This window comes from Sylvia atricapilla, chromosome 13, assembly GCF_009819655.1.
Source record: "Sylvia atricapilla isolate bSylAtr1 chromosome 13, bSylAtr1.pri, whole genome shotgun sequence".
NCBI classification, from domain to species: domain Eukaryota; kingdom Metazoa; phylum Chordata; class Aves; order Passeriformes; family Sylviidae; genus Sylvia; species Sylvia atricapilla.
In genome coordinates, this window is record NC_089152.1 from 15,565,216 (window position 1) to 15,637,304 (window position 72,089).

The 72,089-nt window shown below is 39.7% G+C and overlaps 3 protein-coding genes across 11 annotated transcripts; 1 reads left to right on the top strand and 2 right to left on the bottom strand.

The window, feature by feature from the left end:
• Window positions 1-8,425: 8,425 nt before the first annotated feature.
• Window positions 8,426-9,757, top strand: GCNT3 (glucosaminyl (N-acetyl) transferase 3, mucin type). The gene has a single exon (XM_066328042.1). The coding sequence runs from the start codon at window positions 8,426-8,428 to the stop codon at window positions 9,692-9,694; it is 1,269 nt and encodes a 422-aa protein (XP_066184139.1). The 3' UTR covers window positions 9,695-9,757.
• Window positions 9,758-15,637: 5,880 nt separating this feature from the next.
• GTF2A2 (general transcription factor IIA subunit 2) lies at window positions 15,638-20,143 on the bottom strand. 2 transcript variants are annotated; one of them, XM_066328579.1, is made up of 5 exons: window positions 20,064-20,143; window positions 19,617-19,751; window positions 19,016-19,120; window positions 17,600-17,726; window positions 15,638-15,943 (listed from the first exon to the last, which is right to left on the bottom strand). In XM_066328579.1, exons 2-5 carry the CDS (start codon window positions 19,686-19,688, stop codon window positions 15,918-15,920), a joined length of 330 nt encoding a protein of 109 aa, XP_066184676.1. In that variant the 5' UTR covers window positions 19,689-19,751; window positions 20,064-20,143; the 3' UTR covers window positions 15,638-15,917. The 2 variants fall into 2 exon arrangements, with proteins under 2 accessions (XP_066184676.1, XP_066184678.1); XM_066328581.1 differs by lacking the exon at window positions 20,064-20,143 and adding an exon at window positions 19,991-20,009 and having other exon boundaries at window positions 19,617-19,749.
• Window positions 20,144-20,361: 218 nt separating this feature from the next.
• BNIP2 (BCL2 interacting protein 2) lies at window positions 20,362-36,120 on the bottom strand. 8 transcript variants are annotated; one of them, XR_010744641.1, is made up of 13 exons: window positions 36,035-36,120; window positions 34,676-34,813; window positions 34,071-34,201; window positions 33,298-33,365; window positions 32,348-32,521; window positions 30,392-30,568; window positions 29,629-29,731; window positions 29,380-29,511; window positions 28,662-28,748; window positions 28,432-28,530; window positions 26,973-27,008; window positions 24,915-25,043; window positions 20,362-20,380 (listed from the first exon to the last, which is right to left on the bottom strand). XR_010744641.1 is itself a non-coding variant. In XM_066328573.1 (12 exons), the coding sequence occupies exons 3-12, from the start codon at window positions 34,118-34,120 to the stop codon at window positions 24,995-24,997; spliced, it is 975 nt and encodes a 324-aa protein (XP_066184670.1). In that variant the 5' UTR covers window positions 34,121-34,201; window positions 34,676-34,813; window positions 36,035-36,120; the 3' UTR covers window positions 22,214-24,994. The 8 variants fall into 8 exon arrangements, 6 of the variants coding, with proteins under 6 accessions (XP_066184670.1, XP_066184672.1, XP_066184671.1 ...); XR_010744642.1 differs by lacking the exons at window positions 20,362-20,380; window positions 26,973-27,008 and adding an exon at window positions 26,554-26,624 and having other exon boundaries at window positions 22,214-25,043; XM_066328573.1 differs by lacking the exon at window positions 20,362-20,380 and having other exon boundaries at window positions 22,214-25,043.
• Between the last annotated feature and the right edge of the window lie 35,969 nt (window positions 36,121-72,089).

A 72,089-nucleotide genomic window follows, 5' to 3' on the forward strand; every position in this document is an offset into this window, starting at 1 on the left:
TTTATTGTCCAAGAACTGTTCCACAATTAGTCAAATACACATTTTTCAAACATTCTAATTTTTTATGTGGCAAAATCTTTCTGGCCCCACCTTTTTTACATATATACCTCAGGAGTCTGGTATGGTTTTAGTGACAATTCCTGTGTTTTTTCTCGGAAACAACATGCAAAATTTCATCTTGGTTCTGACTAAGGAAAATGGCCTGAATAATTTTTAACTGAAGATATATTTTATAGTACCATATTACTCTTCTGCAAGTTGCCTAACAACCAGAGAGGGAAATATTCAAATAGTTATTTTTATTTCATAACCATAAAGATACTGGCTCTATGACTTTCAATGGCCAACAGAGTCCAAAGATTAAGTGATTAACAGCTACATGCGACATCAGCAAAATTTCTTTAAAAAGGTGGGTGAAATTTCCTGGAAACAGCTATTCATTGCTGCATTAGACAATGTTGAAGTGATCTAATGACCAGCAAATCACTGAAACTCTCTCATTCCAGTATATGGACTATTTAAACAAGAGAAGTTAAGACACTGCACATTTTCAGCTATTGTGAGAGCAATCTTGAGCTCAGAAGTTCAGGTAAAAACTATTATATCATCCATGTTTGAAGTAAAACACAAACTCACTTCTCTTTTTCCTCTTAATCTGATTTCAGTGAGAAAGAGTGCTTCGGTGCACACACCTCCACTCAGATTTATTGCCACTATAAACTGTGGTATAAACTGGACTCCTAACATCCTCACTGCTGAACACAGAAGTAGAAAAAAAGACTTAATCCAAATCTAGAATTGAAAATAACATTAAGAGAGGGACATGCCAGTCTCATGTCTTTTTAAGAATAAACTACTATTCTGCTTCCCACTGTTGAATTTGTAATTAAGGTGTTTTACCATAGGCCTACATTTTGGTACTCCTGCAAAGTGCACTATTTGCCTAAACCAAAACCACAGAGAATGGCATTATTTTATAGGCAGAAAATGCATGTCAGAAGGTTAGAAGCTAGTGGAGGGTTTTGTTTACTTTGGGAGTTTCTGTATTGTATTTTTTAGTAAGAATATTTAGCGGAAATACACATGCCAGTATTTGATTTACTGATATCTGGCACTACCATAACCATCTTTGTTCACAAAGATAAGCTCAGGCTCATTTGCACACACTAAGGAGCACGACCTTCAGTTGGCTAAATCAATATTTCAGTAAACACTCCTCAAAAACCAACTCCTTCTTCGGCCCCCCTGCATGGGCAGGACACACCAGCCCATAATATGTGCCAGAAGAAAAGTGTAATTGCTGTCTGCTGCATCAGCACTACTTGCACAGAACTGCTCCAGAATACAGGTCCACATACTTATTCCTTTTAGGTGGAATACTCAAATACCTCAGTGGATCTGACCTCAGTTGTTCACCTGCTGTAAAGAAAGCTTCTCTTTTGCTATTGCTAACTTTTTCCCTGGAGGTAGTTTACAGCAGAGAAGACAGAGAAGCTGTGGAGACATGTTATAAGCATGGAAAGAATGAAACAATAAGCAGTAAAAACCTTAAGGATTTGTTTTGGCATAAGTGCAGCTAATGTTTCTTCTAGCTTTGTATAAGGAAGCAGAAGTGGCAAGTGTATAGGAGAATTTTAAAGGGTGAAAAATATGAAGCAAATAGAGCACCTGAAAAAAGGAAAAAATGGTACTACACTCCCCACAACTGCATTTTCCCCTACAAAATAATTTCATATTGACTTTTACTATGAACATGTGGCAGAAAAAGCAGGGCACTCAAACTATTATGAAATACTTGGGGTTTTTTGCAGAACTGCAAACAGAACGAGGGCAGCACACTCAGACAGAACTCCATAGCCCACAACAACAGGTCTAGAGTGACAATCATCTTCCCCCCACTGATTCCTTGTGTGACTTCCCTTATAATGCACTCTACAAGTGTGAAGGTAAGGAGTGCTCAGTGTGCATCCTCCAAGTATTGAAGGAAAATTTACTGAACTCAGCAAACACCTATTCAGCAACTGGATCAAGTCCCAGCCCAAAGTATTCTTAGCCAGCTGTGGGATGTTCAAGGTCAACCAGACCAGCTGCAGGTCTAAACATATTCAGATGTTTCTGGGCAGCCACAGAGAAATGAAAGCAGCAATCTCCATTTCACAGAGGCTTTGGACATGATCTGTGTGTCAGCTCTCACTCACTCTGTGCACGTATCTGTGTATCGTGGCAGATGCTCTACTTGTGACCAAATAGAACTCCACAGAGCACTGATAAATTGATAAAAGTTCTACCACAGAACAGAAACACCTACAGTTCAGAATACTATTGAGACAGCTGAAAACAAGGCAAGAAATAAAAATAACATGTTTTAAAGATAAAAAGCTTCTTCAGTAATATTTATGTTTCTTTCAGCAAGTCCCTTATCTCTTAAGAAACAATTTCTTCAATAGGATAGTTAAAATGGGGGGTTTTCATTGTGGGAAAGACACAAAATCAAATCCATTCTTTTTAGTTCTTTATGCCTGTGGCCCTGAACTCTTCTATCAGCTGTCTAAAAGAGTTTTGTTTTCTGGTTTGTTTATATTTCCCATGATGTATGAAGCAATCCTTTTCTAGAAACAATGAAGCATGAGCTAATGTATTTATGATCCCCATTATCACTGTTTTCTTTGTGCCACATCCTTCAAGGGAAAAACAGGTTTTCTTCCCCCAGGACACTGTCCAGTTCACAGTGCTGGCACCACAGTCAGAAACAGTGCCAGTTTTCAGAGTACTTTAAAGGAAATTCTTTTAAACATCCTTGCCAGCATCATCCTATTTATTTGCCTGTCTCTTTAGCAACCTGTATAAGGTGAGTAATGTCTTATCCCCCTATTTTGCTTTATTATACAAAATAAAATTGAGGAAACTCGTTATACCTTATGAGCAGTGTTCAGTTGTTGTGTAAAATGTCAAGTAACCAATACTATCCCATAGATTATATGTCAGTTAAGGTTATCTGCTTCACCTTTCTTCTAAGGCACACTCACTTCTGCTCTTCAGTCCAGCAATTTTGCCCTGGATAAAATCCTCTGACTTCAGTAAAAGTCCACCAGAGTTCCAGAAAGAGCAGAGCAGTGAGTCTGCAGGTGTAAGGTGAATAGCATCAGGCAGCGCACAGTGAAATAACAGGAACTGGTATGCATGCTACAAAAATTACTGTGGTTTGATATTTTACTTACTGCTTTTTACTGCTGCCTTTTCATGTCCTTTTTGAGTCAGGTTCAGAGGTACTGCATGTACTTCTTTCAAACCATTTGTCACAAACCAGCAATGAAGAAGAACTCTGAACTTGGCCTCTAACTTGTCATCAGACTGATCCAAGACTCTGCTAGTGGGGATGCAGTCTCAGCAGCTTGTAAAGATACAGACTGAACTGTTAGACAGCGCAGGACCGTGACACATAATGCAGCTGAAATTAAATGGAAGCAAAGAGAAGCTTAAGTCTATAATCAGGAAGTGTTCAATTTCAAACAGCAGAACATGCACAAGACCATGTTCATCATGTTAAAGTTTTACAAATAAAGTGTGCATATAAAAATAATTGTATTTGCATAGGGTTTACTTATTTTGAAACCTTAATACTTCCTTCTTCAGTTCCCACCTTTGCTTTGTTCACTTTCCCACTCTGGAGTATGTCCCAAATACTCCATCTAAAAAGAACACTGAACTTATGGTCTCTGAAGATACATAATGAGAAAGCTATCATGAATTTTCCAAATATTTGTCAGTAATTTTAAAACTATAAATCTCAAAACTATAAGCTGAATAAAATCCCATGATTTTTAGATAAGTATTACAATACCAGCGGAGACAGTAAAAAAAAAAAATTCTAACAGCCAAGAAGATGGAAATGTAATGTCTTCTAAATTTCTGTCTTAGTTCATAGGAAATATTTATTTAAAGAACAGTTCTTTTGAAAAGAATCATTACTACTTGACATAAATAAGAACATTCCTTATGTGAACACAAATGGAAAAAGTGCAATACAGTGGATCACGACAGGATACTGTATCTTTCCGCAAGATGTGTCCTTGACAGCAAATTACATACAAAGTATACCTAGGAAAAATTTTGTTTAATAGGTGTAAGATTATCACTAATTTTGCTTAATGTTTGCTTTTGCTTACTACATAACAAAAAAACCCAAAAAACCCCAAAAACAACCCACCCAAACAAACAAATTAAAGGAAGATCAGAGCCAGCCCTAAGTATTTTGAGGTGTGGGCCTACAAAATAATTTTACAGGCCTCAAGCAGGGTTGGTATTTCTTATGTGACTAATCCAAACATCTCTGGAGAGAAGCAGCAAGCTGATTCCTCATGGGTTCAGGCTACCTGTTACCTATTAACCTGGATATTCATCTACATGTCTCTGACAAGTTCCCTATACCACAGAAATGTCAGTGACAAGGGAGTACTCAAGTGGCAATCCAGATTCCCCACTTTCAGCAGTAATCATTCAATCAGGATGAAGCAAAACTCCACATTTTTCACTCAGAGGGTGTTTTGGCACTGGAACAGGGAGCCCAGTGCAGTGATTACAGCCTGACAGAGTTCAAGAAATGTTTGGACAATGCTCTCATGGTGGGACTCTTGGGGTGTCCTGTGCAGAGCCAGGAGTCGGACTCAATGGTCCTGATGGGTCCCTTCCAACCCAGTGTATTCTGATCCTACACACTTTCCTTGGCAAAATAAGTCAGTTCTGTATTCAAGTTTCAAATCCTGTCTGTAAATCATTCCATGTAGTGTCTATAAACATTACACAACTTGCAGTACCACTGCACGCCTTCAAATACGGGAGGAATCACTGGAGGCTTTCAAGGTGCAATTGGACAAGGTGTTCATAATTTTATTTGTGCTTCCTCTGCCATGAGCCTTTGGGCCAGATGATTGTGTGAGATCCCCTCTAACCTGGGCTGTTCTATGATGCCATGATCTTACAGATGTAAAACACACTAGTGGACAGCAGGAAGACTAGAGCCATTAGCCTTTCTATGCAAATATGTAGCCAAATGAGGGTGGGAGAGTGTGACTAAGGGGAAGAAAAAAGCAAGAAAGAAACCCTATTCAACCATTTGCTTACTGATGTCACATCCTTATAACTCACCTCAGTCTCCCTCTGCCATTAGTCCACGAGGTTCTTATACTGGGCTAATATGGCAATAATTTTGTAAGGAGACAGAGGGTTAACTCTGTGTTAAAAGACCAGAAGCTGCCCGCTGTCAGACATAAAAATGCTGAGCCAACCTTGCAGACACCAAGGTCAGTGCAGGAGGGTGGGGTAGCTGCTGTGCCTAAAGGGAATCTGCCAAGAGGAGCCACTGTGGAACAGATATCCTGCAGGCTATCCTGTATATCCTGTAGCCTAGGACAGGACTCACACTGGAAACAGTTCACCAGGGAAAACGCACTGCTTTCTGATTAGAATTATGCCTCATGCACATACTTCTGTCAAGTTAAGGCTTCACTATCTAAATGACACATGAAAACCAAACAGCTATGTGACACAATGGTCAAATAACAGTCATTGTGCTGTTAAGACAAAATTCCTCCCATAGACACAAATGTTCTGGACAACACAGAACTCAGCTGTGAGCTAGTAACGCCTGCAAAGCAGTTAAGCCAACACATCACATGAATGAACAGGAAATAAGGCTCTCTTCTGAAAACTGAGAAATACAGAAAAGCAGAGAATGATTCAGGCAACAGTGGCCTGATCGGTTAAAATTGTATTATAGCTTCCAGGTGGAATCTTTCAAAATCCCTGCAAGATGGTCTGTAATAGGGAGGGAGGGAACACAGAAACTCCCCAAACAAACCAAAAAAAACCCAACCAAAACACTTAACATATTTTTGACCAAGAAGCTAAAACTGAAATCTTAGCCCCTCAGTCAATGGAATATAACATACTGGTTTTTTGGGGGGTTTTTTTTGTAGCATATACAAGCCTGGTGTCAGATATCTCTTTGACTAAGTTCACAAAACTTATTGCTTCCAAATATTTCTTAAAAGTCACACTAAAAAAGCTGGCAGTGTATCTATATACACAAAAATCCATTCTTTACAGATTTAAGCAATCAATACAGGCTGATCCCTCCACATGAGTTCTCTTTGTTTCTCCTTATTAAAGTGTCTTTCACTGGGAAACCCCTATTCCTTTCACAAGCTAACTGTGTATAGGTGAACCCAGTGAATTTATTACCTTTGCCATCAGTGTAAATTTCTGCCAGGTACTTCACCAGGTCTGACAACATCAGCAAACAATCACAAATTGTTTGGTTATTTCCCTTGGAGAAGCAAACAGAATATATGTTTCTTCTCCACTCTCCAAAGCACTTATCTGAACCAACATCTAGAAACTGTGCAATTGGGCAAGTCGATAGCAGGTTAGCTTGTGAGGATTCTTTTTATGCCTTAACAGGAAAGCTAAAACAGCAGGAACTTCTGACTTGATAAGGTTTCCTGAAATGGAAGCAGATACAAAAAGGCATAGAGACATGGCACCTAGACTTACCAAAACTATTTTCTTACTTCAGGTAAGAGCCTAAAAATGAAGAGCTGTGTACTGCAAAGCAAATGACAAAGCTACTAACTTCCAAACCTTCAAAAACGTCAAGTTTCTTGCGCTGAACCTGTTCAAGATGTTAATGCTAAGCATCAAGCTTCTTCCAAAGAAGTTCCGTATTAGTGAATCTTGATGTTGATGAATTTATCCAAAATAATATAAGTACTTTTAATTATATTCCTCAAGCCTTTTCTCCCCATGTATCTCCCAAGCATATCCACTTTGGCATTCAGCACAGGCAAACTGACATTGTGCATATAGGAAATACTATGTGTACCACATAATTTCATTTCATAATGCCCATTAAAATTTCTGGGCCACTGATGTCTAAGACAATTATTTTCTGAGTTGGTTAAAGTTACTAATTCAACAAATAATCTCAGTTTTGAAACTGGAGGCATAATTGCTGCTTTTTTCTGGAACCTGTGCAGAACTGCACTTAAAACTGTCCTCAGTCCAGCTGCAGGGTCTGTGAGCTTGGTTTCTTTACACATCTGGAGAAAGAAAATAAATAAATAAATAAATAAATATGTCTTACATCTCAAAAAAAAATAATCTCAGAAATTTTGACTCATCATTAAACAGTTCAAATTGCTTCTTTTTTATAAACATGATACCACATACTATGTTTGGTTCAAACCACGAAGTATGATTCAAACCAGAAAGGAAGACCTCAAAGATTAGAGAGCATTATTTTGTTCATCACAGCACGAGTGTTTTATTGCTTGCAGTTACACCTCTCCTTCTTTTATGTCATACTGCCTTGCCTAGCGTGCTGGTGCAAATATTCTCTCACTTCCTCCTCTAGGCAGGCACTTTGTGGCAATTTATAAGCCATAGCCTCTACCTTGACCCTCTGCTTCCCCTGTAGAAGCAGAGATTCGACTTTGCCCAGTTTTCTTTTGCAAGAATCCTTCACTAAAGCTCAAAGTACTCAGGGACAGCAAGGAGCTTGTAGAAATGAACCTTCAAGGTTACAGCCCTATTGCTACCACTTACTTGCCCTATAAGTTGGAATGATCACATGCAAAAAAATCACTACGTATAGCCAGTGTCCACAAAGGAGACAGAGGAGTCCTACACCTTTATTCGAATAAAGGGAGAGAGCCCACCGGAGCGCACACCCGCGGGGTTTTCTCTCCCGAGGTTTTAGAGGAGGCAGTCTCCTTTTATCCTAACTCCCGGCTACATGTTGCCCTTTTCCTCTCCCCGTTGGCTGAGGCACCAGGAAGGCAGAGCCTTCCCGAACCACGCACCACATATCCTCCCCCTGAACCTGGCATTTTATCCCGAAGTTCAGGCTTGTGTAGACCCTTTGTCTGTTTTAGGAGTCAAACTGTCTGGGCTCTGTAACAAACCTACTGCTTGAAGTTAGTAAAGACACTAAGGTTAACACTCACACCTTTATCCACCGAATTTTTCGTAAAGACATTAGCACACATCTTCCCTACCATTCAGAGCACTGGAAAAGCAGGTTAGACGCCAAAGGAATCTAGTAAAGTCTTTCCAAAAAAGTGCATTACACAGGGTTGAATTCCGGAGGACTTTTCTTCGCATGACATGCTGGACAGGAGCAACATGAAATATCACCTTTTAAACAGACACAGAAGATATAGAACCACCCCCAGTGCTGATAAAACCAAACAGAGCCACGCCACGGGGAGGGAGGGGACTGTTCACCTGCGGTCACACCGGGATCGCCCGGGCACTCCCCACCTCCCCGAGACAGCCAGGTGTCCCGCTGCCGGGCTGCTCCGTGCGGCAGCGGCTCGGGCTCCCTCGGGGCAGCGCAGCCAGGAGGCGAGGGCAGACCCACGGCGGGATGCAGTGGTGGGAGCGGGCCCCGGCGGCGCGGCGGCGCTGGGCGCTGCTGCTCGGGCCGCTGGCGCTGCTCGCCGCCGCCCTGGCGCTGCGCGGCACCGCCCGCCCCGACCGCTCCCGCCTCTACCGGGCGCTGGAGCTGTCCCCCAGCCTCAGCATCAACTGCTCGGGGGTGGTCCGCGGGGACCGCACGGCCATCGAGAAGGCGCAGCTCAGCATCCTGGAAGTGGCGAACAGAAAGGCTTCACCGACGCCCGGCGAGTACCTGAACTTTACGAGGGACTGCAGAGCCTTCAAAGAGTCGCGGCGCTACATCGAGTTCCCGCTCAGCCGGGAGGAGGAGGAGTTCCCCATCGCCTACTCCATGGTCATCCACCACAAAATCGACATGTTTGAGCGACTCCTGCGGTCCGTCTACGCCCCCCAGAATGTCTACTGTGTCCATATGGACAGCAAGTCCCCGGCCACCTTCCAGAAAGCCGTGCGGGCCATCGCCGCCTGCTTCCCCAACGTCTTCGTGGCCAGCCGCCTGGAAAGCGTGATCTATGCCACCTGGTCCCGGGTGCAGGCCGACCTCAACTGCATGCACGACCTGCTGCTGAGCCCCGTGCCGTGGCGCTACCTCATCAACACCTGCGGCACCGACTTCCCCATCAAGACCAACGCCGAGATAGTCCGGGCGCTGCAGGTGCTGCAGGGCCAGAACAGCGTGGAGTCCGAGAGGCCCTCAGGCTACAAGCAGCAGCGCTGGCAGTACCACTACCAGGTGGGGCAGACCATCTCTCGCACTACCCAGAAGAAACTACCGCCGCCCCACAGCTCCCCCATGTTCACGGGCAGCGCCTACAACGCGGTCACACGGGACTTCGTGCAGTACGTCTTCGAGAACCCCACGGCACAAAAGTTCCTCGAGTGGTCCAAGGACAGCTACAGCCCTGACGAGCACGTCTGGGCCACCCTGAACCGCATGCCGGGGGTGCCGGGGGGCACGCCGCCCAACGACAAGTTCCAGCTGTCGGACATGAACGCCCTTCCCCGCCTGGTCAAGTGGGCGTACCTGGAGGGGGACATGAGCAAGGGCGCGCCCTACCCGCCCTGCACCGGCCGCCACCAGCGCTCCATCTGCGTCTACGGGGTGGGCGACGTGCCCTGGATGCTGCAGAAGCACCATCTCTTGGCCAACAAGTTCGACCCCGAGGTGGACGATGCGGCCGTCCAGTGTCTGGAGGAGTACCTGCGCCACAAGGCCCTGTACGGCCGGGGGCCCTGAGGGGGAGCCGCGGAGACTCTGCCGCCTTCCCTGGGCGGCTCCGGCCGCCGGCGCCTCGGAGACAGCGGGGGAGGATCCCCTGAGGGGCGCACGCCTCGGGGCGGCCCCGAGGAGAAGCGCCCAGGGCGGGCGCGGGCCCGCCGAGGGTCGGCCGGGCCGGAGCGGAGGGCGGGAGGCCGGCCCCGCACCGGGAGCGCCGCTCGGCCCCGCACCGGGAGCGCCGCTCGGCCCCGCACCGGGAGCGCCGCTCGGCCCCGCACCGGGAGCGCCGCTCGGCCCCGCACCGGGAGCGCCGCTCGGCCCCGCACCGGGAGCGCCGCTCGGCCCCGCACCGGGAGCGCCGCTCGGCCCCGCACCGGGAGCGCCGCTCGGCCCCGGCCGGCCGGAGGGAGCCGGCGGGGCGCGTCCCCGGCCCGCCCTGAGCCACCGCCGAGGGTGACCCCGGGGCCGCGGGCCGCAGACGGGCAGGGCAGGGTCACCGTGCCTTCAGGTCCGGCCGGGGCAGAGCTGAAACCGTGAGTAATTTGTTTTTCCGCAGAGCACCTGGCAGCCGCCCGCCCGTTCCTGGCACCCGGCGCGCTGCTCAGCTGAACATCTGGCTGCTGCTTTTGCCTCACTTTAAACTTTGACTCGATCAAAAGCCGTTAGTCGTTAAAAGCCAATCTTCAATAAAATCCAAGATACTAAAATACACAGCGCTTCGGTGTTTTATGTCCTCTGAGAAGAATGGTTTGTGCTCCTGGGCAAAGCACTGAACCAGTTTATCCTTGGTGCATCCACTTCTCTGTCTGAAACACAGGCAGAGGGATGCACACAATGGTGTGCAAACCTACATTTTCTAAGATCTACATCTCTCCCCCACCCCCCCACCAAAAAAAAGGTATTTTGGTGATATTTTATACTGTAATTACCATATCCAGTAATGGACAATGAACAAAACAATCGCCCAACACAATGGTTGTTTAAACTTTCTAGAAGCTGGAAGGAAGATTCGTGAACTTCTGTATTTCACCCACGTGTTTTTCTCACCTTCTCATATTAAAGCTGGCCACTTTCCATGGATCCAACAGCTTTTCACCACCTGTAATACCAAGGGATTATTACCACTGTATTTAAAAAAAAATCTACTAAAGTAACCTTCTTGTAAGTAAACACCTTAGTTTAAGGTCTACAGTGGAGAATCAGCATTATACAAAGAACATCTAAAGCAATTCCATAACACCTGGCTACGTTTAGATGAAGTTATGATTGCAGTTACATGGATCTTTAAAACATTGATTTAAATAGGATGGGAAAATGAAGCAACTGACTTGAAAAGGTGTGTCATTGCAATTTTGTTAGACATTTTAAAGTGAACTTGGTTGTAAAATAGGGATTTTTAAAATGCCGTGGTGATTTCACAGACAACAACTCCAAGTACTGGCAAGAAAAGCTCTCAAACATAAATACCCAATATATTATTGGGCATTTGTTTATGCAAAATGAGCAAATAAATAGGATTACTGATCCTGGGGGAGCTGTTTCCAACTTGGGTAAGCAAACATTTGCTAAAGAGATTAAAGCTTTATGCTAACCTGATGGTAACATACAACTTTTTAAAATGGTTTCAGCAGCAAATTCAATGTTGAATAGAAATTATCTCCATGTCTAGTACATTCTTTTAGAACAAATAACACTTCTCTGATGACTTAGGGTAAGAACTCAAGTCTCCCACCATAGAAAACTGCATCAAACCACTGCTGCCTAACCTGATTTTGCTTGTTAGAACTCTTTCACTTATTTTAAATTAATACATATTAGTTCAAAATGGCAAACTAGTGCAAAGGGGTTCACTGGGGGCTGGGATACATTCAAGTTTTTGGACTGACACAGGCAGAGAAGGGTCATCGTGTTTCTAACTAAGGCAAAGCATGTCCTTTTCCCTTGGAAAATGGAGGAAAAATGAGCACATTCATGGAGAAAAAAAAATTCCCCATATTAACAAGAAATTACATAAAAACCAAATCCATCCATGAAATGGATGCCTGTAAAAACTAAAAAAATTATTTCTCAAAGAACAAAAGTGTTCAGGGGCTGGAAGGAATCCCAGGTAGAAATAGTGAGATTACTGAATATCTATAATTTTGCAAATATACCTGTAGAGAAAAATACACACTTACAAGTTATTTACAGACTTGTCAACAGTAATTTTTATCCCCTTTACTTTGTAAATATGTTTAACTTCTTCAGCTGTTTCTTCTCCCAGAAACATGAAGTATTGCTTGTACACACTGTATTAAGAGTGTTTCACCTGTTATTGCCAGACACAAAAATGTTAGAGAGAGAGACAAGGATTTAGATTGGGGGTGGAAAGTGCCACTTCAAATCTGTTCTATGGTAAACCTTTGACCAAAGCAAAAATATATTTCCTTTTAATGTTCCTCATGGCAATCTGCTGCCCTTCCTAGTTAGACCTGAGAACAGAGAATCTAAGCATTAATTTATCCAGATTTGAAAGAGCTTGCCCACAGAATATGAAGGCATCAAGTGAAGCCAGCATACCAGAAAACCAGCTTGGTGACTCAGGAGGAGGGACAGCAGTTATCTAACAAGACAGCCTGGGCAGCCCTCCTGTTCAGAGATCACTGCTGTGGATGAAAACCACTGTTCTGGTGTTGTTACCTGCAGAGGTAAACAGCTTGCAAACCCTGACATCCAGTTTTCTTGAGCCAAAGGAAATTTCCTGGTTTTGATGGTGTTACTACCCAGAATTCCTCTCAGATGATTTGGTTGCAAAAACAAAGGCTATCTTGTGCAAATTTATTTTCAAATCACTTATTTCAGTAGTGACCTAATTTCTTGTGAAAGAATGAGCCTACTCCCAAATGCTTAAGGTGAACTAAGACAAAAAGAATCTTACAAAGGAATGTTCTCAGCATATCCTCTTTCAAAGACACTAGAAATGCCATATTTATGAGTGCAATCATACATCAAAACAGTGATATGTCTCTGCCATTAAAAATGGCAGTAAAAACCACCACTGAACTCCAACACAGAATTTTGCCTTCCAGAAATCTCAAAGGATCTTAGAAATCAGACACCTGGCATCCTAGAAAGTTGGCAACAGAGCAGAGAGAAATCATGTAACCTGCCAGTTAGCTGCAGAACTGAAAAATGAATGAACTTGGAACAGAGCACGACCAGCCCTACTAGCCCAAAGTAGTAAAATCACATCAGAATATAGGACCACCTCCAAAATTAGGTTAAATTAATCAGTAAAATCATGAGCTGTCCAATTGGAAGTCATATAAGAAATATTAACTTTGTGTAGTAAAAAATCTACTTCTGACACTTCTGTCTACAACTGTTAACCAACAACTTGAACTCTAAATAAGCCACCAGTTGTTTAAGGAGGAAATATGTTGCAAATTTACCTTTCAAGAAGTGCACAGGAGGAAGATCAAACTATAGTTTTGAAATTTAAAAACAGATTTATTTCTAGGGTTTAAACCTGGCTTTAAATTATATTTTATTTCCAAGTGGTTTTCACTTTATTTTTACAAGAACAATGTGGCTTATTACATACTTACACAACAGGTCCATAACTGCTCTTTTTAGCTTTAGTTATGAGGGTCTATTTCCTTCTTCCTTCACATTTGACACTTTATATGATCATCTCTGAGATGCCCTATAATAAAGAGATGGGTCAATGAAAACTAATTTGGAGGTAATAAGTGCTAAAGAAACAAAAAGTAAACATGAACAATATGAATATAGTACCAACAAAGTATTTGCAGTCGTGAGTAAAATTGATTCAGAAAGCAAGGTTAGGGTGTTCTTTTTCTTCTGACTGTGACAGCAATGACCATAAAATGTTAACTAGACTCTCAGTGAACTATTTTCCACTTCCTTGAAGGATGCAGGTTCTTTTAGCACAAGAGGCAAACCAAAATATTAATATATCTGTAAATTACTACCTCCTAGTCCATAATGGCTAATCCTAATAAAGACCACCCTTTAGGTTACAGTGAAGAAAAAGTTCATGTCTCCCAGTACAGTCTTACTAGAGTGCTTTGTAACGTGCTCCTACTTTCCTTCCAACCCTGAAATTTTAGACTACAGAAAAGCAAATCCAGGTCAGTAGACTCTTGACTGAAATCCTACCCCATATGCTGCCAAGATCCTTAAACACAGGTATCTGTGCATTGAGTAACTCTCCTCTACCTCACTGTGCCTAGTCATTACGCAAAGGTACATAATGATCCTGATTAAATTTGTCTTCTGGAAATTCATCATAAATTCTTCCTGCTCAGCACTTTAATTTGTGCCTCTCTGATAACATTTGAAGTCTGGTATTGACATCCCTGACTGGGCAAACAGCTTACATCAGATAACATCCTGGTTTGCACACCTATGGAATTGACAAAATCCTTTTTCTTGGAAACCATGTTTAAACAGGCAGTCATTCACAACCAGTTCTGCACTGGTGTTTATTCTTTCCTTAACTTTCTTTAAGTTAATTTACTTTCTAAATAGAAACATCCATTCCAGTTCAAGGTCAAGGGGCAACGGCATATTTTACTTCCTCTCTGCTGCTGAGAAGTGGAAGCAATTGTGATCTTCCTAAAGAAAATCAACTATGAAATAGAGAAATAAATGAAAAGGTCTGGAACACTACAGGCAAAGAAGAACCAAACAGGCAGCAGCATGCTGATGCTCTAGCAAGTGAAATGTGTCTTCCATTGGATATTACAAGAGTTTAGCACAGCAGAAGTGCAGTTAATGCTTTTTGTTGTAAATTCAATCTTCCAAGATCACAAAATACATTAATCACATGAACTTGGCAGGACTACCTGAAATTCAAACACAAAAACCAGCAAGTGGCAAGAAAGTTATGGAGAGGAAAGCAACAAAGAGAAAGAACATTGGCACCAGACTGCTTTTACTTCCCTTTGCTGCCTTCTCCTCCAGTGAACTGAAACAACCTCCACAGAAGGAGCACATCCAGGACCTGGACAAACACCATCCCAGAAACATGGCTAAAGCCTAGAGCAACAGAACAAGGGGGCATGACTTCAGTCTGAGAGAGGGGTTTAGATAACAGGAAGAAATTCTCCCCTGTGAGGCTAATGAGACACTAGCACAGGTTGCCCAGGGAAGCTGTGGCTGCCCCACCCCTGGTAGTGCTCAGGGCCAAGTTGGATTTGGCTTGGAGCAACCTGGGATAGTGGAAAGTGTCTCTGCCCATGGCAGGGGGCTGGAATGAGACCATCCTTAAGGTCCCTTCCAACCCTGGCCATTCTACGATTCTAATGCACACTTAACTGGGACAAAATAAAAGATATAACTATTTGCATTAGGAGAGAACAAAGGCTACAGAGAACTCAAAATGGAGAAGTCTAGAGCCACGAAGAGATTACAAGCAGTTGGAGGCAGGAAGAGCAAGTTTTTATACTTGTATGGGTTGAAATTCAGTTTACCACATGATTATTAGAGAAAAAAAAAAAAAAAAAAAAAAATTAAACCAAGAAGATCGAGTTCAATGCAGAACAAGAGAAAACCATGGTACAGACACACATTTGCATCCCTTAAGATAAAAAAAGACCTTTATTGTGCTATTGAAATAAAAGCAACTTGTCTCTTCTTTTGATTTCAAAAATGGTTATTTACCAATCTGCAGTGTGCAGCAAAGGGCACGTAGCAGAGCTATTTATAGACAGAAAGATGCAGTCACACACAAACATGCTGCCCAGCAAGTGCTGCTAAGCTTTTGCTCATCTCCTCCTCCACCATTCTGTAACAGCCATTTTTTGCAATTCTTAACAGTGCAACCACACTCTGAACCCCGTAAATGAAAGACTTTTTCATTTGCAACATTTCTCTAAACACACTTAGAAAATTTTGGGAAAATAGAGTATGTTAATGCTAGTTTCTAAACGAAGTTTTCCAATGATGACTCTCTCAAAAGTTTTAAAATAAAAGTTTATTACAGAAATTATCTTGAAGAAAAAAAGACAACAGTATTTCTTGTAATTAAAAAAAAGGTAACATTGTTTTCACACCCTCTAAGGTGAAATGAAGAAATGCTACAGGTATTTCTTCCGCTGTCACTCTGTGGTGTTTCTAGTATGGATTAACTCACATCTGCATCACAAGAATTCAGTATGATCAGTCCCTTTCCATGCTTCTCTCCAGAAAGTGCTGCATATTAACAGGAAATATTGCAGACAAACCACAGGTCTATTCATTCTGCAGTATTGGAACCAGTGTCTAGGAAAGAAAAGAGAAAGTGAGACAAATACACACTCCCACCGAAAACAGAGAGCCAAGAGCATTCTTTAATACCTTCCCCAAGTTCTAAAGTGTTTCCCAAGCATTTCAGAACATGTTCTGTACCTACCCAACTCCCTCTACTGCTCTCAATGCCATGCATGAACTGCTTGTGCTGTTTCACTGCACTTAGCACTAAATCCAGGGTTGTGCACACAGACGCATTAGAAATACTAAAACTCTAACTTGTAAAGCTCTGCCCTAACATGTAATGATACACAAACCCTTTACTGCAGGCAGCCACAAGCAGATCTGGCTATTATCTGCTAAGGAGAAAGGTTTTTGCACATCCAGCAGCATAAGCTCTGATGGAGTGTGGATACAGCTTATCAGGCATTTTGAAATAGATTCAAGAATGAGCACAGTCTTCATAAAGCAACTGAGACCAATTCCCTGCTCTGACCTTCAGTCAGAATCACCAATTAACACCACTGCAGTTTTTGTTTTTATATACACTACCACTACTGCTTTCTTGTTTTTAGAGCTGTGGAAAAAGTATGTAACTCAAATATGGAGAGTTTAGTACTGTTCCTTCAACAAGTCAGCTTCTCGTGGGAAAAAAAAAAAAAAAGGCTGCAATGTTAACAGCAACTTCAAATCAGCCACCTGTTTAAATCTTATCTGCACAATTTATCAAGAATGAAAACCATTAATACTTGGAAAGTAAGGTTTCCTCCAATAGCTATAATAAGCACACAAAAACCAAGCAGTAAGATTATATGCTTGGCTAATACCAGAAGTTGAGAAAACAATAAATTCTGTCAACTCTTTAGAACTACAACTTGAAGTGACTATTGTAAGCATGCCAGGGTCAGGAAGCCATGAAGAACCTGTTTCAGAGGTCTGTGGTGCATTTAAATAAAGCCTTTTCCATGCTCAATTCCTGCTTTTAGCATCACCCTCCAAGGATGAAACAAGTGGCACCATTTCACACAGCTTTAGCAACACTCTGCCACATGGATGGTTTTAAAAGTCATAAAGCAGCTTGCCACAAAAGTCACTGAATTACTTTTCCCAAGAAAGAATCTCAAGGGAGGTGGACAAAAGTAATCCAGTCAAGCAGACATGGACTGCAAACTCCCACGAGGAGTGTACATACAGAGGGTCTGTCAGGCAACAAGTGAGGCTTATGACTTGCAAATGCACACATGCTTTTCATGGGTTTGTGTCCCCAGCTACCAAATCCAGAGAATGACTGCTTTGACACTTTTCTCAGACAATTCCTTGCTCAGACAGTTGAAGTACTCTTCAGATTCAGCAAAACATGGTGCTATCGTAACAAATAGGTTAGTACTAGAAAACTCAGCACACAAACAATAAGGATTACTTCTGACTTTCTAATTGCTCTAGTATTATGTACTTCCCAACAACAGGTGCACAGCAGTCCCTTACACGGTTCTACCTCAGTGCTCCTGAGTCAGGGAAGCATTTAGCTGGCTTTTGTTTCATCACTCATCACATGTAAAAGGGAATGCAGAGCCCTACTTCTGTCTAAGTCACACGGTCAATCTGGCTTTAGTAAGACATTTGGTCAAAGCTTTCTAAAAACAATCAGGTCTCATGTCTTAGCCTATTTATATCATATTTCATACTTACTTTTCCCATCACATGCTACAATTTTCACTTTATCCACTTTCACGAGTTCGGTGACCTCCCTAAATTCCACATCATTCAGTACAAACGTCCATACATTGTCACAGAACCTGTATGTGTTCAGAGACCCCTACAGAAAGACAAGAGACATTTTCTATAAGATGCACCTCAAAAGCAACAGAAAATATGACCAGCATCTACTGAATTATGTCCCTTCTAGAACACAGTTAATACAAAGCCAGCAGTGGACCTGAATGCACACGAACTGGCAAGCAAACAATTCTGAGGAAAACTGGAGTTTAAATGCCCTCCAGTGGCTGAAATTCTCAAGAACATGGAGTGACATTACAGAATATCCAAGGGGAGGCTCCTCAGGTAGGCAAACAAGTTTTGCAATTTTTCTAATGTGTACAAAGGATCAGTAGCAGAAAACATTTCTTAACATACTGGGCCATAAAAAAATCAGATACAGCAGCGATCACAACAAGATGTGAATTCTGCAATTGCTTTAACAAAGTGCTTAAATGAAAAATCATGACAAAACCGACATATGTGACATGAAGGGGCATCCCTCCTATTTGATGTATTACTGAAGATGTCAATACGTAAAACTTCTGATCTTCACTTTTACATATTTTAAATTGACATTCTTGAACTTAGAACCTAAGCTCCAAGTAGCATTTTTAAAATTTATCCACTAAACGTATTCTAAACTGTTTTTTATACCATGCTACATATACAAAACAACTCAAGTGTGCTAGAGAAACGATGCTATTATTAACATCTCTATATTGTTTATAAACCTAGTCTCTTAGGAACCCACATCATGACTGGGTTCCACACAGGCTGTAGAGAAGCATTATGATAAAAGTGATCAGGAACCCGGGTTTTGGGGGGGATTTCTGTAACATTCAAGTTGACATTTAAAACTTGCTGGCTCTCTAACATCAATTAGGCTGGATGACTGGGAACACCCCCCAACTTATTTTTCTATGATACCTACAGAAAATGCTACAAAATGATCCAGTGAAAGGGTAGATCTAAAACTCTCTAGTCTCTCTTCACATTACTCATGTGGCTGAAAATCTGGTCTCATCTCACTTTTGCTAGGGACAGCTGCAAGAAGCAAAAGTCTCCCTCCTCATCTGCAAGACACTGAGGATGGCAATGTTATCCATCAAAAAAGCATTTCCCTCTTCCCTGTTTTCATCAGCTGGTTTTTGCATTCATTCAAAAGATCCCTGGCAGAACAAGGCAACAAGCCTCACAGCTACATACAGAATATACATGTAAAGTCATTATCAGAGCCAAAATGAACCCTCTAAAGTTCTTGCTTAGAGCACACAGCTTTTAATGACATTCTGCATCAACACTTAGTTGCTGTATCTCATGTAAAACTTCAAGATATCATTTCCTTACCCTGAAATTGACTCTGTTCCTGACTCGCTGTGCCAGTGCTGAATTTATAGCTTTATCAAACTGAAGTAGCACCTGAAGGGCCAACTGAGGTGTGATCTGCTGTGACTAAAGAAGTTGGAAATAAAAAAAAAAAAAGTTTTGAGTTGTTTCAAAGGAAGCTCAAACATTCAGTACAAGTTAAAAACAAAAAAACAAAGTTTACTTCAATAAAGCAGATCTCCAGAACAATCTACAAAAAAATTGTTCCTGTATTCATTTCCGTTTTTATATTTCAATTTTGTACTACACAAAGATCTCTTACAATATATACATTTACTGGAAAGAACCAAAAGAACAGCAAATTTGCTGCAATGTTCCACCTCAATCTGGGTGTTTATTTACTGAGCCTCATGAGATTATGTCACTTACATAAAACACTTCCCTTTACCCAGAATGTAAAGAAAAAAAAATCACAAGTGAACGGAGTACCAAACCCTTATGATTTCAACCAGTAAGTTTCCCAAACCTTGGCCATAAGTACCCTGATACAGGAACGACAAAGCCGTTTGGATAAAAACTTCCGTCTTTATTAAGCTACTCGCCCAGAGGCCGAGCCCCCCACCTGTATGAGCTCGTCCAGACTCTCCTGCAGGCTGTTCCCCAGCGTGGTGTTCCTGTACAGCTGATAGGCCATGGTTCACTGGGAGGGCCGGACCCGGCTGGTCATCCGCGGCTGCGCGCCGGTGCTGTCCTCGCTCTCATGGAAAACAAACAAAGGTAACAATAACCCCTCCACGCCGCCCGCCTGAGCCCGTCGGGCACAGCACAGCACGGCACGGCCGGCCCGAGAGGCCACCCCGCAGCACCGCCCCACACTCGGCTACGCTCCCGGCGGCGGGGCCGCCCAAGCGACAGCCCGGCCCGGCTCCGGGAGCCAGCCCGGCCGGAGCCAGCCCGGGCAGGAGCCGGGCACTGCGCGGCCCCGCCAAGCCCCACCCGGCCCCGGCGCCGGCCCCACCGCCGCCCCCCAGGGAAGCTGCCCCGGCCCCGCGCCGCCATCGCCCCTTACCGCGCGCGGCCGGAAGCGCGGCCCCGCCCGGGCGGCCGCGGCCCGGAAGCGGAACGGAGCCGGGCCCCGCCCCCAGGCCCCGCCCCGCCCTCAGGCACCGCTCCGCTCCGCCCCCAACGCCCGCCCCGCCCTCAGTCTCCGCCCCAGGCACGGCCCCGCCCCTCAGTCTCCGCCCCCAGGCCCCGCCCGCAGCCACACCCACACGCCGGGCAAAGGCCGTCCGAGCTCACAGCGGCGGCTTCTCCTCATTAAAATCCCCCCAAGCAATGACCGCTACCACATTCACACACGGGCTTAGCACATCACCCCGTGACACCCTGGAACGCAGAAAACAAGCTCATTTAAAAAAAGGATCAATATATTCTTAAGAGGTAGGTGAAGAGTCTTCTACCTACATTTTTTCCGTTAAAAGGACAAAGGAAAATAGTCACAACTGTCAAGTGTTACTGACCCAGTTAAGCTACTTCTGTTATCTATGACTCACAACCTTGCTTTTGCATTACTGCAGTTTCATTTTGTTTAAACACGTTTCCCATTATCACACACAATAAAATTTACAGACACTAATTGACAGTGTAATCATTTTATATTTAACCTTCAATCTACTACTCAACCATTAGAGCACCTTACTGCTCAGGTCTTTCTTGTTAATAAAAAGGCTTTGTGAGATTACTAACACTGCAGAACTGCAGAGTCACTGGTAAACCAGGCATCTGTCCTCCACGAATATTTATTTGTAATTACGAACCTGGAATTCCATGTAATCACTATTAAATAGCAGTTGAGCAAGCTAGAGTAAGGAATATGGTGAAGATCAGGACTTCTGGAAAGCACTCTGACAGCTTCTCTTTAGATCATTTTCATTACTAAAATAATCCATGGAAATCAGAGTAATCTGGGCAGTCCAAATTGCAAAACTGAAAAAAATCTAGTAGAGCAAAGAATGGCTTTAATTTCACTGATCTCAGTCATGCTTGAAGGGAATGATGAAAAACTAACATGACTGCACCCTCTTCACAAATGCCCTTTTTCCTGTTAGTTTAATATGGGTAATGAGATGTGATAAAAGAAACAGTGTAGTTCAACTCAGAATTTTGAAGCTAGGAAAGCTGCAAGATGTGTCTTTCAGAATATGAATATTAACATATTCCTTACATTTTCAGAGTGTTACTCTGACTAAAATCAGGTGTCCTTATAAAGTATAATTAAAGCACTTGTTCCAAGTGTCTCTGACAAGCAGTCCGTGAAACAAACCCTCTGGAGAATGACCTGCATCCACAAGGACTGAGGAGGAATTTTGACTGCAAGATTTGTAAGGCTTCTGTGATTACAAAAGTCATGCAAGCTGTTATCCCTCTGCTCTCTGGTCCTCATATGAGGTTTTTGAGGGAGACTGGAATGACTTGAGAATTCAAGTAATTTCCAAAGACAAGTTTTTGAGAAGATGTGAATTTAAACCATCTTTCTAAATACTAAATACTGTATAAATCTGTAGGATACACTGACAAAAATTTGACACATAAAGAAATAGGCTTTTAACCAAAAAACTTCCTACCTTGTGACAGATTCAGTTAATATTCACAGTGTAGTTCAATATCTTTCAGTCAACTACAGACATTTCAGCAGACAGCATCAGTGAAGCTGACGTGAGCAGGCACCACCACCTTCTCCTCCCCATGACACACTTCGAGGTCATTTCACACAGGATTCCATTAATGCCACATGTAATCTAACCTTGAAGCATGACACAATTAACTGCTGACAGTTTTAAACTGTCATTAGAGCACTTAAGGTATGATGCAACAAAACTGCTGAAACAGATACAGGCTCTAATATCCTAGTGGACTGCAATTTGGAGTGCAGCTACTACATTCAGTAGAATGTTCCTCACAGCACCTGGGACTGTTCTTCACCTGTTTACTGAGAGTAAAGGAAAAAGATACATCAAACTGCATTGTTATGAACAAGGTTACATATTATTCTAACTAGTTCTACGCTTTTTGGAAGAAAAGTTCTTCATTTCAACATCCCAGAAGCTCAAAGACTTCAATCTGCTTCAGCACTAAATCCTTATACATCCCTTCCCATTACCCTCCAACATATGGCTCTGCCATATTACACAGATCAAGAACATTCAAGCAAATCCAGTTTTCTCACATCAGTGTTTAATGACACTTTCTCCACAATCTCTTTGCCACTTCTGAATTTACCCTGTTGCAGAAATCATTAGGAAATGTCACAGAGAGGCCACTGGCCCAAATGTCTCTATTTCAGTTGTGCAGAGCAACAATAAGATAGGTAATGACTTATTACTACATATACAAATAGATATAAACTAATGTGACCTCCAAATCAGAGGTAAATCAGTGACATATGAAATTTTTTCTTGACAGGGCTCACCAAATTCTAGCAAAATTACTCTTACTTTTAGAAGGAAGTGCCATTGAAAGGTGAATTCCCTACAATACTGTATCTTATCACAAAGTGATGCAAGTTTTGAAATAAGTTTTATTTAAGTATGACATTCCAACTTTTCAGGTTTTTAAATATTAAAATATATTACATTATATTATAAATTTCAAAAAAGTTAAGTTTGACAAAACATTATCCATAGCTTTGGGACCACTTTGTTTTTTGTAAACATCCACCTCACCACTAAATGATGAGCTGCAGGAAGTCAGAGGGGAATAATTCTTTAGTACACTTCTTTCTCAAGTTGCCTATCTTTAGAGACAGAACAACTGTTGTGCTGTATACTCATTCACAACAACTTACACTAGAGAAATAAACCATTTATAACACATACACATTTCCAAAAGAAATCATACTGCTGCAGCACGAAACTGTAGAATCCTTGGCCACCAGGAAGCACAATAACAATCCCATCATTTGGTAAATGTGGCATATACAGAGGGATGGCTGCTCTGTACTGCACTATACACACAGGAAGCCACAGGACATAGAGAACTACAGCCCCTCCACTAAGAATATGATTTTACTGAGGCTAATCCTTTTATCAATTAGGAAAAAATGGAAATGAGATAATCAGAATGCTTTCTGTTTAGCTTAAGACACATGTAAACCCAGTAAAAATCAGATTTGCATGTTTGTACAGACACCCCGTCGAAGTATCAGGAGTAAACAGGCTGCAAGTGCTCCATGTACTGACTTGAACTTTACATCAATCTGAGTCAACATCAAAATTGAAGCAGGAGATAAGACAGCCGCAAAGAAAGTGCATTTGTGTTCTGCTTTCAGAGCAAGATCCAGAGCTGATGGAATGGATGCAAAGAAACTTGGCATTGGAATTGCCTGTCGTGTGAATACATCCTGCCTATCAATCCCCTTGAAACTCTGATACAGAAACTATTGCAACAAAAGGACTTAGATCTTGAGATGAAAGTATCCGAACTGCAGACTTAAATAAACTCCCAGAGACACAAGCAGTTTTCCCTCACCTGACATCCATTTGCTCTCAGAGTCTATACAGGGATCACTGGAGACAGTGGATTAATTAATTGTTAATTGGTAAGTCTTGACCATGGAATATCTCACAACTGCTGTTTATCAGTGTCAGGTAGTAATCTGGTTGAACATAACTTTTTTTAATAAGGTAACTGAGTAACATTAAATATAGTTAAAAAGTGATATTTTTTGGCATTAAGACAAAATTGTGAGCACAATAAACACCAAAAGCAAAGGTTTAATATATCTGCTACAACATTCTATTGCTCAACTCCCGAATGAATTTATTTGCATACACCTGCCCTTACATGGAAAATGCAATGTTTATCAAAAGATGTTACAAACTTTTACAATGTATCAACCAGTGCATTACTGTTGTAAATACACACTAGTTATGTGTCCAAGAAAACCTCCTAGAGACACAGATTTACCACTGTTGCGGGGAGTGAAAACACCCCAACCTTTAAAATACTTCTTAAAAGTTAAATCAGTGCTGGTTTCATGTGCCTCACAGCTTTAGGCCTCACAGCTGTTATGACACAAGTAGCATAAGACCCAAGAATGGTAAGGCTTCTCATATTCCTGCCCAGAAAACAGTATTGTGGCTACCTGTGTAGCTCCCAAGTTCTACTGAACATGACCAGAGTTCCCACCAGTAACAATCAAGATTGATCCAAGAAGAACTGCAATGAACTCCTTTCCTACTGCTAGCTGAGACAGTCTTGACATACTGAAGCAGAATCTAAATTCACAACTTCAGCCGAGAAAGGTCTGGTATCTTACCAGCCAGACAGTTCAGCTTTTGTGGTTTAGGCTTAAACCTTGTGGCCAACAAACTGCCACTCACAGAGCTGCAGTTCTGCATCCTGAACAATGGGCTGAAAGACACCAAAGCTGAAGCTCACTCTAGTGAGGTAAAGGGGTGAGCTTGTGTAAGGTAAGTGAACAAAAATATGGATCTCTGTATTTGTGAAAGCCAAGTTAATGTGATTGTTAATAGCCAAACAAGTTTTCATGACAACAAAGAAATGCACTTGACCATTTACAGCAAAACAGATTTATACAATAACAAGTAACTTATGGCCTTGTCTACCTGCAAATGAACTCCTTCAGCAGGTACACACAATATATTGCTCAGTCATAAAAATATATATATTATCTCTTTCCTTTAACATTTAGGTATATAAATATTTTACTGAAGAACATGCATCATTTAGATAAACAGTTGCAAGAACATCCCCTGAAAAACATAGGGTTCTTTGCCATTTAGCAGTATAAAACGATTACATAAACAGCAATTAAAGTCAAGACAAACCAATACAGCAGTAAGCAGTTCATTGTGTGCTAGTCCAAAGCACCTTTTGCAACAGATTATATAATACATACACACAGAGAATGCACTGCAATGGAGCACAAATGGCATTGTTCCATCTGCCTTATTCTTCAGTCTTGTTTGGACTCCAAACTTACTGTTCACTTTTCTGCTCTTGTTTTCCATTCAGCTCTTGGTCAACTCTGCTTAGCAAAGAAAGTAGTAAAATTAAACTATGGTAACATGGTTTGATAGCTCATATTATTAAGAAAAAACTATTAGGCTTAACAGGAAAACACAAAGCTCTTATATGGGAAAAGTTTTAGTAAATAAATATTAAATTAAGGTTTTATTTAGTGTAGCCATGATGTTTGGGTTCTTTTCAATATCATTTTTCCTACCAACCCCTAGAAATTAATTAAAATTGTTAGGAAACCATTTAAGTAACTACAGCACTTGAGAGGAAGCATCTAAACAGTGCAAGTGAAGTTTGACTACAGAAGAAAAAAGCATGGCCCGTGCTCACAGTAACAAATGCAAGCAGGAATAAAATACAGGTAACACAACAATACTGACACGCACTACCACTCTGATGAATTCATAAGCACTGAATTACCTCTAATGTTATAGTACTTAAGCCAAGAAGGTAACAGCACTAGTTGAATCAAAAAAAGTGAAGAGGCTCCTTAACTGCAATACTTTTACTATTATGTTCTAAGACTTTTACAATTACCCTGGAAAAATTCACCATCATCCTGATAAAAGTGGGTTTGATTTTGTCCCTTATTTTTTAATATCTGCCTTGGGACCAGCAAACAAAATGGTGCTTTGTAGAAACCAGGGGATGACTGAAAGCCCTGTACAAAACGTACTTTTCCTCTTTATAGTAAGAACAAGCTACAGTCTTGATAACATCTGGCAAATTAAGTTGTGCATGGAGGTCAAATTATTTTAAACCAACAGCAATTCCAAAGTGAGAGACTAAGACTAAGTTTGTCCTCTAACAACCTGTCTAACATACCTGTCTCATCTCAAACTATAACCAGTCAGTTTATCAAAATGATAGAAACACTGACAGCTCCTTTGGGCCAGGAACTCATAAAATGAGCTGCTCTCTACCTGATTAAAGGCTCAGTATCCAATTCTGCCTGTGTCTCTATACTGAATTTTCACTGAAGAACATACTACTTTTTACAAAAGTGATGGTAGTATAGGTGAAATAATCAAAAGGGACACTAAAAAGTGCTTGTTCTACTGGAGATGTTTTAAATTATCGCTAAATTGGAGTAATTCCTGAAGACTGTTCAACACATAAGTAAATTTACATGTCAGCTTCCAGAAATAATTTAAATTCCTTTCACTTCAATCTCAGTGTTTGTCTACCCAATTTAAACAATAAACCTTCCTTAGTAGTTAGGCAAACAAAGGAAAAATAATTAAAAAATAAAAAAGAAAGTTAGCAGCAAAATCTTTGTTAGTGAGTGAAAAAACAACATATCCATTCAAAAAAATTCATCAGCTGTGAAATAGCTTGAGTAGTTAGAAGGAAACTGGAAATTAACAAAATGGAAATCCAGTATTTATTAGAAAGGAACATAGGCACTGCAAATACAAACAGCACTAAAATACTAATTTAGATTGCATCTATGCAAGTTAATAACTAAAAAGGTAGTGAATACCAAAAATACAAGATTTAATATTAGAACTTCTTACGGAGTTTCATCTCTGCTAATGCATAGCTACAGCTTAGCACCTAAATACAGCTCATCTCCAGAGATCAATTCCTGTCAGAAACAATGACATTTGATTTAATGGGTTCATACAGAAGCATTACTTTTGCCTCTTAAAGACTTCAAGTTGAGAACCCATGTATCCCCTTAAAAATGAGCATCTCACATGAAAGTGTAATAGAAACTATTCACAAATAGCTCTCTGAACACCCAGGGCGAGTCCTTACAGATCCCATACTGCCTGCAAGTACAGTATAGTTGCTGTCATGCGTAAAAATTTGGGCACTAGTGCATGTTTATATTTACAAATGCTTATTCCTTTATGCAAGCCAATCAACTGGGAGTTAGTTGCAGTGCAAATTGTCTTATCTAGATGCAGCCCTAATCAAAATATGAATATACCTTTTCTGTTTCTTTCTAAACTTTTCTTCTTCATACCTTGGTGAGGAAAAGTTTTATTTCAGTAAATATAACATATGAAGGCCAAAATCAACAGAAGCTGCAAACCAGTATTAGTGTCAATAGAATTTGTAGAAACTTACAAAATTTTGAAACTGATATAATTAAGAAAAAAATACACTGTATCTCCAACATTTATTAGCATTAAACAAAACCCATTAAGATTTAGTTACTATGACATAACAAATGAATTCAATATGACCTCTTGTACAGTGTTAGCATTCATCACTAAAATTTTAAGTCTCTATCCATAACAGTTTGAAGCCAGATATAATCTGAGAATTAAATCCTCAAGTTAACCAAGTCCAGACTTTGCAGGACAGTTAAAGATTCATCAATACCTTTATTGAGAGGAGTCTTTTAAAACTTGGAATAACAGTCTGAATATTCATAACATACCTCTAAAACTCCAGTCAAAAAAATTCTAAAGACAGCACAAGACTGCCTCAGCTTTGTCATGTGTTTCACTCCCACCCCATGAAAGCTGTTTTTCTGTCTCACAGAGTTAAATTGTGGAACTGATGGGAGCTGGATGTCTGCTGAAATAACCAGCCATGTGCAGGGGGCACGAGGCTTTGTCCAGCATGATGTGCCCTGTGTGTCTGTTCAGTGACACTGGGCCACGTTCCTCCAGTTTGTGCTCACCTGTAACCATGGGGACAACACAGGGTTTTGTGTGTTATACCCTCTAACAGGCTGTCAGCAGGATTGTTAGTGTTTTCATCTGGTTTTTTTAAGACTCAAGTTTATGATTTCTACGCTATTACTGCATTCACAAATGCTTTTGACAAAAGGATCATGTCTGATTTGAGAGCAGAACTGTGCTGATGTTAAAATGAGTATTTGTATCTGGATGGGAAGGAAAAGAAGCTACATTGCTGCTGTCTTTATTTCTTTACCAAAGCAGTTTAGAACTGTGGTGGGTAGGGATTCAGCATTTTCCTGTTGCTGCTTTTCTTTTAAATGAAATCCAGTCCAAGTGATATTTCAGCACTTAACTTGTTCCACATTTTAATTAAAACGCTTTAGAAGACTTTATAAATAACTTCAGTATCAACATGCCCACAATTTCTCACTCACAAACCAGTTTAATACACACACTAAGATGCACAATAACTGGAATGAGACCTTCCCTTGAAGGCTTAATTCACACACCACAACTTAGTAACTGCACAAAGCTCCAGTGTGAAAATGACTACAGGTTAACATTTTGGCTACCCCTGCTACCCCATTCCAAAGTGCCTTTAGCAACGAGCTCAAACATGGACACTCCTCCTGAAGACAGCAATGATCTCAGTTCAGTCATTATGTGCCAAGTGTTACATTCAGACCAAACACTGATTACAGCATCTACCAGTCCTAAAGCATGATAAATGTAGAAGATGTTGGAATAAAAACGTACTGTTTTATGCACTCTGGGATGCCAACGTATTCCATGGGGATCAGTTCGGCTAGTTCTGCCAGGGTAAAGACATACCTAATTTTTTGGCTGAATTTTGAGCTGTGGAAGAACAAATGCAGGGTACAGTTACAACTCTGAAAGTTTTTTACTAGGTCAATATTAAAACAGTCTTTTAAGTTCAAAGCAAACAGTTGTCAGAATTATTTATGAAAAATCGTCTGGAGTATTACCTAATGAAAGGTTTTGTGACGGCCAGGAGTGTTCTGATGAACCAGGAAGGATGAACTATGATCAATGATTTCAGATTTTTTCTTAACCTGAAGGATTTAAACAATGGATAATTACTAGAACAAAAAGGCAGCATGCCCAGGGGTTTTGGAATATATAAGAAGCATGTTTTTAGAAGCACAACTGTCACATAAACACAGTATTCTGACACCCCATTATTACAAGCCAAACTCCATCAGAAGAAAAAATACTACACAACTGTAAAACAGAAACTAAAGATTCAGTATCAATTTGACAAGGAAGTAACATTCCAAGGAGAAGCTTCTTTGAATCTTTTTACACAACTAATGATGAAGGGGTTCACAAAGGACCCCTTGTTATTAACCTTGTGTTACTATATTACATTGTAAGTATATTCTACAAGATAACAATATTCAGTATTCTAAGAATACTATTTTCACTAAAAAAACACCCTGAGAACCAGAGCAACAAAAAGCATACACAAAACCCCCAACCAACCAAAACACCAGCCAAGACTCCCCATGCACGTTTGTAGCATCACCCACACTCCTAGCATAGGAAGAGGCTTTCAATACACCAACTTCCTTCATCAAATCTTGCACAGAAGGGATCAGACACCACATTAAACAGCAGTTTTTCCTAAATATGTCTATCTCTGAGCACATGAACACTGTAAGAAAATTTTGCAGAGCTTCTTACCTTCTATCAATTTGCTGGTAACATTTCCTAAGCCAGCCTAAACTTGGCATTTTTCTCCGTGTTGTTGCACCATTCAGGTAAACTATCATATAGTTCTCTGCTACTAACAGCTCTAAAGTGCCAATTACATACCTGGAGAGGCAAGCAAAGAGAACTTTAATATCCACAATCTTCATCTGAAAGTAATTCCTAGTAATGCTCAAATACATTAAAAATAACAAAAACCCAGAAAGGCAGATGTTGACTTACTTAAATAGATTGTCCATTAGGTATCTGTAGTTGGGCTGGCTGCTCTCAGGCATGAAACAAACAGCAAACACAACAATGGCATTTAACCCATCACCATAATAACCTAAAACCAAAGAAATAAGCAGCAGTAGTGACAAAGATGACAATACATTGACTACATTTACACAAAGACAAGCACATTCAGTGGGCTTTTTCATTATTTACCCTAAAGAGGTGTACAAACATCCACATGGACACATTCATACAGCCACAGAAAACATCAATGTTTCTTTTTCAAGTCTGTCTATGTCTAAAGCAACAGCCAAAGCTGATGTCAATCAAACACTATCTATAACCAATGTTTCAGTGTAGAACCTCAGTATATTTAATAATGTCTTATATTATTAAAGTCTAGTCAACTTTTCTTCCAACCTGACCTTCACAGACTGAAGTTGGAAAGAAATCAATCATGAATTGATTTCTGCCTTAGTAGATCGACAGTTCATGTTTTCAATAGTCTAGAAGCCAAAGAATTAGGTAGCAGTGATTATTAGGATAGAGTAAATATGTCTTATTACATAGGTGCATTTTAGTACATGTGACCACATGTACATTTTGAAACTTTAGTTTAATAGAGAAAGAATTATTAAATCAACCATGTCTTAACACCACAACAAATGAATTGTCACAACTCTTTATGCCCAAAGCTCTTCCTCTGCCTCCCCCACTCAGCTTTAAGAAGTAGCTGTTCAGCAGCTCCCCTGAGCAGGTCCCCAGTCCTTACCACCATGACTGATAACTTTTTTGTAGGGTTCAATTGCCTTCATGTCCACCCTGTGGTCCTGCTCCCCGATCCGAAACATTCGCCAGCGCCGCCCGTCGTCCTTCTCCTCTGCCACAGCGTACTCAGCCAGTGAGCCCTTCCTAATGACATCAGTAGTTTTTGGTTTTGGAAGGTCATCTGCCAAAATGAGAATGTGTTGAAGACCCATTATGAATACCATGGACAGTGACAATCAGCTATAACACGAGTTAACCACTTTGCTATCTGATCTATTTTGGTATTCTTCAGCCAGGCAGACGCACCAGTTGATGTCATGGGTATTTAATAACATACTCATGTTGGCAGTTATCTGTTGACTGTAATTTTCTCTATTACAAGTATGTGGAAAATTTCCATTCATGGAGGAAGCCTGATTAATTGTAGGCTTTCAGAACACAGACCTCAATGAGTTTCACCAAAATAGACAAAGTGGTTAACTGCAATAAGGATTACAGAGGTTGATCACAGATTTACATGAAGCATGATTTAAAACATTGAGGTACCTTGCAAGCAGACATGCAGGCAAATCTACTGAAAATTAAATGTAATTCACGTGTGCAATCAAAATATATGAAATTTGTGCTGACAGCAATCTGCTCCAATGAAATTATGATTCTTGACTTTGTTGCATGGACCTTACCCAAAGCGAGAAAAACCTACTGCAAGTTAGTTGTCTGTTCCCAAGACAAAGCTGTTAATTGAAACTATCCTTCCAGGAAAATGAAGGCAGCAGCATTAAAGAAAGAAAAGACAGAAACCCTTTTCAGACACTTTTAAAAAACAAGACACAAACATCCGGAACATTTCCTTTGCATCACTGCAAAACTAATCCTAAATAACAACTCTTCTCCATTAAAACAATGAAAATCCTTTTACAAATTTAAACACACAGTCTCTGTTAAGAAAACTTCCCCAGCAATATGCCTTTAGTTATTTAAAAACCAAAACCACCCCTATATTCTAAAGAGAGTTTCTTTCTCCACAGGTAGTGTTTCAAACAGTGAAAAGACAAAATAATAATGGAGTTTACATGTTTACTTACTAAAGACATGCCTAAACCATGAAGGTTCCAGATATTAAAGACTCCAACAATTTGCCAAACGCAACTGTTCTTGGCTTTCATAAGAGGGCCTTAAAACATCATTAAACTACAAATTTAAAATTTGTGCTTTAACTCCTACACAAAACATTTACTTCAAATAAAATTTGTTAGAATCTCCGGGTTATGTCCATAAGATATAAAACCTATTAATGTCTTAAAAGTGAATCATTACTTGTGTGGCTATAGCTACTGTAACTGCCTTTTAAGTAATTTCAGAATTCCTTGACATAAAACAGAGGCTCTTCTACTGTCTCTAGTCAACCTGGAAATATGCACACTGTGGCTACTGAGCTCTTCCCATTCTCACTACAGGAAGATCTGAGATCAGGTGTTACTTAGTATTTTTAAAAATACTATTCAGTCCTCCTTAAACTCCAATTCATCTGTTTCTGAGCAGCTAACCTATATCCCTTTGTTTGGCTCCCTCCATTTAAAACTGATTTCTAAAACATGTAAAACACCTTGGCTATTTCTTTCTGTTGGGGAGTCTTAAAACTTACTGCAACAGAGGATTTTCCATAACTTTAAGTCTTAGAGATGATCTTCAGATGATCTTAGAGATGATATAGATGATCTTCACCTGAGTTTATCTGCAGCTACAGCTATTAACTGTTTGCCTGTTGACTAATCTGATGAGGTCTGATTTGCTCTTTAAGAAGTCACTCCACCTATTTCTAATTCCTAATCCAATCACTCCCTTTGTATTTCTCCTCTTGCACTATTGAGTCATAGCTATTTCTTGGTAAAGAAACAATCTAAGAGAAGATACTAAGAAAATACTTTAGAGCATCAGAAAAAAGGACCAAAATACTCACCTTCCCATTCAAATTCATTGCTATTTTCTGAAGGAGTATCTAAATCATCCAAATCAATCTCTCCACTCTCATCCAAGTCATCAGACAAAACAGATTCCTCGCTGGGATCCAAATTTAAGCTAATGTCTGGGGCCATTAGTTTCCTCCTCAGTTTGGTTCCATTACCCTCTGTATCTAAAGAAAGCAAATAATTTATTTTCAAAACTAAAGCAAGTTTAAGTAGGCATATTACTAGGACAGAAGAGCAAAGTCCTTTCTCATAATGCACTATAGATTAATGCCCAAGACTTAAACAAGGTATCTTTGGAGTAAGGCTTTAAAAGGGGATGGGAAGAACAGCAGGTGAAGTTCTCAAGTTACCCATTGCACACACAATCTGAGCAGGGGGGCAGACACCAACCACACTCCCTACAGAAAAAATCCTGATGAATTGTCATCACCTCAGACACTGCTGCCCCTGCCGGCTGCAGCCAATGTCCCAGGAGCTGCTCCAGGTATTACACTGAATAAATCTTGCAAATAATGCAACAGATTCATGTCCCTAGCACTTGCTTTTTTTTTGGCTTCAGTGACATCATAACCATCTTTGATAAAATGAAAAGTAATATACAAGCTGAAAAAGAAGACTGACAGACAACAGTGAGGACAGAAAATTAAACAATCTGTTCTGTGGATACACCGAATGCTTTGAGGTACAAGGCAAATATTGGTATGATTTAGGCAGGAGTTGAAAGCAAAGAATAAAATCAGATTACCAACACAGCACTGGAAATGCCCCAAGTAAGGCAGACAGACAAAATAAAAAAAATAAAAAATAATAATAATAAAAAAAAAAAAAGCCCAAAACCCCCGAAACAAAACAAGCAAAAAAAATCCCCCCACACCAAGGAGCTTTAAAGCAGCCTTTTAAGTAGGAAGCAGTCAGCTGGACTGGAGTGGAATGTTCTTACTGGCTTCACTTTCTGTTCCAGCTGCAGCCAATGCATCAGGCTCAACAGGATCATCCTCTGGCAGGGGCCTGGGACACAAAGTAGAAATTATTGTTACAAACCTGCTTTTACATTTTTTAAATTCCATATATTTAGACTTACACGCTGTTAGAAAAACCCACTGTGGGATAGCACTGAACTAACTTTACTTATAGCCTAATTTCAAACTTTCAGTTAACAAACAACAAGGCAGCAGAAAATTCTCTTACAGCATTCAAGTGACCATCCCTTCCTGGGACAAATACCAAAACACTGACTAATACCACTGTGTCATCCTTAACAAACTTGTCATATTCTTGCTTGAGAAAATTTGACTTGAAATAAATTACAGAATTAGTTTAGTTATCATACAATGTGTCTAAAGCTGATTTAGTTTTTCTGTAGGCCCAAGCACTAGTAGCAGCATTAACTTTTAAAGACTTTCCTCAGAAATTTTGCTTAATGAAATATTTGGGCCATGAGGCACTGTGAGGAATATGCAAACAATGTAGTTGCAAAATATTATCAAAGGAAATAAACAAAGCTAAGCTTACAAATCTTCATTTCAGAAACACTGGAAACTTCAACAGTGGCAGTCTTGAAGAAATATGCCACAAAACCTTTTCAAAACTGCTATATTAATGGAAATCACTTCAAGATTATTACTAAGTATTAGTTCACCAGGGAGACCAAGACACAGCTTATTGCTGATGTTATGTGTTTGATGTGAATTACTTTAAAAAAGAATTCAAAACCTTGGAAAATCTTCATCTTGCCACTCTTCCTTAAACTCAACCCCTTCCATTCTCCAGCCAACTTGAATTGCTAACAGAGACTCCTGATTAGGCAGAACCTCTGGTCTTCAGCACAATGGGCTAAAGAAGAGCTGTTGGAATACAACAGAAGGAGTTAGCTCAATACTGTGGTAATTCCCATACTTCCAACACATTCTTTAATTTATCATCAAATTAAGGTATTATGCAGAACAAAAACCAAATAACACAGGGGAAAGTTTTTTGTTTGTTTCCATTTTACTTTTTTTTTTTTTTCCAGACAAAACTGCTTGTGGAATGGTTTATGATACAAAAATTTAGGTTGGAAGGGATTTCATGCAGTCAAGGAGGACCAACCCCCCAGTTAAAATGAAGGCCTTGAGCAACCTGTTCTGTAATTTATGATTACACCAGTTCACTCCAAAATGTAAGAAACCTGATGTCTCTAGATTCTATAGTAGGTAACTAATAAGTGTATGATTTGAGGAAAACTCCAGATGTTCAGATCTAAACTACGAGCTATTTAAAAATAAAACCCCCCAAAAACTTTAAAGATAACCATTTAAGACTGCTTTTGGAGAACTCACCCTATGATGTGCAAGTAAAGCTGTATTTCTTCAGGCTCACCCATCACCAGCAACAAGGAATCCCCAATAATGGAACATGGCAAACCATTCTGCTGACATAAAAGTCCAAACCAGTTGAAGCTCTTGGCTGTGTTGGCTCTAAAGATTGGCAGAAACAGGGAGACTTATCAATGAAGGTATTAAAAAAACCAACATCCATCAAAACGAGACACAGGAAACTATTTTGCAAAGAAGCAATCAACACAGAACACCAATAAGTACAAAGTTTGAATGCAGCCAATACTGCTTATTAACTGATATAATTTTTCTTTACATGGCTGAAACCCAAAGTACACTCATTGTTCTGTAGGATTAGCTTTCCTTTCATGACAAATCCAAATTTTTCTTCTCCTGACCTGATTTTAACATGTCCTGCAATGCTTAAAGCTATGCTATGCAAACTGATTAATAAAGAAAAATTAGGTAACCTTTTTATTTAACAGCAGTACTACAAATTAAACACTAATCATCTCGGTTTAAGCCTATTTTACTGACATTTCCCTGCTTCTCTCACCCAGAAAATTGAAATAAAATTTCTAGAAGGTAGCAAACTAGTTCCTCTTAAGGGCCAGACTCTCCTTGTTTGAGACATTCAGCCCCTGCACCTCTCAGCTGCTCTTCAGCAGTGTGAAGAAGTTGTCCCAGTGTCTCCTTTCACTCCCTTCTCTCAGTGTCAAAGCACAGAGACATCAGACAGCTAAAAGAGAAATCTTCTGAGAACTCTTGCTTTCCTCCCGAGGACACTCCTTTAAACTCCACATCCAGAGCAACACAAGGGTCTGTATTTCTGCGCCACTTAAATTTATTTCAAGGTAAACACCAACTTCTCAAAACAATGCCAAAGAACTTACAGCTTGCCCCGATATTCCTCTATAAGGCTTAGATATGCATACAAGTCAACGAGAAGTAATCGACTATTATTTAGCGCACTGAATTAGTAGCAGGAAATCAGGAGGAACTAAGACAAAAGGCGCTAGAAAGCAACTTCCGCGAGCCGGCTCCGTCCTGCGCGTTCGCTACGCCCTCAGCGGACCCTTGCGGGCCAGGGCAGGGGCTTTTCCCCTCGCAGATTTACGTGTTCACAGCTCTCCCCCCTGCAGCGGAGGAGCTGCCCGGCCGCGGGTTCCCTGTTCGCCGCCCCCGCCGCCGCGGCCAGGCCCAAGCGCTGAATCCGCCGCCTCTTGCGCACCTGCGGCCGGGCCGCGGCCCCGCCTCCTCCCGCTCCCGCCCCGCGCGGCCCGGCCGCGGCTCCCGGCTCCCGGCTGGCGGCTCCCGGCTGGCGGCTCCCGGCCCCGCGCTCCCGCCCCTCCGCGGCCGTACCTGGCGGGAGCGGGGCCGCGCTCGGGGCCGCGCTGCGCGCCCGCGCTCACCCGGAACCGCATCCGCCGCCCGAGTCACGTGACTGCCCCGGCCGCGCGGGACTCGGCCGCTCCCGCGCATGCGTGATGGGCGGGGCGGGGCTCGCGCCGCCGTGAGGGCGGGGCCAGGGTCAGCTCCGAGAGCTGAGCCCGGCCCCTGAGGGGCAGCGTGGGAGTTACACCGTTACCCGACAGCGGTGTTCGAACGCTCCTGGAACTCTGTCAGCAGTGCTGCTGTGACCACTGCGCTGGGGAGCCTGTTCAGTGCACGATCACGCTGTGGGTGAAAAGCCTTTTCCCATACCCAGCCCTGCTGTGCCCTGCCCCAGCTCCAGCCGTTCCCTCGGGCCCTGTCCGTGTTCTCTGAGAGCAGAGATCAGTGCCTGTCCCTGCGCTGCCCCTCGGGAAGCTGCAGCCCGCAGTGAGTTCAGTCTGCCCCAGGCTGGAGTGGCCAAGGCCCCGGCCGGCGCTGCTGCGGCTGAGGGACGGCGCCGGGCCGAGGGGCGCTGCCATGGCGGGGACGGGCCGTGCCCCGGGCAGCCCTCGGCCGCAGGTGATTAACGCTAATTCGCTGCTGTCCCCGCACTCAGTGCCCCCGCCCGCACTGCCCGTGCCGCCTGTCGTAGGACTGGCTCGAGAGGTCGAGTCCCGGGTCGCCCCCGCAGGACATGGGATGGAAAACGTCAAATCCACCCGCTGAGTTCTGTATGCCGGGCTGGAGCGCCGTGCTGAGGCTCCAGGAGCCCAGGAAAGTGTAAGATGAGTGTCAAAAGCACGAGGGGAACCTCCTTCGTGAGGGAAAAGAGCGCAGATAATGTCAGCACTAACAGCAGAAGCAGAGGTACCAAGGGAGTCTTCAGAATCGCTACATCATTTCCAGCTACAATTTCACCTGTATAAATACAGACCTTCATCACAGTAACGACTTGGCAAGGTAGATAAATCTAATTTTTTAAAATCTCTTTCACGTGCCGAACGGTAATGGTACTAGGTTTAGAAGTAAAGTTTTGGTTAAGGTTTAGAACTTGCCACCAGCGTCCATAATACACAGACAGCTACTGACTTGGTCACAGTCAAGATACAACAATAGCAGCAAAGTCAGTTTTATTGTAGGGTACTAAATGAACTTGGAATGAATGTGGCTGATATGCAGAAGTGTGGAAGGAATTAAAAAGCTATGTAAGGGTGCAAAAAAATGCATAGAGGAAAACATGAGAAAGAAAAATACCACTAAAGAAAAAGCAAGCACCACCAACCAGCAAGGAAAAAAAATATAAATAACAGATTAAAACCCACAATTATGAAGATATATTAATTAGAATACTGAAAACATATTAATAAAGAACTAGTATCGTGCACAGCAGATGTCCTGAGGGCTGTATACATTATCAGATAAATGGTACAAATTTAAAGGAAGACGTAGCTTAAGTATAAAGAAATAACGTTTTAAGAAAATTTGTCATATTAAATACTTCTAGTAATTTTAAAAATGTGCTTCAGTTGCTGATAAACTGAGAAGTGTATTCAAATTGCACAAATATCATCCGCAGGACACCAATGCCAGACTCAGGTCACAGTGGTCAGACAGTTGTGTAATTTCCCATCTCTTACACGGGGTGGCACAAGATAGCTGGAAATCCATCAAGTGTTCAACTTGAACCGAGAAAACAAGCAAACAAGAGGTCAGAGCCAGCTACTAGGGAATGTTGAATAATTCTATTTTTAAACATCAGATAATTGCAAATATAAGCAGTTTCTGACACAAAAGCGTTATTACCAAAGAGAACAGCCTTGAAGGAGTAATGTTCTGTTGTATGCATTTTGTGCTGTGTGGGGAAAATCAACTGTTCCACGATTTCAGGGTCTGACATAATTGACAATTAACATTTAAATAGGAATTAGTCACCAAAACTAGCAGAATACAAAACATTCCCCCTTTTTATAGTCCTTCACATTTTACATATTAAAAAAAAACATTTTCTAGTAATCTAAAAAGCCCCCATCAACTAGATGGGAAGTACTTCCCTTTGAAGTGGTTCAAGCAACAGCTCAGAAATGTTGGAACTTGAAAACATTAATTTGAAAATCTGTCTCAGTGGGGATGGATATGGAGACAACATTTGTACAGAATTCCTCCTTTCCATTCTCCCTGCACAGGTAATCCAGATGCTTTTGTGTGGGTTTGTTTACAACTTTGTTCTGCCCTTTTCTGATGGTAAGGCTTTTGGGTTGGAGCTTACCTTGCTTTTGTAGTCCATAAAAATGATTTGGCTCCTGCCTTGGCTAACAGTGATATAAAATGACAAGATCAACATGTTACAGAGTAGCAGCTTTCAGGTATGTGCATAAGAGGTAGGTACTGTATAAAATTCTGCTTCCCTTCTGATATTTCTATCAGTCTTTAAAGCCATTCTGTTGCACTCAGTTGTCCTGCTGCAATAGTAGCTGAGTTTCACAGTCTTTGCATATCATCACTTTTGATCCAAAAGTGACCCTCACACAGTCTGTGTTCCCTCTTCCCAAACTTGCTGAGCTACTTCACATACAGCTCACGATGCTGTGGCGGATTAGTTCTTAAGCAGACTTTCCCTTCACCTTCCCTAACACACCCCTTTGGTGTTTTGTCTTTTTCCATCTCTGAACAAATGCACAGTTGATGAAAAGAAGCCAAGTTCTAAGTCAGGTCTACGTGAAGATCTTGTGTTTGGAATTCAGCTGCAGAGGTACAAAAATGGAGAGAATGTGCGTCCTTGTGAGAGTCAAACAAAATCCCACACATTTGCCATTTCGAGGATGTAGCTATTCCCTCCATACAGTCTATTGATCCTCTCTGGGCATGATTTTCAGGGGGTTTTATATCTTTTTCTCTATCAGAGAGCATCACAGTGTGCTGGCTACAAACGGCCACACTGGTATGAGAGAAAGCAAGAGCCAGCTTGCTACCCATGAGAAACTTCCTGTCTGTGTTTGGAAGGGAGGGGATGTATAATGATTATATTATTTACAGAATTTGTCAGTGTTTTTCTTTAGTCTTTAAATAAGATTTCTGTATTGCAAGTGAAAGGTACTAAATACGTGGCTATCCGTACCATATTTGCTAACTTCTATGCCCTCAAGTAAAGTGCATATTAATCCTGAATTTCATTTTGGCTGAAAACTGGGGGACCTATTAATTGTGGGAATAATGCATAAAAATAAAAGCAATAGACCTCTTGCATCTTCTTCTGGGTAGGTACCACTAGATAATTCCAGTACAATAGTAGAATTGCAGACAAATGTGTGGTTGTATACCATTAACACAACAATCCCAAATTTGTACTGGGAAGTGTGCCTGTCTCAGAAAAGGAAAACAGATACAGGTAAGTTTTGTTTTCTGAGGTTATTTTCTGCATATTTATTTTTTACATGGTAAACATTCTTACCTTTCTGTGCCTTATAAAAAATGTCTGATCTTTGCCATTTGCTGTGTTAATGTCTACAATAATGCTGTGTTAGTATTATAATTTTTTATCATATTGTGGTCTAAATCCAGTATCAATTGTGGATGAATCATACCAGGAAAATATTTACACATAATCAACAAATCTGCAGCTTCCTTGATATGAAACAGTTGAGTTTTCAATTTGCGTGTCTGTGTGCTCCGATGGCCAGGCTGTGATTCCTACCTGCATGCAGGAGACATTCCGTTCAGCTCACTTCCAGCAGCTCCTGGAGAAAAACACAAAACACATGAAGTGCCCTGTTACACGGACAGAAGATATCTTTGCTGGTTGAGCTTGAGGGGAAAACTGGGTACAATTATATATTCTTTTAATTATTCATGACTTCGGTCTGAAGTGAATGTGTATACATTTTTCACTTATTCACTTTATAAAATTCAAAACTAAGCCCAGGAGCAGTTTTATTCTTGGCAGCATGACAAGTTTCCTTTCCTCAACGAAGCAGTCAAAGGAATTGTTCCTCAGAGAGTTTGTCATCCTCACATATCCCAGAGAGGCGGGAGGGAAGCTGGCATTCATTACGCCCCTCGTCACACATGTGTGTGTGCTCTCTCTCCTTCTTCTCCCTGACTGTGACAACAAGCCCATCTCAGAGGACTGTGTTTATCTCTAGCATGTGGTTTCATTTGTGTAGCTGATTTGCAGTTCATTAATCTAGAAAGCGTTGCTCACTTCTGGTAAGGATGATGCATCCATCCAGATTCTGCTTACTCCCCCACTATCCCTGATGCAGCTCAGTTCAGAGAGGGAATTTGTGCTGTTTTGCAGAGCAACTACAGCTAAAGCAGCTCAGAAGCCAAAAGCTGATGTAAACACACACCAGGAAATTGTTTTGATCTGGCCTATCAGGCTGCTGGCAATGCACTGTGCTTCCTTGGGAGACATGCAAATTTATGGGATACAACTTGACATGATTAAGGCAATGCATACAGAATAGGTAATTGCCCTTTGGCAAGAGAATGATGTCAAGAGCAAATGATTCTTTACATTCTTGGCAGTGCAGGTAGGATCATGAAATTAGGGGCCTCTTGGAGATTTATTATAATTTAGATGTTGGATTAGGTATTTTTTAAACTATGTTTCCCCAACTTTTATGTGGTATTACTATTAATTGTTTGGCTTGGTGGGAAACCTAAGAACAACAGTAATTTTGTAGCCTTCGAAATCTAAATCTGTATCTGCTGATATTATGACAGCTTATGATAGTTGTTGAGTTTGAAGACAACAACAACAAAGAGGAGTTAAAATAATGCTGCAGGGAAGCATCAACTTCTGCTGCTCACTCACGGCAGTGGGGTTCTTCACTTTGAAATTTAATTGTCAGAGATACTGACACTCCTTGTTGACAGACATGTGCTCAGAACTCATCCACATGCCTGAGTGGAGTTGGATTCAGCTTGTGTCAGGGTTAATGAGAAATTACTGATCACTACCTGGGAATTTGGGGGGGTAAGAATGGCTGAACTTAAGGTGAAAGACTCCGTATCCTATTACTACTCCCCTGAGCCTGCCTAGCAAATAGCTAACTGTAATGTCTTAATTAACCATGTGCTAGAATCAACCTTATTCTCCCTTGCAAGCTGTACACATTGCTAATTGCATTAAGTAGGCACACAGGAGCACAAGGGAAGCAGGCTGGGGCAGTTGGGTTTCCAGTGTACTGTGGAGCAAGGCAAGTCTGGTGGCACTGGGAAGATGCTGGAATGGCACCCTTTTGTTTAATGCAGGCAGGAGGAAGGAAATCACATTCTGTGCTGCAGAACCTTTCCCTCCCCACCTGGACAAGGCAGGCCCAACAGTCACAGGAGACTGTCTTGGCCAAACTTAACAGGGGAAAGCAATGCAGGGGAACAAACTCATAGAAGCACAAATTATGGAGCTGTCACCTGCCTGTGCTACACAGGGAGCCTGTGACACAGAGGTTCTGCTGCTCTGAATGCTCCCCAGCCCCAGTGCCAGCACAGCCTTGCTGTGCTGGGTGCACAGGGAGAGGAAAGAGCAAGTGTGCTTGGAGTGTGTTGTGTTGTGCCTGTGAACAGCTGGCACATGATCCTTCAGGGACTTGTGCCATCTGGTAGCAGTGAGAGTCTATCATGTTACACAGTGCCTTTATAAGAAATAGGAATTTGGAAGAACATCACAAAGCTCTGATTAGTTTGCTGGTACAAATCTGACTTTTGAACTACAAAACTGCTTCTAAAAATCACATTCTCTGGTTTGTCCAATACATAGTTGATAAGTCCTTGATTTACTAGGTTCTGCTATTTGGATAAGTAAAAGTGTGTAATTAAAAAAAAAAAAGTAATTTCTTGACATTTTTTAGATCTAACAAACAGAGTACCAAAGTTCTTTTTAGAGCTAAAATGCTTCAAATTTGGTTTTTTGCCATCCTTCTCTGTTAGTACACAACTGGCTTTTCCTGATGTGACACTGATGCCTGTCACATTCTTTTCAAAATTGATTTTTAGTTCACTGTTGCTTCATGTATTAAATCAAATTTTTTTATGTAACTTCTGTCTAAGCTTTCTTCATCAAGCCTTTCGTGCCCAAGCTTTTATTCAGGTAGAATACTTGGATTTTATCCTGGCCATTAATTTTAATTTTCGAACAGTATTTTCTGAAGATTAGCTAAATTGAATCATTTTTGCAATTAGTGTCAAATTAATCCATAATGGAAGGTAGATAACTGCAGAGATGAAGTCTCTTAGATTTTGACAGATACCCTCATTGGGTTTAATGTTTTGTATAATATCTCCTTAAGTGAGAAAAGAACTTGCCTTGATGACTTCCTTCCTCATGCCCAGGCTGCTGGCCACAGAGAATAACTTTTTTCCATTTCTGCATTCTAAGAGGGAGTGCTGTTAACCCTGATTATACTAAAAACCATTTTTGCCTTAATCAGGCCTTATCTCTGCTACTTGACAGCTGATGTTTGCTGAAGCTCCATGGACTGTAACATACAAAAGTCTACCACACAATATAACAAAACCAAAAACCAAAACAATACCCACTCAAAAATGCCCCTCAAGCTTATTTTCATAGGGACAGGGGAAAAAGAAGTCAGATGATTAATCTGACCAGTGGAAACCAAGGAATAGTAATCTCCAGTAGGCAAAGTAGTGAAGAAAAGGAGGCTGCAAATGGATTAACAAGACCAGTCATCTAAGGATCAATTCCTGGATCAACAAGATTAAGACCTGAAAGTACCTGAAAATCCAGGAGTAAATACACTTGTACTTACATTAGAGTCACTGGAGTGGGGCTATAGATACATCTGTGCCCAAAGTGCTGTAATTTGAGGTACCTGAGTCTGAGCAGCCCCTCTGCTCTGTCCTGGGATTGAAGTCAGCTTCAATTTCTCCAATGATTAAATGCTTACTCCCGACTGCTCAGGGTCCTCAGGCACTTTCATTTTCTAAGAAAGTTTTTGGGTTTTTTAATTGTCAGGGACATTGATGTAATGGTTAATTTATCTGGCATCACTTAAATGATTGGTTAAAGTCAAAACTTTCTGTGCCTGATCTGGCCTCCCTGAATTCAGTGGTAGTTTTGTTTAAAGTAGTAGCATGATTAAAATTACTGAGATTCAGGAACAGATGAATAATTTTTAGAAATTACCTGCTAAACTTCAGAAGACAAGTAAGCAATTTTGCTGGGGTAAAATTAATTATAATTTTTTACTGCTTTTGGATGAACATTCCTTGTGTACTCTGTAAACATACTTTGGGCTTGGTCATTCCATAATAGTCTAGCAGAATTCTCAGAGAACCTTAGTAGAGCTGCTGACCAGAAACAAATCAAACATAAAACATCAAGAAAGCAGTCCACCCCCCCAAACCCCAAACATTTCTTACTGATATCACAGGAAAACACCCAAGCTTTGAGGTGCTAGGGCTAAAAATACCACATACATGTGGGTAGAATTAAAGGACTGAGGTACTTACGCTGGGGGTTGTAAGACCTTCCCCAGTTTGTGCTGCACCTTGGCTGCTGCAGCACTGGCTGTCAGTGCCCCAGCCCAACTGCACCTTTCCAGCTGAGGTGCCCTCCTGTGACACAGGGTGCAGAGCAGAAAGTTGGCCACTTCCCCTCTACCGCAGTTTACAGCCTGAAATACCAGAACCGGCTCAAAGCTGTGGCAGTGTAAATGACTACATTATTAGGTTAATGAATAAAAGCTGTCTTTGCTGGTTCTAGTATGAAAGCAGTAACAGAACAAGGGCTCCTCATAACCACTCCTGAATTGGAGACAATAAATCAAAACCTTTTGGATGCCTTTGAAATTAAGAGTGACGTGTAGAAAATCTATGTGTAGTTTTCAGTTCTGCTCTTTTTGTGACCTTGGCCAAGGAAGATCACCATCTACTATGTGGTTCCTTATTGCCTCCATTCACAAACAAACAGTGTAGACTATAAATTCTTCTGTGTAGGATGATGTTAAGCTCTTAATTTTGCACAGTGAAGCCTTGGCTTTCTCTGGAGCTATTTAATGTTACTGTAGCATCAACCAACAATGCCAAACTATTGATTTAGGGATCACAGGGATCATTTAAATTCAGTTTTAATAATATTTGTTCAGCTTTACTCTGCCTATGAACCCCACAAATGAGGAATACTCCCAAATCCTTGAAACTCCTTCTGTGAATATCCTCTGGAATATTTAACACACAACTTTGTGTTGAGTGAGTTGAGTGAATGTGTGAGCTCTGCAATTAATGAGATCTCTGAGAATGGGCATATCTCCCTCAAATACTGTTTCATGTGAAGATTACACCTAAGTGCTAGCAGAGACCTCATTGTCATTTGTGGGTATTTGTCAGTTCTCTCACAGACAGAGAGGATCTCAAATTCTATAGAAATAGGAGAGACAGGGAATGCTGTTAAAAGTGCTGCATTTCCCAGCCAAGTGGAAAATTCAATCACTTCTACTTATTAGCTAGAATATTTGGAAGGAGGAGATCTTTCTTGAAAACAGAGCTGAAAATCTTTTGCTATTCACTCTAGGTAAGCAAAAATCAATACAGATTTGGGTAGAGGTGAATTTTGTTAGATTCATGGTCAAGTGAAATGTGAAAAGCACTGTCACACAGGACAATGTTTGGGCATCATAAGCACCAAAAGAAAATAAAAAGACACTAAGAGATGCATCTTTTGTGTCCCACAATCTTCAATTTATCCCTCAGGCATGCAAAAGAATTGAGCAAACTAAAAAGAACCTCATATAATGGTGCAATCTAGAATATTGGCCTCAATTTCCAGTGCATTTACAAACTGCTATTACTAACTATGACTCATCAAGATTAAAAAAAGGAAAATAATTTAGTCAGGGCTGTTGTCAAGTCAGTATTTAATGTTACTTTTTGTATTTGCTGTGATAAGCAGTAAAATTTGCACACTCCTTGATAAATCATTGTTTAGCAATGTCTAGAGGGTCCAGTAAATGGTTTGAAATTGCCACAATGTAATAAATGGTTATTTGATAATGAATGAAATTGTTTGAAAATACTGTTAAAATGTCAAGTTTTAACATATAGAACATTAGTCAAAAGGAGTGCAAACATGGAAACCATAGTGACACTATAAATATACTGCAACAAATGCATTTATTTGTACAGGGCAAATAGTAGGTGCTGTATACAAACCAGTATAAATTGATACATGAAGTTAATTTCAATCTGTAAAAGTAATTGCATTGGTTTAACTTATTTAACTCTCCTTACAATAATATTTATAGCAGAGCAAGAAAGTAAAGAAATAAATGATGATAAATAGATAAAATACATAGGAAATGGGAATTGTTTTCCAGTTTAATTATGCTGTCACATAAAATTATCACAGAAATACACTATGCCAACAAGAAGAATACATTAAAATCCCATTATGCTGTGCAGAATTGGCTGGTTTGTGTTGCTGTTTATTCCAGAGACAGCTTTTCATCTTTTCAACTACCATGAAAAGTTACACTTTATAAAAAAATTAAGTGGTGCAAAAAGGACAATAAAGGCTGTGCCAGCTGCTGACTGACCTGTAGAACAAAGGTGAGAAGCAAGAATGTCACATTTTTTTCTTCAAGAAAAAATGTGACCACCAGCAAAATTTGAAGCAAAAAAAAAGTACCTGCTCAGAACAAATAATTTTCATTCTTTTTTTCTTTCCTCAGACACAAAACAACATGGCTGTAGTCTCCAAATTATGTGCTCACATACCATGGTGATGGGGCATTGTTATAACTGTCGTAAGAGCAGGACCAACAAGCAGTCAAAATATAGTAAAAACTGATTTCTTCCACACCAGATATTTGTGGTTCCAAACTGAAGTCTGTACTATCACTTCTTTTCATTGTGCATTAATACGTGTGGTATTTTTTATCTTTCTGCTTTCAAACAACAAAATCACAGCCTACCAGAGCCACAAAAATACATGGATTTCTTTGAAGGGCACTTGGTTTTTCTACTCTAGTTTTTTTTTTCACAACACTTGAAGCTTAGTTCGCTTAAAAATAACTATCTGATATTATGTAGGTAAAGAACATGCTAATGCTGTAGTTGAGGCTAATAATATGCTGCATTATTTTGACCTCTCAATGATATAATAAATCTTGCTGTGTTTTTAAATTTGCAACTTCCAAATCTGAGTGATTAAGTAGGAATTGGTGCTTTACTTAATTAAAAAAACCCATTAAATATTACTCTTTAGGATTCCAGTTAATAGCTGGAAAATATATTCTTTGGAGATTGTAAATTCAAAGGAAAATTTTTAATAGATACTTCCTTAATAATTTTAATCTTATTTTTTAAACATACCAAATCAGAGGCACACTAAATCCTTAGCATCTGATTGATGAGTTTGATCAATGAGGACAAGCAATACCTAAAGTAGAAAGGAAATCTCTAGAATATGAAACACCTGGGAAGAAAATACCATGTGCAAAACCCAGAAGATAAGGCAGCTTTCTATGGAAGATGATATTTAGGTCGTCAAAGATACCCTAGTACTTGCCATACCTGTGTAAATTAAATGAATGGACTAGCTCCAAAACTTTATGCCAGCTCCTTAAAATTATGTGTATGCAGCAAGAATGATTTTTTAAAGCTGTCTATTGCTATAAAAGAATGGCTATAACTAAAGTAAGCTATCATTAGGCTTTGGAAAGGATCATTTATTATACTTCAAAATGGCCTGTTATTTACAGTTCTTATTAAAAAAAAAATTGAATGTGGAATGCATTAAAATTTCAACAAAGTTCTAATACTGTTAACTTGCCTTCTGACAGTAGCAAATGGTATTTTGGCTCTCAGGAATGATTTATGGCCTTTATACTACCACACGAACATTTCAGAAGGACAACATCCATGCACTTTTACACAACTTTTAAGGATGAAGTGCTGTTTCAAGCTAATAATTATTAGTAATTAACATTAGAAGTAATGAACAAATAACTGTTACAAAGACACACAGAATAAAAAAATAACTAATTATGTCCATCAGATTGAGTTATCAACTATTTTGCTTTATGCAGGACAATATTTATCATCAAAACCAAGCAGAAATACTCAACAATAATGTCCTAAATTCAGAGTGTTCTTGTCAGGTCCTTTGCCCTTCCTCCTTAATTAATGGTCTCTTGGACTCCAGTGTGTCCTCTGTGGAGTCAGTAGAAACACAACACAAGCAGAATTCAGGACCTTAGGCTGCACATGAGACTTTGAAAATCAGTAGCTTCCAGGAGTAAATTGTGGTTTCACTTGAAATTCCAGTAGTGGCATTCCATGTCTCTTCAATGGCATAACAGAAATAATGATTGACTTTAAAAGCATTTTCTAAGGTCTGTATTTGTCACCTTCTTCTGGCAGAGTATTAATGCTGCTTTCCATCATGTATTATATGCTCATATCTTCAGTAAGAGCACCATACTCCTCAAAACACAAAGAATTAAACAGAGGTTAAAACCTCCTCTTTTTTTGTTAGGTTTTTTTTTTTCCATTTTCTGGAAAATTAAACTACCTATGTAGAGAATCAAGAATTCCATAAAAGAAAGGAAAGGCACTGTGATGGTTGTGGTATTTTAGTTTTGAAAAATCAAGGAAGATTTTAACGGCAAGTGTTGTTAGAACAAATAATCTCCCCAAAAAAGTATCTTGAGAAGTTAAGTACAGAACTGAATCTCCAAAACTGAGGAACTTGCTTTTCCTAAAACAATCCCTTCACACAATCATTAAGGCAGGATATGGAATTCCAGTAAGTTTTTTCAGCATGAACCAGAAGTTGCACTTACATCACCAAGGTTTATGTGTCCTGGACTTGAAGTGTTTTTACCAACCTTAGGAGCAAGTAAAAGAACCAAGTGCTTCAGAAATCCTGTCAGTGTGCTGGAAAACTGAGGGGTTTTTACCCCCGTTGCCAGAGAGTAACTGGGGACATCGGGGCAAATAGGGCCCAAAGTCATCCCATCTAAAGGGCTCAGCTCAGTGTACCATTTACTGGAGTAACCCAGGCAGAAGCAGAAGGGCCTGGCTATGTTTGCACTCCGTGGCTGTGTAGGCAAAGGCAGTGCTGTGGATTTCCTGTGGTGCTGTTGGGAAAGCCAGACAGGTTATGCCACTTGTTCTGTGGATCAGCATTTTCAGCAAGGTTCCTCTGCCAGCCTCTTGTCTTCTGGTTTGTCGGCTGTGCATTGGTTCAGGTACAGATGAGACACTGAGCTAACCTGGTAAATGGATTCGGGGGGAAGTTCAGCTGTGAGGAATTTTACACCTGCCAGGTCAGATTTTCCTTTGAGATGATGGAGCAATAAATATGAATTCTTCCTGTAGGTTCTGTCTGTGGAAAATTCAATTCACTTTTAAGGTTCACCCAGATAGACGACTCAGGTAGAGACATTTTGATCATGTGATTTTGCCAAAGTGCAGGAAAAGAAAAATCTTTCCCTGTCTATTTGAGGCTTATGTAACTATACACACACATTTACATAATACACACATACAAAATATTGCAAATTTTGACAGCTTCACGAGGTCATTTTGTTTGAACAGCAAAGCAGCAAACAGGATCCTAAACAAAAGGATAATCCAATTTCATTTACTAAAATTGAAAGCAAATTTAATGTTTCTTACTACTTGTGAATAACTGCTATCTGAAAATATGAATCTCTATTACTGAGCAGGTGATCACTCAGTGCTTAACAGGAGCTAGCAATTAGTGTATGTAAATCAACTAAGACAGCAGCATCTCAATGGCTGTTCTGCATAGAGGAATAGTTAATTTGTAGGAGTACATGTTTCCAGTCCAGATTTTTAAAAGTCACGTTTTCTACTGCTGAAAACCTCAACACCTATAACATTTGTTGTGCATTTTATGATTATTCCTAATGCCCTTGCAAATACATGTAATAAAATGCTAACAAACCATCATCCACTATTTAATTATGTTTATCTAGACGGATAAAGTTGAGGTGGGGGAAGCCTGTGGTAAAAATATTGTTTCCCACTTGGCAAACAGAGACTACATTTACAGCTTAATTATTCCTTGTAATGCTGTAAGAGAAATCTTCCTGTTAATCATACTCAGGAGCAGAGTTGATTAAAAATGGTTGTGGGTGGGGTTTTTCTGTTTGTTTTTTTGGTGTTCTTTTTTTGTAGTGAGGTTTAAAAAGTATGTTGACTCACAGTTAAATCCACCTCCCCTCCAGTAGGGGATTTAAATGTTTGTGAAGCTTCATTGGGAGCTACACAGGAAGCTTCTCTGAGAATGATGAAACACCTTCTATAAGACAAGACAAATATCTCAAGAAACTAATGCTATATTGCCTTCAGAAACTGTGCCGATGGAAAATATCAGAATAATTTGTCTTAATTAAGAGAAATACTTCTGTGTTTCAGCAACCAAGTGCAAGAAAAATAGAGGTCAGTTCTAGAAAACCACTAAATTCCTACAGATTATTTGTGTGCACAATGATGGCCACGTGATTAAAGACTGCAGTTTACATCTGCAGTGTTTTTCAGTGCTCCATTTGGAATGTTTTAATAGTGTTTTCCCAAAGCCAAATCTACACCAATTGCCATGAACCACTAGACATTAAAAACAAACCTCAGAAATTCTGTCTTGTAGTTGACTCCCATTGCAAAGATAGCCTAGGAGGTGATTGCTGAGAATCCACCAACCTTCATAATTTATTCTTCAGCAGACTGCAGAAGCATTCAGTGCAGTGAATGTATTAAAAGCAGTCACATTGAATTGGTGGAGTGACCCATGGAAATGCCTCCTTTTAATGCTGCAGCTGACGATCTCCATAGGTGTGAGCTAAATCCATACATCAGTCACTGCATTTGCAATGGACAGCTTGGCAAAAGAGCATTGGCATATCTGTCTTGGCTCTAGCCAGCTGTGATTTGATTAACTTCTCTGTTAACTAGCTAACAAACTGCTATCTGCTGCGTGTTTGGTAGTAGAGACTATGAAAAGTTACTCCCAGCGCACCCTCCAGTCTTGGCACAAAGTCTGCCTTAGTTGCATGACCACAAAATAAAAAGTCCCATCAACAGTTTAAAGGGTGTCTGAACACTGGGTATACAGTTCAGTAATAAAATACTTAATTCTTCCCCCTATATGGAACTAAGCTGTAACTTGTTAAGGCCTGGTAAGAAAAATAAGAAAAATATACTTTATGTACAAGGGTTGAAAATCTGTTCAGTGACGATATAATTAGAAAAAAGCTTAATCCAGAATCCCATACAAAGACATTGCTAAAATCTCATTTATCAGCCTAACTAAAATGCTGCATTAATCATCTTTGCATGGATTTGAATTTTTACTACCAGATCATTTATGTAAACTTAGTAATTTACTACGTGACCATTTGGTTTCAATTTTCTGGGCATCAATGTAGTTCTTGGGTAGCCTATTATGAGATGTTAAACAATGACATTAGGAGTTTTAACAATTTGGTTAATAGTTAAAGAATCATGTTAGTAGTTCTTGAGGCTATCTTTGTGTTGAAAAAGGCTGTACTTTGAAAAAACAGGTGGAAAGGTTTTTGTTTTCTTCTTGAAAAATAATTTGTGAGAAACAAAGCAAATATTTATTTCCTTGGTTCTCTGTGGATCACTAGGCTGCAGTGAAGACTCTAACAGAAAAGAAGTAATAATCAATACTGCCCAGTCACACCAAGGTAGTTACACAGAAGGCTGTGACTTGTTTTCTGATATCATGCCAGCAAAAATTTTGGCATACATGAAAGTACAGTGATTTAAAAGGTGCTTTTAAAGACTTTAAAGGATTTGTGTTTCCTTCACAAGAATCTGTTTTATTGGTGTAAAAAATTCATACTGATCCCTATCTACAGCAAGGAAGCCTTTTACTTTTACTTAAATCATTATAAAGATGCAGGAGCTTTTAAATTTTTTTAGGCTATTTTATCCTAAATAAGACTTGCTTTTAATATCTGAATTATTTTAATGTGCTTTTTAAAAAATGACAGAAAAACAAGGAAAAATGAAATTTGAAAAAGGAGGTTTTGGGAGAACTGGTTATGGTATTGGGTGACAATCTACATGTAAAAAAGGTAAATAAAAATAAAAAATAAAACATTGATGTTAACCATGCCACATATGGACACAAACCTTTTGAAACTCAATGTAAGGTACACTACTACAAAACACAGAAGCAATTTCATATCCTTCCAAGCATTGCTACAAGAGAGCCAAATCTCAGCAAGACAGGAAGTATCAAACTCATTACTGATCGTGTTCCCTTCCGGTCAGTGCCTTTCCAGACACTGATCCAATACTAAGAAGAACAGTCAGAATTGGCCAGTAAAAGCTATAACTATAGAATATTCAGAGACCTGGAACTTAATGTTTTTTAAACTTGACTAGGAGAGGAAGAAGAGTTTGAAAATAGTTTAGAATGTTTTTCTTTCCCTGAAGGAACTTTACGTGTTAAATGAGGAAAATACAAAGTGTTAATATGTTAATTGGAATAGCTGAGCCTGTGTTCCCCAAATTAAGTCGGTCTGCAGACATAGCCTACCTTATTTAAGACAGGAGAATGATAATTAGGGTCACTCTCGAGGAAAGCTCCTAATCACAGCTTACAGTAGTTGATAGCTTGAAATACCTGCCTAAGCACTTCCCTGAAAGGGCCTTCCCAGATGAAAGTTAACATGGGATGATCATGTGGAAAGACTGAATAATTTCATGCCTAGTTATAGTTCAGACGACATGAACTCTCATTTCTTCCTCAGTTTTCACATGTAAAGGATCTCATTGAACTATGGGATTCCTGGTGAGAGTGGGAATTTTTCAGCTGATTACATTTGTATCAAGAAACTTATGAAGCATCATTCAGTGATGTGTGCAGTACCTGTCTCAAAAGCGCTGCCCAAGCCCAAAATATTAGAGCATCTTGTTTAAAAGAAAATCAGATATTAGGAAAGAAAATCAAAAATTTCTGAATACAGACAAGTTAATACCATCTAAGAGGAGAAAAAAGCTTTTTAATATTTCAGAGTCTCATAAAAATTCTCCTGGCAGATTAGAAAGGTAAAATCTAGTATATTTATACTGACATTATAGTAATTTTCTCTTAGGACCTGGATCAACATTTAGCAAATATAAACAGCAATGGTATGAATATTACAGTTTCTGAGTTTAACTTATTCATTGACTGTAACAACTTCAAAAGAACCTGGTGAAACAACATCAACGAAGGTTAACACTGAAAGTTTGATATACAATCAACTTATCAACAGTATCTGCCTTCAGTTATAGACATTACTGTTGTTTTCCCACTTTTGGCTTTACCCAGACCAGTTTTCCATTGATTTAATTGATATTTAACAATTTAAACACAAAATAAAACTTTAGGATTAAGCCATTGCTCTTATAAATCCTACTTAAATTAAACTAAAGTAGTTTTGTTATTTTAGATCTGGATTAAAGGCTCTGACACCAAAGGGCAGCTTGATGCTTCAGTTTAATCTCAGGCCTCCAACCATAATTTTGTTGAATTTAAAAATGGACACTACCTTATAGTCTAGAACCCAATGCACCTTTTATTTAGTGTAAGTACGACACATGGCTTTATCAACTTCTGGTCTAATTGCCCTGGTGTTACATGAAATGCACATAGGCTGTAGCTTTACATTTTCTTACTCTGTGCAATGGCAATGCTAAATAATAGTAAGAGAGCAGAGGCTGGTACAGTGGGAACCTTCCGCTTTTTATAATATGGATTGCTATAACATTTATGTTACAAAAATGCTATGGAGGGATTAGCGAATTTAATGTCTAATGTCAGGCTGCAGTAATGAAAGGTGTCATCCAATATTTGCAAATGATATGAAGTCCTTAGCAGAAAGCTTTAGTGAAAATTTAAATATCATTATTAAAAAGAATATGTTAAAAATCTTTTTCTAAGTCTATAGTAAAATTTTAGTTCACAGAGCTGTAAATCTAGAATGTCACTCTTGGCAAGGTCTCATCTCAGTCCTTTGCTCCTGAGACAAAAGTTCCTGTTATCACCCCCACCTGACTGAAATTTCACTGGGAGAACTTAGAACTCTGAGATTCCCTTACTTTTGAAAGTGATTTATATGTGATCAGGGTGAATAGAATGCAGTGAACACTGAACACAGTGTTGTTTATAAACTGGAATTTTTGATCTTGCCACAGCTCTACACTAAAGACCAAATGGAAATGGTCACTTCACGTAGCTGCAAATTTAGAATCGAGACAGGGAGAAAAATATCTGCACTTGAGTGATTTGCACAAAACCTAACAGAGAAAAAATGCCCCATCACTGTCAAATGAATATTCTATCAGAAGTGCAGTCACATTCTGTTCTATTGAGATTAACTTTATCTGCTGAATGCTGTGAAATTTATTTCAGTGGCCTATGACCACCATATATCAGCATCCGACCCCTATCTATATAAAACAATAAGCATGATCTTAAGGTTGTCTTAAAGGCTGTCTGAGAGATGCATATTTACTGACATATAACCTGACTAAAGCCAAACATCATTACCCCTGTGACTGATTGGAGGGCAGTCATAACTTAACAGTTTTATTTCCCTTCTACAGCTGAGCTCCTTGACCATGCTGGCTGAGCTGACACGGCATTTCAAGTCTTGTTACCAGCTCAATGGCTCTCTTATTTAGAAAAAAAGGGGTGAGGAGGGGGGAGATGCAGGGAAGGCTGGAAAAGAAAAAGAAAAGGCACCTCTTCATTTAGGTTCTCCATCTTGATCATTGCTGATGGGCTATCAATAATTTCAACTTGGTTAAGCAGCTGGCTGAAGGTTAAATAAATTCTGCCTGTTGTTGGCATGATCATACCTGAATTCAGAGATTTTAATTTGAAGCAAATTTCTTTTTGACTGCTGTTGGGAAGTTCTTATAGAGTCCAAAATAGGCTAGAAAAATGATTTTTGTGGAGAAGAACAATATTAAAGTCAGTGAGGCAAAGCAACTATACTTTAAAATCTCTAAAAGGAAATGTAAAGGTATGATAAAGGCCTCATATGTGTATATACACACTCCCCAATTCAGATGAGGATGACAGGAATAGTGGTCATCAGTAATCTTCCAGTGAAAAGGATTTTGCCCAACTGCTTTAACAGATTGTTAAAATCTAAGAGCTGTCCACTAATTCATGAATGAGTCATGATTTTTAAAGAAAATTAAGTGGCTCATGCCATTTTGCCTGCATTGGGTTCAATTATCTTGTGCACTACTATTTTGACAGCCAGAGAATTATTTACAGCATGCACAACTATCTACACTTAGCCAATGTGAGTACTAATACTCTGTTAATAATGCATTCTGTGGACTCAGCATTCCTCTTATTTGCATCAGCATTATTGTTTATTTAAGTATTTACTTCTTGGGAGTATTCCTATTTTATTTCAGTAACGAAATTCTAAGCCAAATGTGAATCAAATACACATGCTCTCACATTTAGCTGTAGTAGGGTGATTTTGGAGCAAACACACTCCTTGTTACTGAGAGACAAGAAAATGCACACTGAAATTTGTCTAAAATAATCAGAATAGTTAGTGACTTAAATAGCAGTTGGTGTCCTGTTAAAGGAGGAAGAGAATTATGATTATGTTTTGACTCACATAGCTGCTTTGCCTCATACAGGTTTAAGTATATAGTCTACTTTTACATAAGGGCTGATTTTTTCCTAATCAAATTACCTGCATTTTCAGTAGTTATGCTACTGAAAGGCAGAGAAGTGATTTAGAGAGAGGATTCAGGTTGCAAAAGGGCTGCCAGAGAAGTGAGAAGAATTTTAGACAAGGACATGGAGAGAGAGGAAAAAGGTTCAAACTGAAAGTGGGCAGGATTAGAGTGGAGATTAGGAAGAAAATTTCCCTGTGAGGGTGGTGAGGCCCTGGCACAAGCTGTCCAGAGAAGCTGTGGCTGCCCCATCCCTGGAAGTGTTCAAGGCCAGGTTGGATGGGACTCTGAGCATCTGAGGTCTGCTTTCCCTCCTCTGAACTACCATTTCTAGCTGTACAATTCTGTCTTTTCCAGCCTACATGTGCTTACTCACTGAAGTCCAAAATAACATCATTTCTGCAATTTGATTTGTGTTACAGCAAGAGAACAGGGATGGGATTCAGCCTTCTGTGTAAGCTTTCCCTAGGGCTTCTCAAACCACCATGGAGATTGTTAACCTCCTGTTGCTTCTCTGAAGGGCAGCATCCCCACGTCACACCAGAGGGGCTTGGAGTCACTGGCTCCTACAAGAAAAATCTTTTGACCTTCAAGGGAGGGACATGCAGACATAATAGTCATCCTAACTCAGATACAGATTGCCTCCAAAACAGCCTTTTATAGCACAGCTTGCCTTCTAGCTTAACAATTTGTAGCTCCTGCTTCCCAGTCCTACATAATGAAACGTTTCAGGGATTACTGACTGCATAGCCGGTGTGTTTCATTGGTTTTAAGACAAGGACACTTCTTTGGCTGTGCTTTGTCCTCACACTTCTGGGAACTTTAAGAAACAGAAGGAAGAGGATGCCCCTCCTCAAAGAGCTGCATGAATTAAATGAATAGAAATCCCAAAGTATTTCTCTAACTCCTCCCTCTTTCACAAAAATCTTAATATGGATATCTTCATTCAAATTACTTATGGTGAGTTAGAATCATGGAAGAGTTTGAGTCAGAAAGGACATTCACAGATCTTGCCCAACACCCCTTCAAGCAAACTGGGTCATCTTCTACCAGGTGAAGTTGCTCAGAGCCCCATCAAACTTGACTTTGAATGTTTCCAGGGGTGGGGCATCTACCACCTCTTTGGTGAATATGCTCCACTTCTTCACCATCTCATCTAAAAGAATTTCTTCCATATATCAGGTCTGAATCAACCCTCTTTTCATTTAAAACTTACTAAACATTAAACTGGGAAAAATTATTTCCACTATACAAACAATTCCTAAATTCAGTCTAAATCTGCTAGTTTGCTCATCACTGTCATTAATATGTCTGTCAATAGCTAAGAAACACTGTCCTAATAAAACAGTAGGCTGCGATCAGCTGTTAATATAATAACTTGGCAAAAGCCTTGAAAGTTGCTCATTAAGTCCCATATTTTTACAAGTTACAGACCCATGGCAGCAATCTCACAACAAGGATATTAACTGGAATAAAGTTATAAAACATTTTATGGAAGCAAAAAGTACATACAATTATGTTTTATTAACAACCAACCTTAGAAGTTTCAGTGTCCATATTCAAATGCTACTGTTGAGCTGACCCCAGCTCTGGCCTCATTCCTTCTCTAAGACCAGTGGACTTGTGCCAGGAATGATTAAAACAGAAGAATAGTCAAAACAACTGAAAATCTGGAATGTGAAATAGGTCTTTTACCAATTGTCTCTGTTGGTTGCCATGAAGAGAGGCAAAAAAAAAGAAAAATGTTGTCACAGTCTTCAAAATTTCATAAAGACAGAGCTGTGAGTTCTCAGTTCTTTGCGTAGCTTCTGTAAAACATCAGGTTTGCAAAAAAAAAAAAAAAAAAAAAAAAAAAAAAAAAAAAAAAAAAAACAACAACAAAAACAAACCTTGTAAAGGCTAATAGCAGGGGAAAAAAAAAAGTACATTAAATACTTTTTTAATGTTCCCAGAGGTTCTGCCAGGGAAGATGCTCTAATTCTCACCTATCTCAAAATTAGCAATGCATTCTACAAAATCTCTACATGTAAAGAAAACTGTTAACCCAGGAGGCATAAATCAGATTTATTGCAAGAAAGAAGAAACCCTGTTTCTTCATCAAATTCTATTTTTCTTTAACAGTCTCTCAGCTGTCAGTTTGATAATGGCTGCTTGATTCTGCAGTCACTTAACTGGGGAACTTGCTGTTCCAAACCACATTATGTTCATCTGTTCATCTGATGATAGAATTTATCAGGCAACAAATTTGGGGACCAGAATTAATCCACCAAGAGATCTGAAGGGTAAATTAAGGTGGATTTGTAATGTCTTTGTTTATCCCCAAAAAATAAATATATTGAAAGAAGTTGAAAGCAGATTTAATTTAAAAGAAAAGTAAGGCCATTATATAAACAGCAGGAGATCTCATCCAGAATATGTCACATAAATATCATACTATCAAACAAGAAATGTAAATTATCGTACATAATCTATAATTGAAAAGTGTATTATACATTAGTGAAGTCACCCATTTATCTAATCATAATCAGTTCCAATAAAATCTCATTTAGGAAAGTTGAATGTAGTTCAGGGTGGTTGGTTATGAGGATATCAGTCATGTGAGTAAGCACCGAAACAGTTTTGAAAGATAGTTGGTATACATAGAAATCCAATTATTGCCTACCTCGTATGGAAAGGAACTTTCTCTGATAAGGCCTAAAACTGGGGCATTCAGAACTACGGTAAAAGTAAAGCAAGTATACTGAGTAATGGCTTCAAATGTTTTTAAAAAATCTTTACTCCAACAAGACATTTGCAAGAAGTCCTTACAAGAATGACATGGTGGTATAATGTAAAAGAGGCTTTAAAAGCAGAGGAAAACCCCTGGTAAGTCATTTGAAAGTTCTGGTGATGTACCACAGCTTGGATCTAAACCTCCTGTGACTGGTTATAAATCCAACCTTTCAGCAGAAGTTCTAATTTACCAAATATATGCAAGTCTGTTGCAAATGGTGCTAAAGTGCAACGATTTTCTATCACTGCTGCCCTTTTGCTGTAGCATTTTAGATAAAAAGGTCTCCAAGCAGGAGAAATGAGTGGTTTTATTGAGCTTGTTGACATAAAACCCCACAAAACAGACTAATTTTGCTACTCATAAATTGCAAGTAAATTATAGGAACATTTGCTGTCTTGATTTCAGTAACAATGCTGGTGACTTAATCCAGCAGTAAGGTAATCTGAATAGAATGTGTCATGACTAGAGCAGAAGCAGCAGGTAATGGTAAATATGTTATTGGGTATTATGAGCCTCTTCTGAAGTTAGCATTAATGTTTTTTTCTGTTTCTCCATTTGTTGTGCGAAGCTGCTCATCTAATCACTTGCATTAATTTATCTTAACCTATGGATTATTTATCATATACCTATCACCCTTCCAACATTGCTACCTCAGCTATACTGATTTTATCTCTTCAACATGCTCCAAAATTCAAACTTTATAAAGAGCTGGTCCCCATTCTGAATACTCACGTGTATATATATGGATGTAAATATTTACATGCAGATATATTCAAACCATTTGTGAATGGGTCAATAGCATAGAGAGTTACAACCCAAATATCTACATGGTCTTTGTTAAAATGGGTTACAAGGCGACAGAAAACAAACTTGGAAAAAAGAATATCCACATATCCTACTCTATTATTTTGGTACTTACTATGCTCCAGGCATCAGTACCCACCAATATCCATCAAATACTACGATTCCACCATAATTCTTATAGTATGATCTGTTTGTTTCTTCACAAAATCCACTGGATTATGAACAAACGGGCTTCTTCAGAAACCCATGGCAGGAAAAAAAGCTATTTTAATGACCCTGGTTTTGCAGCTGTAGCTAGCCCTGATTTGCTCTGCTTTGCCTGGCTAGATGTGCAACCATACATACATGCAATTTATCCAGTTTTAATAATTTAGAACAGACTAGGGCACTTGGAACATAACCATGATGATCCACAGGAGTGAACAGGATACCTTATTCCTATTTCTATGTTCTGTTGCAATATTTAAAAGTAGGAGAGAGCTAATTTACAAGCATGTAGTCTGTTTTTATAAGAGAATTACCAAGGAGATTTCAACCACATGTAAGGGGAAACCAGACTGAACATCATACCTGTGAACATTTCCTGTTTAAATTGACTCTTGACTAGATACTGGCCATCTCCCCAACTCTCTGTACCTCTTCAATTCGATGAGATGTAGACAGCTCCAAAGCTCCACCTGCAGCTCTGTTAGAAGCCACTGTGGTGTCACTCATTTCCATTTCTGAGTAGGCTTGTCTGTGGCTCGATTGACCTGAGCCAAATTACCTGCTGTGCTCACTCTCCAGCCTTGACACCCTCTACATTGTGTGACACTGCTGGGAGACGTCCTTTGCAGTCACTCTGGGATCAAACCCAAGTGAAGCTGAGAAACGCTGCGTGCCTTCATATGTCTCACTTCAGAGATCCAGCATCCACTTCTGTCCCTGTAATCTGGCTGTTCTACCTGCTGTTCTCATCTCAAACTGTGGGAACACAGATCACAGGTAGAGGAATGACATGCCCAGTGTTTACAGATACTGCCTGCAAACCCTCTGAATGAACAAGAGCCCTGGCCTGAGCATATGGAACTGCTGGAGTGAGCCCAGGGAAGTGAGGTGCACTCAGATGACACATACACCTGGGAAGATGAGTCTTTCTCAGCTCCACTGCATTTAAACATTTCAACCACAATCACATAATTCTAATCACAAAACACAGCACAAAAATGAGATCTAGCTCATCTCTCCCGAAGAAGATACATTACTGTTCCAGAAAGGCCAAATAGCACAAAGAACTACATGGGTTCGCAACAAGAATTTAAAGAGAAGGTCAAGTGCTGCAAGCACAAAGGCTTTTACTGCTGAAGAACTGTGTCTAGTGAGATTCAGGATGTGACAAGGTGCTGGAGGAATGCTACACCCAGTGTTCTATACCTAGAATTTAATTCTGCTCTCCAACTGTCCCAGCTGCTTTAAGAGATCATCTTCAACTCGGCCTGGAAAAAGTAGTGTTATTAATATAGTGATATGAAGACCAGCTCTTGTAACAATATTTTAAAAATCCACTGTTTAATATTTTAGTATTGATCCTGGAAGATTCAGCTTGAGAAAGGGTATGAAAGACCTCACTTGAAAATCTTGTTCACTTTGAGAACCCTCAGCACCCTCACACTCCCTAGAGAACTCTTTTTTGCACCCCCAACAGAATGTGTGAACTTCAAAGTGTTTCATTTAAGAAAAATAAATTTACAGTAGAAAAAAATCCAGTGGAGTTACGCAGAAAGCTAAAATCTGCTTACTCTTCTCCTTCCCATTTCATACCATCTAGCTTAAACCAGCAGTGAACTATTTTGAAATGTGCTGGGCTTTGGCCAGCAGTTTAAATGAATATATGTGATTTAGTTCATATTTTCAGGCCCCTTTATTAAATACCTCCCAGTTCCATCTTGCCTAATATTTGATCCAGCAAGTTTAATGACCATTCCTTCATTAAACATTACAAGCTTTTTAAGACCTTGACAGTGCTGCATTTCATCCAATAACCTAGTGCTGCTACAAAGTCAACATTGTGTGCCAAGTTAATCCCTCGTGTCCACTAATTATGTCCAGTGCTGCAGCTTCTTGGGTGAGCCTGAATCAGTGGGGAAGTGCAGGATTTCCAGGCCAATGGGTTCGGCACTCCAGCTATATCTCATGTCTTGACACTAGATGTCAGCGAAGGGTAATTGTTGTCTCAATTTAGAGGCCAGCCTAGGTAGCTGCTAGCAACCTCTGTTAATGTTTTATAGCAAAGGTGAAGTATAGCTTAATACAAGCATCTGACATATATTACAATAAAAAAGGATATAGTTGTCTAGTGTTTTTAAAGTCAGTCATAAAAGATGAATAATGATGCAGTTTAAAGCTAAAAGACAGCTGCCAAGCTGAATGGCTGTGATGGATGTCTAAACACCCAGTGTAGAGAAAACCTGTTCCCTAGAGACCACCATCCAAAAAATTAATTACTACGATTCAGCATCTTTAAATGTGCCACTTAATATACTGCCACCATAATTAAATTTCCAGCCCTGTGACCTTGAGACCATTTCCTGAGATAATAAATGAGATCAAGGTTTAATCGATGCAGATGCAAGTAGAAACTGTCCGAGGAAGCACAAAACCATCACAATGTAGTCAAGGTCAGGAAAGAAAAACCAAGTGAAGTTGCGAATCAACACTAATTGCTTTCTTATGATAAAAGATGTTTATTTTAATTTGCTTTATTTGCAAACAGTTCCATTGTGTACTCTCTGACAGCAGCTTTTAAACTCCAACCACAGATGAAGTCAGTAGAGGGCATATTTGTCTCCTTGTAGATAAGTCCTTTTTGTAGCAAGTGAAGCCATATTTGGTTGCACACTGAGATCTGATAACCAAGCTCATCACACATCAAACAATACAGAGACAAGAAACAACTGACTGCCTCAGGTACACTCCCTCTCTGGTGCAAGAAACCAAACAGAAAAGAAGAGAGTTTGGGTAGTGATATGGAGATGTGAGGGCTATTTTATGTCCTTTTGAAGTTGGAGTGACACAAAGGGTATGGGCTGACTTCTACTGTTGGACTTTACTAAAATACAAAATCAGATGCTGTATATACATGCACATGGTGTCTGATAAATGCAGAAATGTCGGTGTGTGTATATGTGTATGTATATATATATATATATATATATATATATATATAACCACCAGAAATATATAACACCACCTAGTAGAGGACCTATTATTTTGACAGAGGTAAATATTATTTGGGCTGTTATCCACTTAAGGAGACTTAGCTCAGCTGCAGAGACTTTCATGTCCACTCACTAATTGTGTGCTCTTACAGAAATTAGAACCAGCTGATGATGGGGGAATACACTAAGCAAAATTACTGTAAATTTTTGAGACAGCCTTGTTTAGAGGTAGGCTTTCTTTTATTATAACAAGTCTAGAGTGGAAAAAAAGTTTGTGTTCTGACACCTAAATCCTCAGAACTTGAAAAAGCATAGAAACCATCAGTAAGAGGACAGAGAGAGGAGACTGTGAAACAATGCAGATCAGACATCTTTAAATAATAGTACTTAGACATATTGTTTTGTAAAATAGGTATTAAACAACAATATCAATCTTGTCAGCATTAAATAGATTCAATTATGACCACTGTAAATTCCAAGGTGGAACTGTATCTAATATAATAGAAATAACCTCTACAAATACCTCAAGCAAATCAGGGGGCCTGGTGTGATATACACAAGCCAGTAGTGACAGGGAACTCTAAACTCACTCCATACCAGTAAAGCCAATGTACAAAAATTTGTACCAAAACCCAAAGAGGACAAAGCAAGACAGTGCAATATCCAAGAGGGATTAGAGAGTTCCAGTCCCAGAGGAGCTCTGCAGACATGGGGACAGGGGACATACCAGGCTGCTGCAATGCAGCACTGACTTCCCAGAACAGTTCCAGGGGTATCTCCTCAGGCTCTGTTCCCTGAGCACACCAGTCCCAGGAGTGTGCCATGCACGTGTCCAGCTGCCTGGGACTCCTGTGAGTGTGGCTGTGCAAGGGTACATCCTGAAGGTGCACTGAGGACGATTAAGATAATTATCTTCTGGTAAAACCTACCAACTACCTTTGAGAAAGGGCAAGTACTGATAAAATGGCTGTCCTGTCTACAAAGTGATGCAACTAAATCACTTTGAGGACTCAATCCAGCCACAGCTCTAAGAAATAAGTAGTAGTATTCTAGAAAAACAAACAAACAAATTAACCAAACCCCCAAGGTATTACCGTCTCAGAACAAAGTCTTCTGGTGGATGGAGATAGACAGCACTATACTGAAAAATAAATCCAACATTTGTTGAAACTTCCACTTGTTTCATCTTCAGTCAATTGCTTTTAAATTTGGATTCAAAATGTCTGCTGAAGTTAACACTTCCAACATTTCCATGGGCTTTTGTCTACATTCCTATGTTGGTAGGTCAGCTAGGAAATTCCCTCTCCCTGACTTGAAACTTCCTCCTGTCATTCTGTATGTACCAGTAAGACCTCTAGAGAATTAAAGTAAGGGGAAACAAAGTCTTTACTCTTATCTGACAGGCTGGTGCTGTAAATAATGCACTGTTCTAACACTGTTCCCAGGAAGTCTCATTGCATGACAAACGCCACAGTCTGCCAACACTGGCAGTCCCCATCTTTTCTTATTGAAACATCTATTTAGATGCATCAAGACAACCTGAAGGCTACTTCTGATAAGAACAATGGGCAGTTTTAAAGGAGAACAGGCAACATTTCAATTACAAATTTCTATTTTATTTTTAGCCTAATTTGGTCTCTTTGTGATAAACAAGATGTTTTACATATGCCTAGTAGTAATAATTGATAGTTCATGCTTCTGTGTGTTATACTTGTTAAAATATTTGCATTTAAAAGCAAAGTTGGACTTCTAGCTCTAGGCTATGTATGTGTCTTTCCTAAGGAGTCTCAACTAGAAGAAACATTTTGAATTAAAATTGTCTTCCAAATCTCAAATTAAGAGAGACAGAACACTGTTAACCCTTCACTTAGATCACTTATGTATGTGAAAACAAAATGTGATTTAGGAAAGTTAAGTAGAGACCTAGCAGATATTCCAGAATCACTTGATTCTCCCTGTATTCAGTCACAAAGATTAGACAGACAAATACTGATTGCTTAGGCTGTCAAGGGTTGGAAGGTCAGGCCTCAGGTAATTGCAGCATTAGAAGATATGTACTTTATGATGAGATCAATTTTACAGTTAAAAGTTTTATAGCCTGATTCAGAGAAGCAAATTACTTGAAACTTTGCAGAAAGTAGTAATAGATTATGAAAGAAGTGAACCTATGTTCAAAACAGCTGCTGAACTACTCACACAAGCTTTCATTACCTCCAAAAAGCTGTGTTGTATAGAATGCTTCCTGTATTGGACATAGGGTACTTTACCTAGTATGCATGACAGAAATATGACATACAGGAATGCAAATCCAGTGGTTTTAACTGAGGCATCTGTAAGAAAGGATGTAACATTTGAAGGACAAGATTTTCAAAAGTGACTCATTACTTTGGGACGTGCCTGGGGAAACATTAAGAGTACTCCTCAAGAGGCTGAGGAGACAGACATCTGTTTCTGCTGCTCCTTCTCCTCAGGGGACCACTCCTCACACTCCAGCAAAGGGTTCCTCCCCTAGAACAAAGTTCTGCACAAAATTCTTCTACATGAGTCCAATCCCAAGGATGCAGTTCTTCACATCCTGCTCCAGTGTGGTCCGATGTGGTCATCCTGCTCTGATGTGGTCTCCCTCCAAGGGGTGCAGGTGGATCTCTGCTCCACCATGGACTACCATGGGCTGCAGGAAAGTCTGCTGTGGTGGCTGGAGCACCTCCTCCCTCCCCTCCTCCACTGAACTTGGTGTCAGCGGAGATTCTCTCACGTATTCTCACTCATCTCCCCAGCTGCAATGGCTGTTGTACAGGTTTTTCCTCTCTTCTGGAATAAATTATATCCCATCCACTGTTGCTGATGGGCACAGCCCTGGCCAGCAGTGGATCTGGCCTGGAGCTGGCTGGCATTGGCTCTGTTAGACATGGGGGAAGTTTCTGGCACCTTCTCATGGATGCCACTCCTGGAGCCTTCCACTACACCCAAAGCCTTGCCACAGAAACCAAAGCTGTTGCTAAACCTGACAGAACTCTGCAGCTACAGCAGAGCTGGCCCTCCTTCTTCCCTCCCACACTTATGCATTCTTTCAACAGATGTTGTACCAAATAACACCTATTTTAATCTGTCCTGTTTATTTGCTCTTGCTCAGTAAAAAATCACCTAGAAAAAATTAAATACGTATCTAGAAAAAGAAATGAGAATGAATTAAGCAGCTTGACAATGGCAAGTTGTCAAGTCCTTTCTTCTGTAGATACAGAAAATCATATTATTTCGTAAGATCATTTTGAGGCATACTAGGAAAAAAAAATAGAGTAGATTAAATCATTTGCAATGTTATTCTTTGGTCAAGGAAAAGGACATCCTTGTAGATATATATCAGGTACTATATCCAGCTGAGGGACTTGCCCATAGTGTCCCAATCAAAAAAATGAAGTTTTAATTAGCTTTGAAATACTTAGCTGTCCTTGACAAATATGGGCACCAACATGTTTTGCTAGAATAAGAGACTTTTTATTAATAGATTCCTATTTCACGTTCTCCACTGAAGATGAGAGAACTAAGTGCTTACAGTGAAACAGTAGGGTGGCTTATTAAATCAATACACATCTGTTAGATAATGGGCTCTAAGTCAAGAATGTTATTCTGAAAACCTCTCAGCAAAATGCTGCTTGTTTGGCACTGTTTTCTTACAGCTATTCCCTCGTTGAAGAATCCCCTCCAGAGCTGACCATCTATTTTGTAATGTTCAGTTCCTAACAAGCGTGTCCAAACATCTCTGCCAAATGGAAAGGATTCTCCAAAAATCCCAGACAATATTCTCAATTATGCCAGCAAGTGACAGCAAGAGGCTGTGAAGTTTAAATCTCTTCATCCCACAACAGAAGGTTAAGGCCTTAAGAACACTAAGTAAACTAATAGGAGCCAAAACATCCCCTATACCAGTTGCAATTTACTGGGAACAATTTGAAATGACATCCTGAAATATGACAAAATTAGACACAGATATATATCAATACAGAAATGTTTAAGACATAAATATATTAAATATCTATTAATATATTAAATATTTATTATATGACACATGTTCCTCAATTAAAAATACTTCACTTGCATATCTGTTGGGACATGTGGCCCTTCGTGTGTATGATCAGCATCTCTCAGCTCAGTCAGCAGACACTGTTCCTAAGCATTCCACCTCTGTCTTAGAAAGCCTCTCTAAAAGAGTCACTTCCCAGGCTCTGTGTGGGCACTCTCATCTCTTGTCTGTCTTGCCTATGTTTGTAACAAACTGTGTGAGGCAAAAATTGCCCCTTGTAGTACCTACGAGCTGCTCAGCAATTTCATTCAGAGTCCCTGCGCATTATTGCAATAAATCTGAGTAAAATAATATTTACCTGGCTAGACATGGGTAAACATTTTACTTTTATCATCCTAAAAGAAACACATCCCAATTCGTAGCTGGTGTGTCTGTATTATTTCAGAATGGAACAGTAAAGAAACTTTAAAATTAACATATATTTAATGATGTAATTGTAATGAAAAGGAGCCTGTGCAAATGCCAAAGCAAGATGTTCTGAAAAAATGGCAGGGAATGCAGAGATCAGCTTATGCTTGTGACACTTCATTCACCCATGGCATATATTTGGCTGCTTCTGTAATATTTGAATTTGTGTTTTACAGCGTGCAAATGTTTTTTCTGCAGTAGGAAAACATAAATGAAAAATGTACAAGTAAGGCTGTCATCTACTGACTCACCATGGTAATTCCTCATACAGTGGATTCAGTGGTAGCACTGAGCATGGGCAGAAAAAAATAAGGAATGGCTGATGTTTGCACACTAAACAGTGTGAATCATAATGTGATATCAATATTAATCTATCCCTTATAAAATCTTAAGGCCTTTTCATTTAATGAATAAGATGCTGCACAACAATAATCTGTACTTTTCCAAATTAGCCACAAACCATCTGGTTTCTCTCCAATTACTTCATTTTTTTTTCTATATTTCTAAATGTTACTGACCTAAAAAAGATTTCATCAAAGGCGGTAGGAATCCTAACCCCTCTAGCAACTATTAAATTGGTCCACTCTGTGTCCTGTGCTGACAAATCATTATACTCCAGAGCCTTACAATCCATGGTAGTATCTCAATTAGGGATAAAGATGAAGCAACAGTGTTCCAAATTCATCTATCCATCTAAATTTATTCTTAAATAAAACAAAAAATCAATATACAGGGATCCCTAGTTGGTCATTGCTAAGTTCACTCATAACAAAACACTGTTTCTGCAGTAAACAAATCAAGTGGTTTCAAAACAGCTGTTTGAAGTTATGTAAAGTGTCCTGATTAAGTTTAATGATGTTGGAAACAGCATCGTCTTCCTTTTCCTTTTTTTTTTCAATTCTGCATTGTAAAAAAGTGTTGCTTTTAATTTAGTTTTATTTTTTACCTTAATTTTTATTTTAATTTAGAGTTTACCTTGGCAAGGACTATGCTTAATGAGTGAGGTCAGAAGTAACATATTCGGAAATTCAGGATATCCAGAAAACAACAGTGAAATGACTGAAAAATACATCTGCTCAATTCTATTGGTATCTTAATTTTTGCTAACTGACCATCCTAGTATAGAGACAAGAATCCTGCTTAGCCCTTCCACTTCTAATGCTAAGGCTATTCCCAAATGTGTCATAAGGACCACAAAACGTATTAACTTTGGCACTAAAACACAATATCATGTGCCAACTCTTCAAGGAAACTTGGAAGTGAAGTGAGATTTTTTTTGTCTTTAATGGGCAAATACACATATGGCTGAGCCATGCTGTCTAATGCTGAACAAGAGTGACCAAATAATAGTAACTATTCTGCTTTTGGTGGCTCTTTAAAAGTCTAAATTTCAGTAGGCTGGACATAGGCTCTTGTGGCAGCAGAAGCTGTTGTGGAGAAATGGAGTGTTGTTTGTGCCATTTCTGTAATTACTGTTTCCTGATTTTAGAAATCCAGTATATCAGAGGCAGCAGTAATTACATAATCCTCAGTTAAGAAAAATAAGCAAACCCATTTCTTCTCAGAACAGCATTTAAGTTGATTCTAACTAAAAGAAAAGGAAAGGCAAAAAAGGGCACAATTGCAGTGGGACCTGTTCCATCTAAGCAGAGAGTCTCTGTGGAGGTATAAGGAGCCCTTCCAACCTACTGCAGGTTTTCTGGCGTCTGGTGTCACTGGGGCAATAGCACGTTTTTACCTTGTGGAATGATTTAGAGGATGTTAAATACAGCTGTGTTTCACTACTAAATCATTTGGCACCTGCTGAAACAGCCAGGAAAATATCTGGCATTCTTTTTGCACTCCCTTTTATTAGAGCATGTGAACTTAGACTACAAGAAATTCTCCTTTAAGCAAGAAGCATTCTAATTTCTCTGTATTTAGGATACTGTGAGCCAACCAGTGGAAAGCTACTTACCATGACAGCTTTTCCATATTGCTTTGGCATGATCATCCCCCACTTGACTAGACTAAAACAATCATGATTTTAAACACGTTTTAAACCCTTCATGAGTTCCATAGGCAACTAGATCCCATCACTCCCTGGGTACTTTGAACTTGTTGAGAAGCTCAATATACTTACTGGACTTAGATTCTGTATTAATTACTCTTGAGAGAATGCTGAAGATACCTTGAAGATTTTAGAGCTTCCTCTAACTCAGAACTTATAATAAAGTCTGTAATTCACCATTTCTCCTTATCTTACAGATGCCTCAATGAACATGACTATTGCAAATTACATGACTATTGCAAATTAAATTTGAAATGGTCGTATCATAGTTATGCTTATGTTTTACCAGTAAACTGAATTTAGTCAGCAATTTTTTTGTTTCAAAGAACCTAGCAGATCCACCCCCCCCACATACTAACTTCAGTAATTAGATCAGCACTTGTTCTGCTACTAACTAATCTGATCTAATTACTGACAAGCTGTCAGTCTAGGAAGGTTAGGTAACTGTAGGCTTAGTTATTTCCCCTGGCTCTATCCTTTTGAAATAAAACAGGTTGACAGAAAACATTATCTTGAGATAACTCCAATATCAGAGTGCAGCTAGCTGCCCATAAACCCCATCCAACAACATTCCATGCATTTCAAGCCATGACTACTTTCTACCACACACAGAACATTCTGTTAGGTTGGCACTCCTAAAAGGGGACCACTAAAATTACATGCCGTGGTAGGCACAGAAGGAAAATGTTTAGCTTCAGAAAAGGAGTACTCTAGTTGCTAGACAAAAATTAATTAATTCATTTTGCTTTTTCAGTGTAAGGTACAAGCCAGATACACACATTAATGCTGACAGTTCATCCATGTGGGGACCGTGCAGCTTTAATGGTTTACTTGCAGCTTTATAGTTATGATGTGGTTGCTGTCTGTTGCTATGTTGTTACTTGTTCAACTTAAAAGAAAAACGATAGTCTTAATACTAGTATTTCTATTCTGAATAAGCTTTTTTCAGTCAATGCAGTGTCCTATATATTGGTGGGTCAAAATTCACAACAAATTTTAAATTACCTTCCTAATAGATATGTACAATGAAATGCTACATTGTATTCCAGTGCTGTGGAACAGTCTCAGACAGCAGTTCTTCTTTGGCTAAGTGGTTTTTTGGTTCTAAGATCACTAAGCTGTTTTTTCTCCTCAACAGTTCAGAACTAATTCTTCTAATAGTAACCCCACATTTTGCTATCAATATGGGAGCAGTGAATATTTACACTGTGGGTGTTAAGTACTGTAAATAGATCTCTGGCGTAGCTCTCACCAACTTCAAAGGCCTTTGAAGCAGCCCTGATTCTGACTACCAAAATCCATCTGAATTACATCAGTGTCTGTAAGGGAACAGTGTGATACCTACTGTGAAATGAATATTCCTGACATATCAATCTTTCTTAAATTTAGTCTTTTATTATGACCCATGACTTCATTCACCTTTTGTACTGCTCTGTTTGGTTATAATTTTATCTATTAATCATGTTAATCCAATAGATTCTGACTTAATCAAATGCAAGTCAATTACTTCATCAAATTATATTTTTAATGAAAGACATTTTTTAAGGTTGAATACCAATTAGGGATGTGTTTAGAGAAGTGTGGACAGCTTTAGACTATGAGAACATTTGACTCTCCCCTGCGAAGGTAATTTTCATATCCACTTCCAGGTCAAGTAGTTTGAAGAACACTTCTGAATAGACACTGAATTAACTGCAGGCAGTTGTGCCTATGCACCCACCTAAAAAGATACCTGCATGTCAGATCCCAGGTAGGGACTAGGCTGGGTAGACTTTGAGGTAGAGGTCATGACTTGCTACATGAGAATTAAAACTAAGAGGAAGACTGCACGCTACAGCTCTGACTTGGAGAGGTTTGCTTGCTTGTGATACACTGACTTGCCTAACAGATGTATGCAATGTCACCAGTCCAACACACAGGACATGTACCTACCTCAGAAAGAGAAGGTCATCCTTAATACTTGGAGACTGCCTCAGGTACCTTTGCTTGTATCTCTATGAAAGGACAGGAATGGGAAAGTGCAGAGAACTGAGCTAATTAGGGATAAAATACCCACTATTTGGCTCCTAGTCTTGTTTTCATTTAATGAACCATTACATATTTTCTTCTAAATCTGACCAGTTTTCAGCTTTTTTCCCCCCACCCCACCTCCTTTTTTCATTGATTTAATTTTCCAGGTGAGGCACTTGATAAACTTCACTAGAGCTTGAATCAGACCATGGCCAGTATCAAACCTCTAAGGCTCCAAAACAGTAACATGAGTGATTGCATGAGGCTGGCAGGAAGGATCAGCTTCACTCTTGTTCCTCTCTATTTTACATCTCATTTTTCCTTCTTACTGAGATGTATCAAGCTGATCCTTGGTCCCATCTTAGAATATTCTGGTTTTCAATGCAAACATTTGACACATGGTGCAGTTATTCTGTTGCTGAAACAGAGGATGTAATTTAACTAAGGTCATTCAACACGGTGAGCTTTTAAATGGCATTCTGTAGGTCTTAAGGACTTCTCTTTCTAGGATGAAATTTAAATATTTCAGTTTCAATTTATACTGTGCAGCTGGCCAGAAGGGACTCTTGTTGGAGAGTGGGATTGCTTATATCCCCATTATTATGTACATAATTATATACAGAGGACTTGGAAGGCAACAGCTTTCCAAACTTTGATTTTGCACAGTGAAACAAACATTAAGAATGTGGAAGACTTGGTCTAATACTGAGTGACAGAAAACACAAAATACATTTTGTCTGCAGATACACTTTATACCAAACAGGAATATTTCAAGGGAACTAACCTTTATCACTTAAATTTGGCCTTTCACATTATTTTACTGATAAATATCTTACTAAAGAAGTAATCTCTAATTATATTACTAATCTCCAATTTGAAGTAAATGAGCAAATCTATACACATTTATTGGTATGGCTTTCCTTCACCAAATATGCAGTCATTTTTAAAACATCATGCCCATTTATAATCACTGTGATTAGAATTAAAATAAGTTGTTTTACAAAACTGTTTTAATATTCTAAATTATTTTCCATAAAAAATGGAATTATTTTAATTTGCTCTTAATTGAATCTCAATAAATTCTAAGCAACAGAGACACTTGGGGCTTTTAAAAGAAATTATGCCAGTGAGCCAGAGCTCAAGTTTTCTCACATAACTGATTGATGACATGGAACATAGCAAACAATCTATTTTCTAGCTCCTAACAGCTACATGATGTCCTTGTTTCTTATAATAACAGGATAGCCAATCCAATATTGACAAAGCATCACCAGGCTGGAGCCAAGCTGAGCTCACATCTCCATTTTTCTTTCTGGGCACATAAACCTTGTGCTGCAGCTCAGGAACAGGCAGCCCAGAGCTGGCCTGTCACAAAGGCAAAGCTCTCAGGGCACCTCAGAACACTTGCACTGACTGGATAAAAAAATCCACCTAAAAATGAAACTGGTTTGGGTCATTGTCCAGGTGCCAGAAGGACTGTGAAAGCCAGGTGTTTTCCTTATACCTGTACACACTTTTCTGGATTTAGACTGAAGTGCAGAAGGTGTTGGTAACCCAAGCACTCCCAGGAATTGTTTGTCATCTGCTGGATGTCATGAGAGGAACCCTAAAACCTGGCAAGCTTTGCAAAATTTCTGAACAAAAATATTTCCTTTCTCAAAGTTCCAAACAATCAAAAAATCCTTATGGCCCAGGACTAAATACCAAGCTGGGGTTAACACAAAGCAGGAGAAAATAAAGCTATCCCAAACATCTGCCATTAGCTTCAGGATTCTAGAAAATCTAAATATCTAATCTAATAATCTAAATATCCTGAACATCTTTTGTGGAGGTTACACAAACTCATCATTGGAAAATACACATATGAAAGAAATTAAATGAAAATGCTGTATATACATTAAATCACTGAATCACTATGTTTTGGAGAAGGGTGTTCTGTACAGCAAAGCTTCATGGAGCTTCCTTTCAAGGAAAACTAATTCTGTAAATAATCTTCAGCTCAGCATTACAGC

Excerpts from the sequence above, each read along its gene's own strand:
- BNIP2 (XM_066328573.1), bottom strand. The coding sequence starts at position 34,120 with ATGGAAGGGGTTGAGTTTAAGGAAGAGTGGCAAGATGAAGATTTTCCA. Across the intron at positions 29,512-29,628 it reads CTAATGGACAATCTATTTAA|GTATGTAATTGGCACTTTAG; the intron begins GTAAGTCAACAT and ends TTGCCTCTCCAG. Across the intron at positions 27,009-28,431 it reads ATCCCAGAGTGCATAAAACA|GTATGAAGAAGAAAAGTTTA; the intron begins GTACGTTTTTAT and ends TTCCTCACCAAG.
- GCNT3 (XM_066328042.1), top strand. The coding sequence starts at position 8,426 with ATGCAGTGGTGGGAGCGGGCCCCGGCGGCGCGGCGGCGCTGGGCGCTG.
- GTF2A2 (XM_066328579.1), bottom strand. The coding sequence starts at position 19,688 with ATGGCCTATCAGCTGTACAGGAACACCACGCTGGGGAACAGCCTGCAG. Across the intron at positions 17,727-19,015 it reads GGAACAGAGTCAATTTCAGG|GGGTCTCTGAACACATACAG; the intron begins GTAAGGAAATGA and ends GTCTTTCTGTAG. Across the intron at positions 15,944-17,599 it reads TGTAGCATGTGATGGGAAAA|ACACTGGTTCCAATACTGCA; the intron begins GTAAGTATGAAA and ends TTTCTTTCCTAG.